Source organism: Primulina eburnea, chromosome 16, assembly GCF_022965805.1.
Source record: "Primulina eburnea isolate SZY01 chromosome 16, ASM2296580v1, whole genome shotgun sequence".
NCBI classification, from domain to species: domain Eukaryota; kingdom Viridiplantae; phylum Streptophyta; class Magnoliopsida; order Lamiales; family Gesneriaceae; genus Primulina; species Primulina eburnea.
The window spans coordinates 8,715,362-8,787,450 of NC_133116.1; the positions used below are offsets into that span (position 1 = coordinate 8,715,362).

At 35.3% G+C, this 72,089-nt stretch overlaps 5 protein-coding genes across 5 annotated transcripts; 2 read left to right on the plus strand and 3 right to left on the minus strand.

Moving 5' to 3' along the window:
* Window positions 1–10,717: 10,717 nt before the first annotated feature.
* LOC140815988 (uncharacterized) lies at window positions 10,718–12,778 on the minus strand. Its single transcript, XM_073175054.1, has 2 exons — window positions 11,797–12,778; window positions 10,718–11,547 (listed from the first exon to the last, which is right to left on the minus strand). Exons 1-2 carry the CDS (start codon window positions 12,776–12,778, stop codon window positions 10,718–10,720), a joined length of 1,812 nt encoding a protein of 603 aa, XP_073031155.1.
* Window positions 12,779–17,272: 4,494 nt separating this feature from the next.
* Window positions 17,273–18,117, plus strand: LOC140817051 (VQ motif-containing protein 20-like). The gene has a single exon (XM_073176616.1). It carries the CDS (start codon window positions 17,298–17,300, stop codon window positions 17,925–17,927), a length of 630 nt encoding a protein of 209 aa, XP_073032717.1. The 5' UTR covers window positions 17,273–17,297; the 3' UTR covers window positions 17,928–18,117.
* A 3,386-nt stretch (window positions 18,118–21,503) lies between these two features.
* Window positions 21,504–21,968, plus strand: LOC140815989 (uncharacterized). Its single transcript, XM_073175056.1, has one exon. It carries the CDS (start codon window positions 21,504–21,506, stop codon window positions 21,966–21,968), a length of 465 nt encoding a protein of 154 aa, XP_073031157.1.
* A 12,468-nt stretch (window positions 21,969–34,436) lies between these two features.
* Window positions 34,437–36,710, minus strand: LOC140816944 (transcription factor BEE 3-like). The gene is made up of 6 exons (XM_073176457.1): window positions 36,313–36,710; window positions 36,103–36,222; window positions 35,397–35,462; window positions 35,229–35,297; window positions 34,966–35,046; window positions 34,437–34,583 (listed from the first exon to the last, which is right to left on the minus strand). The coding sequence occupies exons 1-6, from the start codon at window positions 36,676–36,678 to the stop codon at window positions 34,488–34,490; spliced, it is 798 nt and encodes a 265-aa protein (XP_073032558.1). The 5' UTR covers window positions 36,679–36,710; the 3' UTR covers window positions 34,437–34,487.
* Window positions 36,711–66,754: 30,044 nt separating this feature from the next.
* Window positions 66,755–67,728, minus strand: LOC140816699 (zinc finger protein GIS3-like). Its single transcript, XM_073176109.1, has one exon. It carries the CDS (start codon window positions 67,615–67,617, stop codon window positions 66,925–66,927), a length of 693 nt encoding a protein of 230 aa, XP_073032210.1. The 5' UTR covers window positions 67,618–67,728; the 3' UTR covers window positions 66,755–66,924.
* Between the last annotated feature and the right edge of the window lie 4,361 nt (window positions 67,729–72,089).

A 72,089-nucleotide genomic window follows, 5' to 3' on the forward strand; every position in this document is an offset into this window, starting at 1 on the left:
TATGCAATCCAAATATTCCCAAATTTATTTATAGTGACAATTTTTAGTTTTTTAATAATTTTTTACGATGTAGGAAAAATAATTGTTTCCCTCCATATAAAAAGTGACATCAATTAAAAATGTCAGGATAACTAATCTAATATATTTTTTTATTTTACACATTATTAAGTATTTGTAACAACATTTAATTAAAAGTGTTTACAAAAAGTATCATAATAGTCATTTATTGTTGTATTGAATTAAACTTATGACCATTGATCAAACGTTCACTACTCTATCGGTACTCTATAATTAGGGATGTAAATGAACCGAACTGTTCGCGAGCTTTCCGGATCTCGGCTCGTTAAAAAGCTCGTTCGTTAAGCTTATCGAGCCAAGCCTGAGCCTTATTTTGGGCTCGACAATTTTGTTGAGCCGAGCTTGAGATTAATGATGTTCGGCTCGTTAGCTCGTGAACATGTTCGATAATAGATTCGTGAGCTCAAAATTGAGCTCGGCTTGTTTAGCTGGCTCGTGAGCTCGAGCTCGAGCTCGAGCTCGGCTCGTTTAAGTGGTTCACGAGCTCGGGCTCAAGCTCGGCTGGTTTAGATAGATCGTGAGCTCGAATTTGAGATAATTAATGAGTTATAATATTAAAATAATTATGTATGATAAATAATAATAAATTAAAAATTAAAAATTATATTAAAAATGTGAATGTTATGGGAATAATGGCATATTCCCGTAACCTCATCCTCATCTATTCAAAATCCCAAACCCTATTCGGCTATTCCCGTAACCTCACCTATTCCCCCCGAATCCGCGCCTCCCGACCTCCGCCCGCCGTCGCCGAGGGTCTCCGGTCGTAGCCCAGGTCCGGTCGACCATTATCGAAGCAGAAATCGATAGATTTGAGCGTGTATAGGTAGTGAGACCCCTTTCCCGTCCACCTCTAAACCGCGTACGATTTCCGACGATTATCCGTTCTTCCGCAGGCGTCGAGGGCTGAAAATCCTTGTACCGTCTGGGTCGACTTTGATTGAGGCGTGAATCGAGAGTTTGGAGATCGTATAGGTCGCGAACCCTAGCTCTGATTCTGGTTTGGTTTCATCTCCAAATACAGTGGGCAAAACAATTAGAGACAAAAGTTCAAAAGTTTCAGCCTCTCAGGTGTGTTTGAATATTGCTGCTACGACAATGAATTTAGTCTACTTAAGAAACTCATATTTGTTGGATTGTTAATGCAATGATATAAATATTTGTTAATGCAATGATATAAATTAATTCTAGCGTATGCACTCTCACTCCGTAGAAATTAATTCTAGCGTATGTAGAGACAAAAGTTCAAAAGTTTCAATCTGTTATTGCTGCTACGGCAATGAATCTAGCGTATGCACTCTCACTCCTAATTAATTCTACATATGATTATACGTATATAATCTTATTATTTAAAAATATTATGGTTTGAAAATAATTATACTTTAAAGTAAATATATAAAAAAAATTAAAATATTTTAATATAATAAACTGAATATCAGACATCAAAGGCAACCGATTAGATATCTAATGTCGCCGCATAGAAGAAACCTTAGCATTGTGAGGTCCAAAAATACAAGGCCACGTACGTGATACATTATATAGTATCATATTATAATATGATATGGTCCAAAATTATATAGGCCCACGTAATTCATTATATATATATATATATATATATATATATATATATAATATTCATTTATTCAAAATTCTAAAGTGTATCTTACAGAAATTACAATGTTATAACACTAGTAGAAAAATCAGATTTTACTTCGGCAGGCTTTACTTCGGCAATAATAAATTACGAAGTAATACATTACCAATAACTTCAGTAATAACACAAGCGAAGTAAAATAATATATTTTACTTCGGATGTTTAAAAACACGGGCTTCACTATATTTTTTATTATATTTTACTTCGGCATATCAATGTTGACGAAGTAAAAAAATAAGTTCATGCTGAAGTAATAAGATGAACCGCGCAGATTAACAAAGGAAACTAAACTATACTGAACATTTAGCGACAGTTTGTCGCTAACAAACTAGTTTTTCAAACAATCCGTCGCTAATAGCGACGGTTTTTTCGCGCATATGCGCGCACACTTCAGCGCATATGCGCGAGTGCCTTTGTTCTCGCATCGTAGCTACTGGCCTCCTCGCGCATATGCGCGCGACAGAGCGCGCATATGCGCGAGGTCTTCTGAGCAGAAACGAGCTCGCTTAACGAGCTTGTTTAACGAGCCGAACCCGAGCCAGGCTCATTAAACAAGATAAACGAGCCATTAACGAGCCGAGCTCGAGTCGAGCCCGAGCTTCATACTTCGAACGAGCCGAGCCCGAGCTTCAAACCAAAGGCTCGTAACGAGCCTGAGCCGAGCAAATAGTTTAACGAGCCGAGCCTAAGCCTGATACCGTTCGGCTCGGCTCGGCTCGGCTCATTTACATTCCTATCTATAATATCATGGGGAATGGTTGTTTTGATTTGTTCAAACCATAATGGGGTGAATGAAATGCGTGTGTGTGTGTGTTTTTTTTTTTTTTTGGAATTTTAGCTTACTTGATCCATTTGATCGTAATCCAAAAGTTCAGATTGTAAGTTGTAACCAAAGTTAATCTCTCTTATTTTTTCGACATGCGATGGTGACTTTTCACTTTCCTCATTGTAGTCCACCTTCCAATCGACTATTTATTAATGATAATATTTTATTCGCTCGAAATTAGTTTGCAGAAATATTAAATATACTGAATTTATCTAGATTTTGGTCAAAGAAACTATAAAATAAATAAAAAAAACTACAACATAGTAATAAATTATTAGAGAATGCTTTTTTTTTTGGATAAATTAATAGAAGATGTTTTTTACATGCATCAAATTATTTTGTCGGGGAAATATAAATTTGGCCGTATATATTTGCTTCTTTTTGATAATTTTGGTAATTGTTGAAAAATAATTTAAAATGTGTGTATTGAATATTTGAATGTTGAATATTTGAATGTTGAAAATAAGAGTTGTAAATATTGAAAATTAGTGTGTGATGATGTAGGTGATGATGAATTTTATTTTTGGATTATGTGTAAAGAAACTCTATAAATAGATCTCTCATTTGTGAAGAAAATCACAATTGAGTAGAGAGAAAAATATTATAAAGTGTGTAGTTTGGTAAATTTTGAGAGTTTGAGATTTTTATTTTTTACCATAAATTTTTACTTTTTCACAACACGTTATCAGCACGAAGTTCTAAAAGTCCTACATACTTTTCCAAGCTCCGAACAGAAAAAAAGGTAACAAAAGTAATAATTTTTATTTTACTGTTATTTATTTATTGTGTATATATATTTAATATATAATATAATTTTATTTTAATAATAAAAATAAATTTTTCAAAAACTTGTTATAAATCCTGGGAGGATGTTAAGACGACATCCCACACTCCCGGCAAGGGATACGACAAGTATAAAAGCCTATAAGATTTTTAAACAAAATAAATTATGACACTCATTATAATATTATGATATGATATACATAATTATTTAAACATGTCTAATATTATATACATCATATTATTACCATAAAATTATACAAATACATACATTTATTTTTTGTACATCAACGGTCATAAACGGCAACTAATGGCTAGTTTTTGCCCTACAAATATCATCTCACAAACACATTCAATCACTCCAACTTTCTCTTCTTCTCTAAAAATTATTCTTCATCAAATTTTTCGAAGAAAAAAGAAGATGGCTTTCTCAAAGTTATTTTAATTATTTTGGTTATCATACTCACGAGTCTTGTATTTATCGGAGAATATCCTCATCGTGTGTTTTCTTTTTTTTTTTTTACAAATGATTGTAGTTGTTGTTTATCCATTACTTTGTATTGCAATATTCATTAACTAATAAAATGTATCGTAATTTTTTTTAGTACCACCGTGTCAAATTTAACAAAGCTCGAATTTGTTGCGCTCGAAATCACGAGAAAGAATTATATGCCATTGACTCTAGATGTAGAAATGCATCTTGAGTCATTGGGTCTAAGCGAGACTATTAAAGAAAATGACATATGTACATCACAAGAAAAGGCAAGAGCCATGATATTTTTGCGTCGACATCTCGACGAGGGATTAAAATGTGAATATCTGACTGAAAAAAATCCCATGGCTCTGTGGAAAGGATTGAAAGAAAGATTTGAACATATAAGGGAAGTTATACTTCCGACCGCCCGTGATGAATGGAATATGTTAAGATTCCAAGATTTTAAGAAAGTCAGTGATTATAATTCAGCGATGTATCGAATAATCTCGCAGCTAAAATTTTGTGGACATGAGGTCACGGAATCTGAGATGCTTGAAAAAACATTTTCCACGTTTCATGCATCAAATATTACTCTACAGCAACAATATAGAGTACGTGGATTCGCGAGATATTCGAAACTCATCGCCTGTCTTCTTGTGGCGGAAAATAACAACGAGCTATTAATGAGAAGTCATCAGTCCCGACCCACTGGATCAACAACATTTCCAGAAGTAAATGCTGTAAGTAAAAATGAATTTAAACCTCGAAACCAAAATCAAATTCAAAGACAAGATTTTGGTCGAGGTCGAGGTCGAGATCGTGGACGTGGACGTGGACGTGGACGTGGAATTGGCCGTGGTCGTGGTCGAGGCCGTGGTTTTGAAAATAATAGAGATAGTTATTTTTATAACTCATCTCAAAAGAACGTCCCAAACCATCCACTGAAAAGGCATCATGAGAATACAAGTGTTAATGAGAATCACTCAAAAATATATGAAAGTTTTTTTTACAGATGTGGTACTCCAGGACATTGGTCCAAAGTTTGTCGAGCCCCTGAGCACCTTTGTAAACCTTATAAAGAATCATTAAAGGGGAAAGAAAAGGAGACCAACTTCACTGAACGCAGTGACTGTTTGAGTGATTCAACTCATTTTGATGCTGGTGATTTTATGAATGATTTCTCTAGAAATGATCAATATGTTGGTGGGATAGAAATGAACAATATTGATGCTGCAGATTTTCTCAACGATTTCTCTGAAAATGAACAATATAATGGTAGAATATAAATGTACAATAATTTATTTTTCATGTATTCATAGAATAATGTTTTATTGTATAATTATGATTTGTGTTATATTTAAATATATATTGCCAGTAATTTATTTGATTGCATATTTTTTTGAAGTTCAAATATGGAAAATGCTATGAGCAAAGCTGAAGTTTGCATACCCGATAGTGGTACAACGCACACTATCCTCCGAGATAAAAGATTTTTCTTGGAACTAAAACCAACAAAAACAACGGTGAATACAATATCAGGTCCTGTAGACTTGATTAAAGGATGTGGTAAAGCACAATTTTTGTTACCTAATGGTACAAAATTTTTGATCAATGATGCTTTATATTCACCACAATCGAAAAGAAATTTGTTGAGTTTTAATGATATATATTCCCATGGGTATGATACTCAAACAATGAATGAAGGGAATGAGAAATATATGTGTCTTATCACATATAAATCAGGAAAGAAATATGTGATTGAAAAACTACCAATGCTCCCTACTGGATTGCATTATACACATATAAGTCCCATTGAATCAAACATGGTAGTTGATACTTCTTCGATATTAACCAATTGGCATGATCGATTGGGACATCCTGGTTCAACAATGATGCGAAGAATTATAGAAAATACACATGGTCATCCACTGAAAGACCAGAAGATCTTTCAGAATAATAAGTTTTAATGTAAAGCATGTTCTCTTGGAAAACTTATTATAAGACCATCACCAGTCAAAATCCAAACTGAATCACCAATGTTTCTTGAACGTATTCAGGGTGATATTTGTGGACCAATCCATCCACCATGTGGAACATTCAGATACTTTATGGTATTGATTGATGCCTCCAGCAGATGGTCACATGTATGTTTATTGTCAACTCGAAATGTTGCATTTGCAAGATTACTTGCTCAAATAATAAAATTGAGGAATCAGTTTCCCGATTATTTAATCAAGAAAATTAGACTTGATAATGCTGGTGAATTTACTTCCCAGACTTTCAATGATTATTGTATGTCTATGGGAATCATTATTGAGCATCCTGTTGCTCATGTACATACACAGAATTGATTGGCTGAATCATTGATTAAACGTCTGCAAATGATTGCTAGACCAATGCTTATGAAAACAAAGCTCCCTATTTCTATATAGGGACATGCAATTTTACACGCTACTTCATTAATTCGCATCAGACCAAGTGCATATCATAAATACTCCCCATTACAGCTTGCATTTGGTAAAGAACCAGACATTTCTCATCTGAGAATTTTTGGATGTATGGTGTATGTGCCTATTGCACCACCACAACGAAAGAAAATGGGACCTCAAAGAAAGGTTGGAATTTATATCGGTTATGATAGTCCATCAATCATTCGATATCTTGAACCTCAGACAGGCGACGTGTTCACAGCACGTTTTTCTGATTGTCATTTTAATGAGGAAATCTTCCCAATGTTAGGGGGAGAACAGAAACATACCGAAAAAGAAATTACATGGTATGTATCATCATTGTTACATCTGGATCCAAGAACAAAACAATGTGAAAAAGATGTACAACAAATTGTACACTTGCAAAGAATAGAAAATCAAATACCAGATGCATTTGCAGACACAAAAGGGTAACTAAATCATATATACATGCTGCAAATGCCCCTGCTCGAATTGAAATTCCAAAGAAACAAATGGAAGATACTCATGATGTCATTAAATGCCTGAAGCGTGGAAGGCCAGTCGGTTCCAAGGATAAAAATCCTCGAAAAAGAAAATTCATAGAGAAACACGATGATCACAAAATAAAGAATGATGTTTATGAAGAAACACATGATGATTACAAAATAGAGAATGGTGTTCCTGAAGAAACAGATGATGATGAAAATGTTCTGTCAGAACCACAAACTGACGAGAATCATGAAATCTCTATCAATTACATTAATACTGGAAAAATATGGAACCGAAAAGATATAGATGAAATTGATGATATATTTTCTTATAATGTGGCAATCGACATCATAAATGATAATGAAGATCATGAACCAAAATCTTTTGGTGAATGTAAAAATCGGCAGGATTGGATAAAATGGAAAGAAGCCATCCAGGTTGAATTGAATTCGCTAAATAAACGTAATGTTTTTGGACCTATAGTCCTTACACCTGAAGGTGTAAAACCTGTTGGATACTGGTGCGTGTTTTCACTACCGCAAGTATACGGTGTCAAGTTTTAGTACTGGTTAGAGTACAGGTATCGATCCCACGAGGAGTGTGTATAAAAATGTATATCAATTCTTGTAATTAAAATAGCCTAGAATTTATCTAGAAAAATCAATAATCAGTTTTGTTTGTTTAAACGAATTAATTGAAAGCAATGAATAAATTAAATCACCGGATTGAGAGATAATAATGAGAGAAAGTATCTAGAGAAATGATTTCACAAAGTTTCCACGATAATTATTCACAGTTTAATTTATATTCCTGAATTCCAATCGATTAATGGCCAAGAACACTTAGATTGTTTTATTCCCCCTTTCCCAAGTGACGAATAAAGTGTATCTATCAACTTCGATTCAATTATTCCTAATTAGAATCTACGTTTCATAGATAAGCGCATACAATGTTCTTACTAGGCCTCGCTAAAGTTATACGCCTTCCGAACGCTATAAACATTCAACGATGTGTCTCTAATGATCTATAATCCTAGTCCCTCTCCCGAGTTATAAGATTAATCAAACAACAAACAATTTATGGCCAGTAAATTGCAGTGCAGTAAACGCAGAGAACACAATTAAACGAAAGCGGAATTCAATCACATAAACAACGGTGTCAAGTCATCGTATCAACAGAGTTACGTCATTCTCTAGAATGGGAATTTAGTTCATCACGAAATATAGATAAACACAATGCATGTTTGTTGATTCAGACATTGAGTTACACGAAAATATAAAAACGAAAGATAAAAGACAAATCCGAAGTGTCGTCTCTGTGTCCAGATCCGTCGTTCTTCGTATCTGTGATCGATCTTCGCGTTCCGGATCTTCGTCTCTTGATTTCTCCAGCCCTCCGAGGTGTTTTCTCTCCCAAAACGGCTGCCCCCTTTCTGACCTAGCTCGCGTGTATTTATAGATTTTGTGAACGCCGCCGCGCGCGCGGTGGCGCGTGATGTCGCGCGGCTGCGCGCACGCTTCTGGTCGCTGGCTCTTTTCTGCGCGCGGCTGCGCGAAATGTGGCGCGGAGGCGCGCAAGCATCTACCATCTGCTGTGTGTTGGCTCGCGCGCGGTTGCGCATGAAGTCGCGCGATGGCGTGCTCCTCTCGGGTTTGTGCGCGCGGTAGCGCGTGAAATGGCGCGATCGCGCGCGAGCTGCTGTGTCTGGTCGTGCATGTGTACGCGCGGTTGCGCGTAATCTCGCGCGCCCGCGCGCCAGCTTCTGTGCATTCTCCCCTTCTGTGCGCGCGCGGGTGCGCGTGATGTGGCGCGATGGCGCGCGATTCACTGGTCTTTCATTTGTATGGGTGTGCGCGCGCCTGCGCGTGAAGTGGCGCTGCCGCGCGCACACATCTGTCCGGTGATGTGCTCGTGGTCGTGCGCTTCTTGGTCCACTTGGCCTCGTGTTCGCTATTTTCTCCATTCCTGAAATGACAACATAAACAAACCAAAAACGCATAATTCTGTTCGAAACAAGCATAATTCAAAATGGATTTAAATGTAAATTAAGTGCAAATCTTGCACTTATCAAACCCCCCAAACTTGAACTTTTGCTAGTCCCGAGCAAAATGAGATAAAAACAGGAAGTTAATTAACAAGAAAAGAAACTCTTAAAAGTCATGGATTCGCAAGAAGTGATATTGGCCTCAGATTTTATCCATTTAATGTAATTCACGATTTCCCAAGAGTCACGTGTGTGTGTGATATGTCAATGTTTATTTACCCAATCGAATGCTCAAATAAAGTTTTCATACCCATTCGCCTTACAAACTCAAGAAATCATCAGCTCAGTGCAGCTCACATTTCATTAAAATTCAAATTCACATTCATAGATCACAAAGGTCTTTATCGGTGTTCAATTGGCTCAATAAATATTCAACAGAAGTATACCAAAGATGAAATCACACCATGAGATGCTTGCATGCAAGTGATTAAAGTCTATACTCGTTGACAATGTTTTTCAGGTATCCATAGGCTTGACTTGAACAACTTTTCTCCACTAGTATATTGGATAAATGTGACAAGGTTAATAGGTCTTGTAGGCTTGTAACGTTAGGCCACGGCTCATGGCTACAATAAAAGGTATGGAATTCAAAATTTGAGAGAAATAATCGAATCTTTGTCAGGTTCGCTAGCATTTCATTCATCATCTCTTTATTGTTTTCTTCCCAATCATATCCTCTATTTTCCACTTTTTTTTTTCACCACTTTTGTGTGATCCTTTTCATTGTTTTTTTTTTTATTCCTCTTTTCTTTGCCAACTCCTTTTCGCACACTTTAATTTTTCTTTTTCTTTTCAAAGAGCATCTGAATCATTACAACACCAATGAATTTATTTCTCTCAAAAGCAGGCAGGAAATTAAGTGTATAAGCTTCATTTGGTAGTTGCTGTGGGATATAGAATAGATACAAGTGGGGGCTAATTGTATGTCATTGACACACACCACTTGATTTTTTAGTAGGCTCAAAATGGGACACTAGGGATATTTCATGTTCATTTGATAGGCTCGAAGGCTCAACGGTTTCAAAGATCGCCTAAATCATTCATATGTCACATATTATCCGTATTTCGCCTCGAAAAGTGTTCAAACAAGTTCTAGCTTACCGTCAATCCATTAGTCAACTCATACAAACCAGTCACATGCAAATTTCAATAAAAATGGTAGATGAAATAGGTGCACGAAGAAAATTTAAGCATCTCAATTAACTTGAAGCACAAAGGGCTACAACTGACAGTAAACAAAGAACACAGGCCCAAAGATATTGTGAAAGACTGCCTAGATCATTTCTATGTTTGTGAAAGTGTCAATCAATGTCATGCAAGAATTACCAAGAATCAGATATATGTCGTCTATTTAGCATCACAGGCATACAACTTGTCTCTAAGCAACAATAGTATCAATAAACACGACAGTGCAAAATATTTGTGACTCCTAGGTTCTCATGAACACATATAAATCTCATGACCACAATTCAATTTTCATCATCGGCCACACGGTTTACTTATCCATGACTTTTCCTATCAAATCTAGCATGCAATAAAAAAATCAAACTAACTACTGATCGATAAAACAAAAAATTAAAAAAATTTGCAGAAAAATTCTAACAAGCAATGAGCAACGCAATTTTACCCTCCCCTAAACTTAAAGTATGCATTGTCCTCGATGTATAGAAATAAAGAACACAACACATACCTCGCGCACGAGTGTCAAAACTCGGGCGCTCGAGTTGTTGTCCGCAGCATCTGAGTCATCCATTTCCATGGGCTGCGGAGGTGATAGATCTGGTGGTGGGTAAAATTAACAACTAATGACGTAAAATAAAATAAAATAATAAAAAAAATGAATGCTAAAGAAAATAAATTGTGGGTTGCCTCCCACACAGCGCTTGGTTTAACGTCATCAGCCCGACTATACCAATCCTGTTCATGGTGGATCGTATGATATCTTGGATGCATTTATTTCCACCAGCTGACCTTCAACTTCCATGGTCATCTTTCCTCGTTTCACGTCAATAATAGCTCCAACAGCAGCCAATAATGGTCGTCCTAGAATGACTTGAACGTTTTGACTGTTCTGAATATCAAGTACCACAAAATCTGCTAGAAGCCTTATTTTATCAATCTTAAGTTCAACATCTTCCACAACACCCAGCGGTGTCCTGACCGATTTATCTGCCATTTGCAAGCTTAGTCCTGTGGGCTTTATCCTGCTCAATCCAAGTTTCTCGTAAAGAGAACTTGGCATTATATTCACGCTCGCTCCTGAATCACATATAGCATTTTCCACCAATTTACCCCCTATTTCACATGGTACTACAAATTCTCCGGGGTCTTGTAGCTTCTGAGGGAGATTTCCTTGCTTCTCCTTACAATCTCCTCCATTAAATACCACATCTTCCTGCTCTGCAGACTGAATATTAGAATGTAGGGTCTTGAGATCTTCAAGACTTTTTTTCTTTTTAAATTCAGCTTGTAATTGTAAAAATCTCTGAGGATAGGGAAGTAAGGAAATATCAATGCATTGATTTAAATCATACCTCTCAGATTTCTTACCTCGGGTTCTTTTGCTTGGAGTTGGCTTCTCATTCTGAACATGTGTGAGTTCAACCTCTTTCTCTTCGCTGCCTACCACACCAATCTCTTCATGCTGCATAAAAATGGCATTCACCTCTCTCAGATTTGGATCTGCAGTCTTTTGTGCTGCGCCCGACGGTTGAGACGTGAGTTGCTTCGTTATCTGCCCAACTTGCGACTCTAGGATTTTCAACGAAGCTCCAATATTTGTCATGTGTGTCTCGAGGTTGTCAAGTCTAGACTCAGTCCTAGCCATCCTCTTGCCAGATTCAGAAACGAATGTCCCAACTAAATCCTCAAATGACGGCTTCCCTTCCCCATTTGATGTATTGAACCCCGGTGGAGGATTCAACACATTCTTATTGTTTGCATATGAAAAATTCTCATGGTTCCTCAAATCAGGATGATAAGTGTTAGGGGGAGGGTTACCTCTGTAGCCTCCATAGCCACGATTGTTAATGTACTGAGCTTCTTCCACAACTGGCTCTTCCGCAGCAGTTACCAAAGCTACATCAGACGTAGATTGGCCTGGCTTGTTCATCGCTGCAATTTGTGCTGTCAATGCCGAAACCTGTTCAGTCAGTGATGTGATCGGGTCTACGGCATACACTCCAGCTGTTCTCTGTACTCCTGATCTCTCACTTGGCCACTGATAACTGTTGATGGTCATCTGTTCAAGTAATTCATAAGCTTCATCAGGTGTTTTAGAAAAAATAGTACCTCCGGCGGCTGCATCCACATTGCCTCTAGTTGGCCCATCCAGACCATTGTAAAAGAGCTCAATCTGAACCCATTCTGCATATCCATGATTCGGACACTTTCTGAGCAGTTCTTTGTATCTCTCCCAAGCCTCATATAACACTTCAAATTCCCTCTGCCTGAAGTTAGTGATGTCTATTTTCAGCTGAGCAGACTTGGCAGGAGGAAAATACTTTGACAGAAATTTTGTGACCAAATCTGCCCATGTAGTAATACTCCCTAGCGGCAGAGATTGGAGCCAGCTCCTTGCCTGATCCCTGAGAGAAAACGGAAACAAACGCAATCGAATAATTTCGTCAGAAACACCATTAATTTTTACCGTGTCCGTGATCTCTAGAAAAGTCCTGAGATGAAGATGGGGATCTGCTGTGGCTGCACCTCCAAACTGGTTCTGTTGAACCATGTTGATCAGTGCGGGCTTTAGGTCGAAGTTATTAGCAGCAATGGTTCCACGAGCTATTCTAGAATAGTGAGCGTTAATGACTGGGCGGAAATGTTCTCGGATTGGCACCTCTCGTGGGAGCTCGTTCTGATGATCTCTGTTTTCGGCCATTTCTTTAATCTCCTCTCGTCTTGCTTTCCTTAATCTCCTGGCAGTTCTTTCGATTTCAGGATCAAAAACCAGCAAGTCGGGATTTGTATATTTTCGCATGCACTGTAAAAACAGAGAAGATTATAAAATAACAAAGTAAAACAATAAAAATAAACTCTAAATTAAAGTCAAGTCTACTTGGTAACAATACTGATATAAATTCAAATTTGACACTCCCCGGCAACGGCGCCAAAAACTTGGTGCGTGTTTTCACTAACGCAAGTATACGGTGTCAAGTTTTAGTACTGGTTAGAGTACATGTATCGATCCCACGAGGAGTGTGTATAAAAATGTATATCAATTCTTGTAATTAAAATAGCCTAGACTTTATCTAGAAAAATCAATAATCAGTTTTGTTTGTTTAAACGAATTAATTGAAAGCAATGAATAAATTAAATCACCGGATTGAGAGATAATAATGAGAGAAAGTATCTAGAGAAATGATTTCACAAAGTTTCCACGATAATTATTCACAGTTTAATTTATATTCCTGAATTCCAATCGATTAATGGCCAAGAACACTTAGATTGTTTTATTCCCCCTTTCCCAAGTGACGAATAAAGTGTATCTATCAACTTCGATTCAATTATTCCTAATTAGAATCTACGTTTCATAGATAAGAGCATACAATGTTCTTACTAGGCCTCGCTAAAGTTATACGCCTTCCGAACGCTATAAACATTCAACGATGTGTCTCTAATGATCTATAATCCTAGTCCCTCTCCCGAGTTATAAGATTAATCAAACAACAAACAATTTATGGCCAGTAAATTGCAGTGCAGTAAACGCAGAGAACACAATTAAACGAAAGCGGAATTCAATCACATAAACAACGGTGTCAAGTCATCGTATCAACAGAGTTACGTCATTCTCTAGAATGGGAATTTAGTTCATCACGAAATCTAGATAAACACAATGCATGTTTGTTGATTCAGACATTGAGTTACACGAAAATATAAAAACGAAAGATAAAAGACAAATCCGAAGTGTCGTCTTTGTGTCCAGATCCGTCGTTCTTCGTATCTGTGATCGATCTTCGCGTTCCGGATCTTCGTCTCTTGATTTCTCCAGCCCTCCGAGGTGTTTTCTCTCCCAAAACGGCTGCCCCCTTTCTGACCTAGCTCGCGTGTATTTATAGATTTTGTGAACGCCGCCGCGCGCACGGTGGCGCGTGATGTCGCGCGGCTGCGCGCACGCTTCTGGTCGCTGGCTCTTTTCTGCGCGCGGCTGCGCGAAATGTGGCGCGGAGGCGCGCAAGCATCTACCATCTGCTGTGTGTTGGCTCGCGCGCGGTTGCGCATGAAGTCGCGCGATGGCGTGCTCCTCTCGGGTTTGTGCGCGCGGTAGCGCGTGAAATGGCGCGATCGCGCGCGAGCTGCTGTGTCTGGTCGTGCATGTGTACGCGCGGTTGCGCGTAATCTCGCGCGCCCGCGCGCCAGCTTCTGTGCATTCTCCCCTTCTGTGCGCGCGCGGGTGCGCGTGATGTGGTGCGATGGCGCGCGACTCACTGGTCTTTCATTTGTATGGGTGTGCGCGCGCCTGCACGTGAAGTGGCGCTGCCGCGCGCACACATCTGTCCGGTGATGTGCTCGTGGTCGTGCGCTTCTTGGTCCACTTGGCCTCGTGTTCGCTATTTTCTCCATTCCTGAAATGACAACATAAACAAACCAAAAACGCATAATTCTGTTCGAAACAAGCATAATTCAAAATGGATTTAAATGTAAATTAAGTGCAAATCTTGCACTTATCAGATACTAATGAGTTTTTTTTCGAAAGCGAAATGAGAAAAATGAAATAGTAAGATATAAAGCTCGACTTGTTGCACAAAGTTTTTCTCAAAGACCTGGAATTGATTATGAAGAAACGTATTCTCCCGTGATGGATGCAATTACGTTTCGGTATTTGATTAGCTTGGCAGTATCTGAAAATTTATAAATGCGTCTTATGGATGTTGTTACAGCTTACTTATATGGATCACTTGATAGTAATATATATATGAAAATCCCTGAAGGATTTAAGATGCCTGAAGCACAAAGTTCAAAACCCAGATAATGTTATTCTGTGAAATTACAAAGATCATTATATGGGTTAAAGCAATCCGGTCGAATGTGGTGCAATAGACTAAGTGATCACTTGATGAAAAAGGGATATGTAAATAATTCAATATGCCCTTGTGTTTTCATTAAGAAAACAACATCCGGATGCGTAATTATTGCTGTATATGTTGATGATTTAAACATTATTGGAACGAATAAAGAAATTCAAGAAGTTGTGTCATACTTGAAGGAAGAATTTGAAATGAAGGATCTTGGAAAAATCAAGTATTGTCTGGGTTTACAAATTGAACAAAAAGAATATGGAATGTTTGTTCACCAGACAAATTATACAGAAAAGATCCTTAAACGTTTTAATATGGATAAGTCAAATCTTTTAAGTACTCCAATGGTTGTTAGATCATTAAACATAGAAAAGGATCCATTCCGACCATGTGAAGAAGATGAAGATATTCTTGGTCCAGAAGTATCATATCTAAGTACTATCGGTGCCCTTATGTATCTTACAAATTGTACAAGGCCTGATATATCTTTTGCCGTAAATTTGTTGGCAAGATTTAGCACATATCCAACAAAGAGACACTGGAACGGAATTAAACATATATTCCGTTATCTACGAGGAACGACAGACTTGGGACTTTTGTATTCAAAAGATGCTAATCCAAGTATAATTGGTTATGCCGATGCTGGATACTTATCTGATCCACACAAGGCACGTTCCCAAACTGGATATGTATTTACTCGTGGAGGCACTGCAATATCTTGGCGTTCACAGAAACAAACGCTCGTAACAACTTCATCAAATCATGCCGAGATTATTGCACTACATGAAGCAAGTCGTGAATGTGTGTGGTTAAAATCAATGACCCAACATATCCAAATTTCATGCGGATTATCATTCGATGAGAAGCCTGTGATACTATATGAAGATAATATTGCATGTGTTGCTCAAATGAAAGAAGGATATATAAAAAGCGACAGAACTAAACATATTCCTCCTAAGTTCTTCGCATTCACCAAGGAACTTGAGAAGAATAAATGTATTGATGTTCGTCACATTCAATCAAGTGAAAACTCATCAGATCTCTTCACAAAGGCACTTCCTACGCAATATTCAGAAAGCACATATATAATATTGGGATGCGCAATCTACGAAATTTGTGAAGAATTGTTCATGTCAACATCAGGGGGAGTTTACGTTACTGCACTCTTTTTCCCTTACTATGGTTTTTATCCCAATGGGTTTTTCCAAGTAAGGTTTTTAACGAGGCAGTACAAAAATACGTAATGAAGACATCATCGTATCATGATCATCATCACAAGGGGAGTGTTGAAAAATAATTTAAAATGTGTGTATTGAATATTTGAATGTTGAATATTTGAATGTTGAAAATAAGAGTTGTAAATATTGAAAATTAGTGTGTGATGATGTAGGTGATGATGAATTTTATTTTTGGATTATGTGTAAAGAAACTCTATAAATAGATCTCTCATTTGTGAAGAAAATCACAATTGAGTAGAGAGAAAAATATTATAAAGTGTGTAGTTTGGTAAATTTTGAGAGTTTGAGATTTTTACTTTTTACCATAAATTTTTACTTTTTCACAACAGTAATCTATATATGTTGTCAAATTTAAGTTTTATTCTTATATATTTCAATTTTTAATAACTCTAATTTTTTTCAATGGTACTCATGCTTATATGACATAACACAATTTAGCACTATGTTGATTGATTCCATGTCGCCGCTAAGCCTAAAAAAATATGGTTTGGCCGATACAACGTCAACATTTGAACCAAAATAGCCAATAATTAAAATTAGTATACCAAACCAAAATTTAAAAACTTGCTAGACCAAAACCCAAAATTGGATAAGTTAGAGGATAAAAAAACATTTTCCAAAAAAATATTATTCATCTTATGAAAAGATATGCCTAAATCATTGATGATATATTCTTCAATTTTTTTTTTATGACGTGAAAATCCACTGTCGCTATCTTTGATTGTGCATCGGATAAACTATCATACTAACACAATATCTTGCAAACCACAATTGACAAGTTTTATGTGACAAACTCGTTGGAGAAAGTGTTGATAGAGGGAATCGAACATCTTACCATTGGCCAAGAGAAATATTCTATATATTTTCTTGCTTTAGACATGCCTAAATCACTAAGGATATATTCTTGTTTTGAAGTGCAATTTAAAGTGAAAAATATCGCTTCGTTTGCTTAGCTTCCTTGTTAGTAATTATATAAAATTGAGTTTAATGGATTTATAGTAGTTACGTTGTTTAATTAACATGTGATAATACAAAGAGTAGCTGGGAGCTGCCACCCGCCAGCTACTCCGTCCCCACCCGTGCGAGAATGAAGCCCATGCTGGCAAATGTTATACTGATCCAAAACTGATTTCCGCTAATTCATGGTCAATTCGTTGAAAAAATATTTAAACCCTTTATATATACACATAGACAGAGACTGAAATTCCATTTAACTTCCAATTTTGTTGTGAAATAAGAATCCATGAGTCCTACGAAATTTCAAGATAGTGAGGCTCCGAAAGGGTTGATGATCAATTGTAATCCCCGCCAATCACCGTTACGAATCAATAGAGATTCCCATGCAATCCACAAATCACCTTCTTCGCACCAGCCACTCGTCGAAAATGCAAGCGTTCCTGCTCCCAAGAGTCAAACTAAACGACAACCCGTGATCATATACACGCACTCGCCGAAGGTAATCCACGCTCAAGCTAGTGATTTCATGGCTTTGGTGCAGAAACTAACGGGATATTCGCGTTCGGAGGAGGAGGATGGAAGATCTATCGTGAAACCGGAGATGACGACCAAGGACGAGGAGAACGATTGTAGGGTTAAGAATGTTGTTGGGTACGAGGATCATGAGACGTCATCGTCGGTCTTGACGGACGAGAAATATGTTAATGAGTTTAAGCCGGAGACGTCGATAGTGTCGCCGCCATTGTACAACCATATGCCTAATCCATACATTGTCGAGGTTCCATTTTTCGCGCCGAATTCGAACGAACCGTACATGTGTTCATCCAGGGCTGGTTCTGTTTTCCATTCTTCTATCATGGGGAACCCCATTTCTCCTTCCTTCATGGATTACATGAAGGGATTCCCTGAATTCTGAGAGTGTGTCGGAGATGATGAAGAGGGACTATTAATAATTTTTTGATGGATCATTGAACACTATTTGCTATTCTTATACAGAGTTTTCTACTTAAAGTGACTGAATTCTTTCCGTTTTTCTATTCCACTTTGCAATTAAGCTTAGCTTATTGTTCAAATAAATTCTTCTATAAGAAATTATTCAATTTAAATTCGACAATATAGGCTTTTGATATTCCGATAGGTTAAAAGCTGATTTTAATGCAATAAATTGACTCTTTTTTTTTTCCATTTTGTTTGAATTTTCAATCTCCTCAGCTGGCTGTTGGAATTTGTTTGTACATAGAAATATCAAAATGGGTTAGGCCTGCCCGTCGTATAAAATGAATGAAATGTGTTGACAATTTTTCAATCCACCAAAATGACAAGCTGACCCATCTCGTCACCTAAAATATGTGGGTTAAGTTTGTAATTTCTCAACCCATCAGAAAAGCCGAACAACACGTCTGATTAGGACGTTTTGACATATCTATTTACAAGACAACAAGGCAAAAACTTGTATGAGACGGTCTCACAGGTCGTATTTTGTGAGATTGATCTTTTATTTGGGTCATCCATGAAAAAGTATTAATTTTTATGCTAAGAGTATTACTTTTTATTTTGAATATCGGTAACCAGTCTTACAGTTAAAGATTCGTAAACCGTCTCACAAGAGACCTACTCAACAAGAAAAGAGTTTTGTTTAGATTAGAGTTAACGGAATGACCTCTGCTTACTTGTGATACTTAAAACACGTGTATTAAATAAGAGTTTGTGACAATTTTAAAGTATCAAATATTATTTGGAAAAAAAAAGTTAAAAAAACGCGTGAGTAGCAATCTCATATTTCTAAACTCCATCTAAATTTTCACGCTCGGAGATCAATGAAAAGTTTAAGCATGAAGTTGAAAATGGGGACAACGCAAAAATAAGAAGATTACACACACAAAAACAAAAACAGGAAATATGTCATATAGTTTGAAGCAAAGATTCACCGGTAGCACTAGTATAATTTTGATACTTGTTGTCTAGGTTATGTTTTTTTCGCATCGAATTCGAGCTAAACCTTGATTTATTTATCAAGGGTTATTTTATTTTTTTAGTTCACAATTATATTATTGGTGGAATTTTAACTTCCAGTGCTTTTACTTAACTAAGTTTTCTTTTTTAAAATAACATTAAATTATTTGTATATATAGGTTTATTTAAAATTAATATTGAAAGTTTCAGTTTATATAGTGTAACGCCCCATATTCGACGATTATCCTCACTGTATCAAGACGAGTTTTTCCAACGTATTTATGTTCTTACTCACACACACCCTAGAAAATTTCTCAGAGGATCATGCATCCCATAATTGCTCCAAATCAAGCACACTTAACTTTGGAATACTTATGTGATGACCTTACGAAAAAAACATGCAACTTCTTGATATAAATAGTACCTATCAATCTTTTTAATTACACCTCAACTGCACAGTCTTATACTTGAATAGTTTTTGTAATCCCTCTCATTATGGTATGAGATCGGTTCATTTATGTTCACTTCGCCTATTAGCCTATCAGGAGCCGCTCATTGCATGTGCCACCTCATGACACCGGCGATCATTCCTCGCCATCTACGGCCTCAGGCATCACATTCCCACCAACTTCCGCTTGGTTCGTCCCCGAACCACACCGTACAAGGAGAGGTCGTCTCTGATATCAACTGTAGCGCCTCAGATTCGACGATTATCTTCACTGTAGCAAGATGAGTCTTTCCAGCGTGTTTATGTTCTCACTCACATGCACATTAGAAAACTTCCCAAGGGATCACACATCCCAGAATTGTCCCACATCAAGCATGCTTAACTTTGGAGTTCTTATGTGATGAGCTCCCGAAAAGAAGATGAAACTTCTTGATATGTGATAAGTACATTTTATGGACTAAATTATTCTTATACTTCATATAGATCGTTAGTCTTTTTGGACGGAATTACGTGCTTTTATTGTTTTTTTGGTGTGATGGCAGGAATCTAGGTGCGGCTACAACATGTGCATGAAAATGAGCTAAAATGGCGCCTAGGAAAAGAAGTGTGAGCAATCAAAATTTAGAATACAGTGAGGCTCGTGTATATGCGCGAGTAAGATCGCGCATATGCGCGAGCAATGCCCTAAGCGAGGTGAAAATACAGTAATGAGGGACAAGAGGCGAGACCAGAGAGCAGCACGCATATGCGCCGTTCATGGCGCGCATATGCGCGCAAGAAGAAGACAACGCACAGTGAGCCCTTTGGAAGTGCCTGATTGGAAGGAGCCCTTTGAGCTCATGTTCGATGCTAGCGACTATGCTGTGGGAGCAGCATTGAGACAAAGACGAGACAAGATGTTGAAGGCTATCTACTATGCAAGTCGTACACTCAATCCAGCTCAACAGAATTACACAACTACTGAGAAAGAGATGCTAGCAGTGGTGTTTGCATTCGACAAGTTCAGAACATATCTCATTGGCACAAAGGTAACTGTTTTCACTGACCATGCAGCTCTTCGTTACTTTTTTGCCAAAAAATATGAAAAGCCCAGGTTGATACGATGGATACTCCTACTTCAAGAATTTGACTTTGAAGTCAAAGACAAGAAAAGTTGTGAGAACCAGGTGCCGGATCACTTGTCACGCCTAGAGCTGGAAGAAAGAACTGAAGGTGGAGTGATTAATGAGTCGTTCCCAGACGAAAAACTCTTCAAGGTAAATGTTACACATCCTTGGTTTGCAGATATAGCTAATTTTCTGGCTGCAGGGGAATTACCTTCAGATTTAACTTATCACCAAAATAAGAAATTTCTTCATGATGCCAAGTTTTATCTGTGGGACGATCCCTTCTTATTCAAGAGATACGCTGATCAGATAATTAGACAATGTGTAGCAGAGGAAGAAGCGGGTACGATTCTAGAGCAGTGTCATTCCTCACCTTACGGTGGACACTTTGGAGCATCTAGAACAGCAGCTAAGGTATTACAGTCAGGTTTTTATTGGCCTAATCTGTTTAAGGACAGTTATACGTTAGTTAAGTCATGTGATAAATGCCAAAGAGTTGGCAATATTTCTAGACGACATGAATTACCACTAACAAATATTTTGGAGGTGGAACTCTTTGATGTATGGGGTATTGACTTTATGGGTCCATTCTCATCCTCTTTTAGTCAATCTTACATTTTACTTGGTGTTGATTATGTGTCCAAATGGGTGGAAGCCATTGCCACCAGTACTAATGATGCTCGAGTTGTTGTTAAGTTTGTCCACAGGAACATCTTAACAAGATTTGGAACGCCTAGAGCCATTATCAGTGATGAAGGTACGCATTTCTGTAACAAATTTTTTAACTCACTGTTGGCTAAGTATAATGTGAAGCACATGGTGACACTGACATACCACCCGCAAGCTAATGGGCAAGCAGAGATATCCAACCGGGAGATTAAGCAAATATTAGAAAAAAACAGTGAAGACAAACCGGAAGGATTGGGCGATCAAGCTAGTTGATGCATTATGGGCGTACAAGACTGCATACAAGACACCTATCGGGATGTCTCCTTATAGGTTGGTATTTGGGAAAGCTTGCCATCTACCTTTGGAACTGGAGCACAAAGCATTTTGGACTGTCAAAAAGCTAAATTTTGATATGGGAGCATCTGGCGAGCAACGACTGCTGCAACTCAATGAGATGAAGGAATTCAGGAATGATGCATACGAAAATGCAAAGATATACAAAGAAAAGGCCAAAAGATGGCACGACAAGCAGATTCTTCGACGAGATTTCGAACCAGGGCAACAGGTGTTATTATTCAATTCTCGACTGAGGTTGTTTCCTGGTAAGTTAAAATCACGATGGTCTGGACCGTTCACAGTAGAAAAAGTGTATCCACATGGTGCAATTGAGTTAAAGTGCACCAATGGACAGACATTTAAAATCAATGGTCAAAGGGTCAAGCATTACTTTGGAAATGAAGTGCGACACATGGACAACATCCCACTTGGAGAACCAAAGTAGACAGGAGAAAGTCAGGCTGATGACGTTAAACCAAGCGCTGTGTGGGAGGCAACCCATATTTATTTATTTTTGCATTCGTTTGCCTTTATGATTTTATTTCACTTCTTTAGTTTATTAATTTTAATCATCTCTATTCAAGTATTTTGGAATTGTTTTATTTTTTTTGCAGGTTATTTATTTATTTATTAAAAAAAATCAAGAAGGTTATGGGCAGTGTGCCCCGAGCACATGCGCGACGAATTTCCGCGCACATGAGCAATATTGGCAGAGGGCTCGACGCATATGCGCGGCGTGCATATGCACGAAACTTACAGAGAGGTCGGCGCATATGCGCAAATCCAGGCGCGCATATACGCCACATTCCAGCATGCCGGCCAGTAGCAGACGCGCATATGCGCCGCTTCAAGGCGCGCAGATGCGCGCGACCCAATTTTGAAAAAAAAGAGTCAATCGCGAACCCTTCTTCCAGAAACACATCCGATTCTCCCTCTCAACAACCCTCGCCGCCGCCGCCAATCACCGCCGTGATTTATGCCCGCACTCCTAATTCCGGTCATCCTCTCGTTCAAGTAAGGGGTTTCTCTTCAGATTTGTTAAAATTTTCGGATTTGATAGAAATTGGTTCAAGTAATTTGGGGGAACTCTTGATATCGTGAGCTTGGTATGTCGAATTGGTATAAATCTTCTGTGATTGGGTTGTACGTTGCATTGCTTATTGGATTATTGGTGTGGTGCAATTATAGTGTTCAAGTTTGGGGTGCGATTAGCTTCGATTTTGGTTTTTCTGTTTGTTGAATTTAGTTGGTGTTGGTTGCGATATTTGAGTATTGAGTGATGGCACCGAAAAAGAAATCAAAGAAGGGTGCATCTTCCTCTTCAAGCTTCGATTCTCACAGGTTTTGGAACGAGGAGGCCCAAAAGGTATATGATAGTACTATGACACGGCCCATAATATCGGAACGGGGGTTCAATTTGTCTATTGCACGTGGTGTGATCATAAATGAACTGGAACGAAGGCAATGGGTTGAATTCGCTCAACATCCTTCGGACGTTGTCATCTCGATTGTGCGAGAATTCTACGCCAACCTCCGGATTCGGCATGACGAATCTAAAGTATTGGTCCGAGGGAAATTGGTGTCGTTCGATTCTCGAACGATCAACACGCTATATCAGATGTCCAGTTTCGATCAGGACTAATACAGTGAGTTCCTCGAAGCAGGAGTTAATTACACAGATGTCATCCGGACCATTTGTGAGGCCGGCGCTGTCTGGAAAATGAGCGCGAGCGGGCCTACATCTTTAAAGCAATCCGACATGGGCCCTAACGCCAGCGCTTGGACATCTTTTGTACTAGCCCGGATTCTCCCGTCTTCTCACTACTACGATGTCACCAAAGACAAAGCCGCATTGGTTTATGCCATCCTAAAGGGAAAATCAGTTGATGTGGGGAAACTCATTTATGGCTCGATTATGAGAGCTGGCGCAGGGTTAGCCACGGTTGCTCTTCCTTGTCCTCACACGGTTACCGAGCTATGCCGCCAGGTCGGCGTCACATGGGCCCCTGATGAGCCGGTACTCAAGCCGAAGGCTCCCATTGTTGCTTTCTTTTGAGCGGCATCTTATGTTCCCTACGAGTATCCAGCTGAAGAGGAGCTCCCGCATCCACAGCTTCCAGGACCACCACCTGCAGCAGCAAGAGAGTACAGGGGAGACAGATTGAGGCGACCAGAGAATGAGATGCAGGATCAGAGTCAGTTACTAGTTGAGCAGCGCAAGGTGCTAGATTTACTTCAGTACCGCACCGACTATTTCATGGGATTCATAATGGACTTCACCTCCGTGCTTGCTCAACGGTTCCCACCTATAGGTCCAGAGATCACATGTTTCCCCAGCCACATGCTTGGCCACCACAGTATCCAGGACCACCACCACAGTATCTAGGAGCTCCTCCACAGGCCCCACCCCAGCACATGGATGAGGATGTCGATGATGATGACGGTGACCACTGGCGCTCGTCGTGTGAGGTATGCTTGTCCCATTTCTTTCTAGTTTATACATTGAGGACAATGCATATTTTAAGTTTGGGGGGGGGGGGGGGTGATTTGATTATTTAATATGAGTTGATTTGTTTCTTTAGTATTTAATTTTGATGTTTACTTATTTATTGAAAAAATATTTAATTTAGTCTTTATGTTTTTCGTAGTCGTTAATTTTTTTAGAATTGTGGAATTAAGGTGATAACCAAACAATGATGAGAGTTGACCCGAAATTCATGTTGTTCCTTGATTACAAATCCGAATGCATGCTCTCTTTACTTAACCGTTTACAAATTAATTCACGATTGCTATGATTGTTGATACATCTGATGCTAAGAGAGTGTTCATGTGATTTGTTATTTGGAATGTATGAATGGACTCCAAAACATTTATGTTGATTACTTGTTATTGAGTTGCATGTTCACTAACCCGAAAATGATTCTGGCAGTCTTTGAAATATGTTGGGCCTGTTTTTCCTTGAAAAAATTGTCATTTGTTAGCCCTTTGAGCCTAAATGAGAATGAGATGTGTGATTTGTTCTGTTTGAATACCCGAAAACACGATCTGTCTGTGTTTGTTGATTGGTAAATTGAAAGTAGTCTAGAACTTGGTTTGGCACTCCTCGAGGCGAGATACGGGTATTGTGTGACTTAGGGATGATTTAGGCGATTTTTGGAACGTTTAAGCCTTTCAAGCCTACCCATAACATCATATTATGCCCTAGTGTACCATGTTTGAGCTTAATGAAACTCGGATGGAGTGTTCCAAGGCACACAAAAGCCCCCATTCATTTCAATTCTAAACTCCTACGTCAACTACCAACTTTTGAGCACATACACTGAATACCTACCGAAAACTGAGAGAAAACGAACCTGTGTATCACTGCAAAAGTCTTCTCCCTTGTGTGCATATCAGATTATCATCGAAAAACGAGGAAAAAGATGAATAAAAAAAAGAGATGTTGAAAAAAAAAGGGAGAAGGAAAAAGTTGAATACATATTAAACAAAAAGTATGACGTATCGATGTGAAAAAGAGGAAATAATGATGAATATGTTGTGGCAAAGCAAGTGGCTGTGAAATAAGAGGAAGAAGGAGAAGCATGTTGAAAAATAAATTGGTTGCTTTCTCTCACTTTTGATTCCTACCTTCATTTGTAGCCATTAGCCATAGTATAACGTTATAAGCTTAAAAGACCTATTAACCGAGTCACACGTATCCAATATACTAGTGGAGAAGAGTTGTCAAAGTTAAGACTATGGACACTTGAAAAATGCCGTCGATAGACACATAATTTGATTGTGTACATGTGCGCATCTCATGATATTGGATTTTATTTGGTTAATTGTTTTCTTCATAATACCACTTTTTTTAGTCAAATGCTACCTTATAAGTCCTGTTGATTTGTGAAGGTAAATGTGGGTCTCAATGATTTTGCTAATTACATGTGTGTCGAGGAGTCCAAAATTTTATGAGATGAAAAGTTATGAACTTATCTTGGCATTTGAAGTGGGTAAACGAGAATAGCAGAACACAAACGCACGTGAATTGTGAGTAATGTGGCATGTGTTCGATTCAATATCATGGAAACTGTAATCTCTGAGGCTAGTGGTTATCCTTTATTCCACAATTCTTGTTCGTTTAGTTACTTTCTTTAGGATGTGTTTAGTTGAGTCTAGCTAATGTTTTATTTATTTTATTTTGCTTGGGACTAGCAAAAGTTTAAGTTTGGGGGATTTGATAAGTGCATTTTATGCAATTAAATTATTCTTATACTTCATATAGATCGTTAGTCTTTTTGGGCGGAATTACGCGCTTTTGTTGTTTTTTTGGTGTGATTGCAGGAATCTAGGTGTGGCTACAACATGTGCGTGAAAACGAGCTAAAATGGCGCCTAGGAGAAGAAGTGTGAGCAATCAAAATTCGAATACAGTGAGGCTCGCGCATATGCGCGAGTAAAATCGTGCATATGCACGAGCAATGCCCTAAGCGAGGTGAAAATACAGTAAGCCCCGCGCATATGCGCCACTCATGGCGCGCATATGCGCGAGGGACAAGAGGCAAGACCATGAACGGCGCATATGCGCGCAATAAGAAGACAATGCACATTGAGACCCGCGCATATGCGCGAGTCTATTTCGCGCATATGCGCGCGGCGCGAACGTTCAGACTTAAATAGGTTTCGGCGTGTTTTTTTTAGGGGTCCCGAATATTCTTGGCACAACCGTCATATCATTCGAGGAAAGGATAACAAGTGAGAGCGCACGGAGCACGGGACGCCAAGAACAGAGTTAAAAGACGTTGGATTCGGACACAGAGACGCACTTTCACTCTTACTTTTACGTTTTTAATGATTACAAATAGGTTTTTTATTGATTTAAATTCGAGTATGAATTAATTCTTTTTCCTAGAGATTGATGTAGTCTTGGTCTACCCTATGTTATTGACGTTTTGAAATTTCATGAATTAATTCTTCGTGTTTATTTGCGATTTCTTGTCATTAATGCTGTTGAATTACTGGCCATAATTCGATTGATCAAATAATTAAGATCTTACACTCGACAGAGGGGATTGAAATTAGGACAGGGGAAATCGCATCGTCAGATGTTTATAACGTGCAAAAAACGTATAACTCTGGTGAATCCATGAAAAGAACCTTGTTTACATTTATTACGTGTTACGTGATTTTGAATAGACATATAAAAATCAGTAATATGTAGTACATTTCTATTTATCACTCGACAGAGGGAATAAAAAATATTGCGAATTCTTGGGTAGTAAACATGGTGCAATTTAATAATATATCAGTCAATTTTAATTTAGCATAGGGGAAACCAGACGAAATCATATCTCTAGATTTATTTACTCAGTGAATTTTCTACTGCGTGTTAGAATTACCGGATTTGTTATTTTATTTGAATTGATTATAAACCAACTATTTGATTTGTCTAAATAAAGTTGAGCTATGTCAATTATGGTAATTAATATACAATTTTAAATAATTACTCTTCGTGGTATCGATATCTGTACTCAACCCAGTACTAAAACTTGACACCGTAAACTTGCGGTATTGAAAACGTGCAACAATATGAACGGTACCTATCAAATCTTTTAAAGTATTCCTCAATTTCACAGTTGTCTACTTGAATAATTTTTGAAATCCCTCTAATTCCGCTTGGGACTGGTTCATTTATTTTCTCTTCGCCTATAATCTTGCTTGGAACTGCTCATTGTCCGTATAAACTCATGGCACCGGCGATCATTCTCCGCCCTCTTTGGCCTCGGGCTTCACATGCCTACCAGCTTCCGCTCGATTCGTCCCCGAACCACACTGTGCTATGAGAGGTTGGCTTTGATACCAATTGTAACACTCCAGATTCAACGACTGTTCCCAATGTACCAAGAAGAGTCTTTCCAGCGTGTTTATGTCCTCACTTACATGTACCTTATGAAACATTCAAGGGGGTCACACAACTCATTATTGTTCTAATTAAGTCAAGCATGCTTAACTTTGGAGTTCTTATGTGATGAGCTCCCGAAAAGAATATGCAACTTCTTGATATGAGTAGTACCTATCGAATCTTTTTAAGTACTCCTCAACTGCACAATCTCATACCTGAACAGCTTTTGGAATTTCTCCCATTCCACTGTGAGATCGGTTCATTTATTTTCCCTTCATTATTAATGTAATCTATATATATTTTCGAAGTGTAATAATTTTCTAATTTTTACTTTTTTTAAAAATTCACACCGCGACGTTCCGCGAAATGATAATGAAATTGTAATAGTAGTCTCAACGACAAGCTCTACGATCGTTACATTGATCCATTTTGCTATCTAATGAAGCATCAATTACTAGCAGCATTATAAAGTGAAAAGGTGCATAATAATAACTAAAATATCCTGTTATAACTTCGACCATTTTATAATTAGGTAATATAAGTATTTAATTTTGGGTTTTGATATGTACGTTAGGTTATGTTTTGATTTTTAGTCATTTTTGTATTTAGTGATGAAATACACGTCGATATTTTCTAGTGTCACAGCAACGTTTTTCAGTGTCCCCTCAGTATTTAGTAACATCCACGTCAGCACTCCATGAAAAATGAATAAAATTCAAAACTTTATATAACTGACTTGACTGTAATCCAAAATTGAATACTTACAGGCCCAAAAGACAAAACGGACAAACTTCTCGGACCATTTTGGTTATTTTCCCGAAAAATACAGAAGCTTCCTGATAAAAATGTATATAGAAAAAATAAGCTCAATTTTCCAAAAGAAATCCAAAATATCGATAACGAAATAAAATTTGTCAAAGTGTCTCTAAAAGGCTTGATGTAACTACATATAGGACGTCATTCCCATGACAATAATGCACAAAAAAGAAATATACTACACAATAATTCACAAAAAGCAACATAGTAGATGTTAATGAATTTCACTAACAGATCATATTTGGTAAATTTTTCTCATATATCTGTTGAGTATGTCTCTTGTGAGACGATCTCACGAATCTTTATCTGTAAGATGGGTCAACCCTACCAATATTCGCAATAAATAGTAATACTCTTAGCATAAAAAGTAATACTTTTTTTTGGATAACTCAAATAAGAGATCCGTATCACAAAATACGACCCGTGTAATGCCCGAAGTTTTATCCTGTTAATCCGCGATTATTGATTTATAAATTGATGTGATTATGGAAGGAATATACCGAGAAAGATAAGAAGAAGACGTGTTATATAGTGCGAGGACAGAAGGCCTTGCGCATATGCGCGGAGATGAGGCGCGCATATGCGCGAGCAAGGCAGAAGACCTCGCGCATATGCGCGAGACAGGGCGCGCATGTGCACGAGCTTGTGTGTTTGGAAAATGCCGAGACAGAGAGTCTCGAGCATATGGGCCGGTGAAAGACGCGGATATGCGCGAGACATGCTGAAGGAAAATATGCCACATGTCTTGCTATGTCCTTATATGGCAGACTCTTTCAATTAAATTGCGAATTCAAGCAAGAAAATCGAAAGCTCCGTGGAAGTTCTTGAATTTTTCCATATCTTAGGAATTTGAATTTTGTTCAAGATCCGGCCGTCAGAATTTAGATCCGAGAATAGTTTATTACTTCTCCTTTCTAGAGCTTCAAAAGTACGTAAGTTTTCTTATGTTTCGATATGATTCGAAAATTGGATATTGGAAGAAATCATGATATGATTTATATTATGTGTTCCTGAGATTGTGGTAATTGTATAACCGAAACCGGATCAAAAAATGAATACCGTATGAAATTGTTATCATTTTCAGATTGATTTGATTGAGATTATACAGATTTGGTATTGGAGTTGTGTTTGTTGATTGATTATGAGTTGTTAAGATTGGCCGTATGTTGTTTGTATCACCGGTATCTCGAGATTATGCTGTTATGCCGTCGAAACATATTAGATTGAGATTTCTGGTATTGAGTTGTATATTTGATGGATCGTTTGTGCTAGAGCCTTCGAAGGCATTTCGCACATAACAACCTTCAATGAGCTTCAATAGCTTGTGTTCTAAGAATATTAACACCGATGAATTAAATCGAGTTTGGTTTTAAACCAAGCGGAAGAAACTCGAAGTAATCCTTCGTGAGGAAAACTGAAATGTTAGAAAATATTTTAGTTTGTGTAAACTGACTAACTGAAAGAACACATATTAGTTTTTGCATTCTTGTATTTCAGTTATGATAACAACTGAACACACGAACACTCTAACTAATCAAAACAATTTTAAAACGATAGATAATCAGTTAAATACACAAGATATATTTATGGATGTTCGGAGACTTCAACTGCTCCTACGTCACCCTTCTATCTCCACAGATAGGATACACTAGAAGACTTTGATTTATACAAGTACGTGTACAAGCCCACTCAGCTAGGACTTATCTACTGCCTAAACTGAACTCCTAGCTACAACTGAAAACAACACTTTCAGTCAACACTTATTTAACGTCTATGTGAGAATGACTACATACACAAGTTTTACGTCTTTGTGCAAGACTGTTTTGGGTGGTTTTGAGAGTGAATGTGTGTGAGAACTGAACAGAAACGTTCTCACACACTGAGGGATAACAGGCTTCTAAACTAAGCAGATATCACGATGAATAATTCCCTCTGGCTTAAGTGCTTCTGAAAGCTGATATGCAACTGATCGTGCCCTTTACTGTCTAGTATTGTATATGTGCTCCCTCTATTGTTTGAGTTTTCACCGCTCTTCTCTTTATATAAGAGGAGGAAGCTGATCGTACAGTGAGACTTATTTATTGTATCCGTTGCATTTGAATCGGCTTCTTGGACTATGTGTCTCGTTTTTTGACTTTTCCTCTGAAGCTTTTTGTCTTTAATGCTCTGATGCAGCGTCCATTATTGTCCTTTGACTGGGCAAAGGCTTTGTACCTTCTCGCACAGCTGGAATCCACTCGAAAGAATCTATCATCGTCCATAACTGAAGGATTCTAACTGATGCTTCGAACTGGTCAGTTTGAACTGATCTTTCAGTTGGGCTGGTGAAAATCAGTTGACTCGTCAGTGGAACTGATTTCACACTCGTTCAGTTGGACTGATCAGCTGGGTTTCTTCATCAGTTGGACTGATCACTCTTTCGGCTGGCCAGGCTTCTGAGGTTTTCTTGCTGAATTATCTATCAATTGTTCAATCAGCTGTACTGCTCAAATGTCGTAGCCAGTTGAACTGATTCATTTTGAGCGATCAGTTGGATCTTCAGTTTTGCGATGTAAACAACTCGTAGGTGATCCTAGATACTGCACAACTAAGGTAGATCATTAGTAACAAAATTAACAAGTTTTGTTACCATCAAAATCAAGATTGCGAACTTGAAAAGTTCCAACATATTGATATAATAATTCTCGAACATGTTATTCCATATCGGTATTGAAGATTTCAAAGACAGAACAAAGCTAAACCCCGAGAAAAGAAATGTATAAATTAATGTTAACCGGGAGATATGACTCGAGTAAGAGATAACTCGAGTTTCCCAAAACCACGTACTTACTTACTATTGTTTTAATACCTTTGTATTCCTTGAATGTGTATGCTTATTGTATTGATTTATAGAAAAGTAGATAGAAGATAGATATTGAGAAAGAGTATTTGGCAGAGGTGCCAAGATATCGGATGTTTGGTTTATATACATGTGCTTAGGATTAGATCGACTCCTATTGTAGAGATTCGATATAATGTACCAACGTCCGGGAACCGGGATCCCTAGATAAGAGTCGAGTCAGAGATTAAGAGTCAAAGAATTTAATTTACTGTTTTATATCGATATATGTTTTTTAGATTATGATACATGCCATTGATAACTGTCATATGCTTTTGAATATGCTTTTATATGAAATGCATGTATACATTGTTTATACTGGGAATTATATTCTCACCGGAGTTATCCGGCTGTTGTTGTGTTTGTATGTGAGCAAGACAATAGGTGGAACAGGATCAGGGTCGAGAAGATGATGAGAGATCGAGATTAGAGTGGAGATCCGGGCCCAGAAGTAGAGAGGATTTTCATCACTTGATGTGTAGTGGTTGAAACCTAGTTTGTATGATTGTAGTTTGAACAAATGTTGGATCTTGGATCATTTGGTAGATATTACATTTGATCTTGATGTTTAAACAAAATAAAACATAAATTATGATATTATTTGTACAATTGTGTATTTTTTTTGAAAAAAAATTTAGACCGAGATTATATAATTGATCCAATTAATCCCAAAGATGATTTAGAAGATGAGTTAGCGTCCGAGTACCCACAACCCGTGAGATCGTCTCACACAAGTTTTTGCCATATCTGTTAATGAAATTAAAAAAATATTTTTTAATATATTTGGATTGAATCATTTAAAATCCTAAGAATATTCATGATAATGTAGAATGAAGAGAAAATCTTGATATTACAAATAATATTCGTGCTTATCTAATCTGAAAAGATTTAGTTGTATGAACGAAATTTAATTTTTTTTTTACAAGTGAAAAAATAATCGGCATTCGTATCATTTAAAACGTAAGAATGTACTACATTTTGAAACTTAATTGTTTGAGCATCTTGGAAAATTAATATAAAATTAAATAAGAAATAAAGATATATTCTTAAAAAATAATGGCCCATATACAAAAAATATAGATTTTTCACTAAATTTAAATGAGCACAAAATTAAAAAACTATATTTAATTATTTTTCAAATAAATGAGGGTGAGTGGATGGAAGATGTGGAGCACGTGTAAGCACGGATGCTCGTTTTGACGTGGAGAATCCGTGCTTTGTAAGCACGGATGCTAGTTATACGTGGAGCATCCGTGCTTACAAAACACGGATTAAGATAATTTTGTAAAAAAATTTATTTTAAATTATTTTTGAAATATTTTTTTATTTTTAAATTAATTATAAAAAAACCCCTAAAAATCCGTATAAACCAATTTTATTGACCAATTTTATAAATTTTTTGCAAAGGCACATATTTCGTCGAAAAAGTTAATAAGCATAAAATGAAACTTGGAACAAAGAGCACCATTATATTCAGGGGCGAAGCTTATTAAGGCCCAGTGTTATATTCAGGGGCGAAGCTTATTAGCTGCCCACACTGGGCCAAAAAAAATAATACTAGTTATAAATGTGGGCCAAAAAAAAATTAATAGTAAGTGGTTCAATTTTAAAAGCCCACACTGGGCCAAAAAAATTAATACTAATTATAAATGTGGACCCTTCACTTGAGGAAGAAGCCTTCAAGAGGAACACAGATTGCGTTTACTTTCTGGCTTCTCCGATAACTTGCAAAAAGGTCCTTTTTTATTTTTGATTAGCTTGCATCTTGCTGCTGTGGGGATCGGATCTTTATGTGGGATTGGAAGTTTCGATTTAATTTGAGCATTGAGATTTTAAAAATTATGCTCTCTTTTTTTCCTCCGGCTAAAAGGGTTTGATTATTTTCCCTAACTAGTTACTATTCGTTTTGTTGGTAGGGTATTGCGAAATTTGATATGCTCATAGAGACGTGTTGGAATTTTTCATGCCTTCAAGTTTAGGGTTTGGATTTCTTTCTGCGATTTATTTTGATTTTTATACTTTTGACAGGAAAAAATTGATGCAACTAGCTGAATTTTATCCAAAAGATTTTTCAAGATTTGATCTCATCAACTTGAAACTTATATATGTGATATGCGTTCTAACAAAGCATTTCAAAGATTGAAAGGACCTGGTGATCTTTCAAAGAAGTTAGTTATTTCAAAGAAAAATATGGTGTACCTATTGGTTTATAAGCTTTTGACATTGGCATTAATTCTACCGGTTGCAACGAACGACAGTAGAGAGGGTGTTTTCTACAATGAAAATTGTGAAAGACAGGTTGCGCAATCGAATGAATGATGATTGGATGAATGATAATCTCATTATCTATGTAGAGAAAGATATATTTCTGACCGTTGATAATGAATCTATTGTACAAAGGTTTCAAAATATGAAGACCCGAAAAGAACAATTGTAAGGTAGTTATTTTGTGATGTTTTATGATTAAAAGATTTTTTTTATTATTAATTATTGCATATCATAGCCTACACTGAATCTTTATTCTAGCTCCGCCCCTGATTATATTCACTAGCTAACCTTTCAATAACAGAACTAACAACAATCCTTATCGTCCCTGAGGGGTGTCCAAAATGGTGCAATATGTATACTTGTGACCACTTCGGGTCACATGTTCTATTCCTTTGCAAATAAATTTTTGGACGAGTCTGTCACACAATACTTAAGGAGTGTAGTTACCTTGTTGACGTGGTTTAATTTTCAAGCTACTGCATTCAATCCGATAGTTTATCCAGCATGCACCTAAGTATAATAGCTGCGAGTTCTCTGTCAAAAAATAAAATAAAATTCTTATCCCTTAAAACCCATCGAGGGCCATCAGAATAGGGATTGTAATATTAGTTAGGGCCTTAATCATATGTTTACACTGCATATAAGAAAAAATCCTAATGAAAAGTCACTTCGATGCATCCCTACGTCAACTGTCGTAGAACGTCATCCAACTATTTGAGCAAGCAACTTAGTATTTAGAAGTTTTCACTAATTGTTTCCATTCTCTTGGCGCTATCTTTCTGTACTCTAGTAGTTGGATCATGCATGTAAATATATATATATATATATATATATATATATATATATATATATATATAAAATTGTACAACTGAAGCATCGAATTAATTATATATTTGTGCATTAGCAAGCAAATTTGATGTAATTAAATTGGATGACCACACTAATATATATATAAAATTGTACAACTGAAGCATCGAATTAATTATATATTTGTGCATTAGCAAGCAAATTTGATGTAATTAAATTGGATAACCACACTAATTTTTATTATATATATATATATATATATATATATATATATATATATAGGACAGTATAAATTAGAATATATATAAAGTAAACTCAAAGAGGCCAAGATGTTTGGAACTGAGAGAATCCGCCATAGTTTTCTCCTGCATTTTTTTCCATCCCAGCTTGTGCTTCATATCCTGTAGTTCCCTGTTGTACCACAATATAATTATGATTCAGTTCACCAAAATTATAGAAATCCAGCGTTTGCATTAATTGAATGATGGAGAAATCGTAGGAATTAAATAAACGAGTCCATTATTTTCTCTTTTTCTCGGTGTTTTAAATCATTGAGCAAATATTGTTTGCATGAAAATAGAAATGATTTAACAGTGTCATAACTGGAAGACCAATTATTGTAAATTTAATTAATACCTCAATTCACAAATATAACAATGATTGGACAAAAATACATGAAATTATTAGATTTTGTCTGTACATGAAAAATAGTGGATCGAATCAAGAGTTAAACATAAATAATTTATTATATTTTATTTAAAAAATGATGAAAATCATGGAGAAACCTCTTTACCAGTCTTGCTTCTATGATTTTTGCCTCCGATGAGTGGAAATCGTAGAACAAACTTGCTGCAGATAGTTTCATGGAAAGGAACTGAAAAAAAGTGGAAAAATAAAGGAAATAAAAAAATAATCAGTAAAATACAATATTGAAAAAAAAAAAGCGGAACCACATAATAAATTGCAAAATTTAACAGAAATAATATGTTTTATATATATATATATATATATATATATATATATATATATGTATGTATATGTAGAAGTATTACTTACATTGATTTGGTTTTGCAAAGATCGTACATAATTTATTATTACATCCAACATGACAGCCATTCCCATCGTCTGTAAATTACATATTCTCAGTGAATTTTACGATGTCCCATAATTTAGACAAAATGAAAATTTTCTTTCTGTAATGTTTTTTTAAAAGAAAATTCTTACCTTATAACATCCTGGGACCAGATCTTGCAAGAACCTCAGCTTTTCATTTATTTTGTCTCGTCGTAACTAGTACAAGAAAAAAAAAAAAAGCATAAAATTTGCTTGAACAAAGCCATTATTTATTATGCTGTTTGATAAAATCTTAAAAAATTGTTCTCATGTCAAAAACATTGTTAAAATATATATTAACGGGAAAATAGAAAAATTGATCCTGAAAATTGGCCTAAATTAAATTTTAGTCTCCTAGTTGGTTGAAAACAAGCCTTGGTGTAATAACTTGACTTTTTATACATACATTTTTAATTTTTCACTGGAATTTTAAAGTGAAACATTCAGTAAAAAAAATGATTAAAATTACACATGAAAAAGAAAATATTGCATTAAGACCTTATTTCGATTAATTAGAGGATCATAATCTAATTTATGTCAATGTAGAGAACAAAAATATGATAATTTCTCCGTATATTAGAAATGAACGTGTGCAGAACCAACTTTTTTTATATTATGAATTCATATATTTAAGACCTTATTTCGATTTATTAGAGGATCATAATCCAATTTATGTCAATCTAGCTAGAGAACAAAAATCTGATAATTTCCCCGAATATTAGAAATGAGCGTGGGCGGAACCAAATTTTTTTATATTATGAACTCTCATATTTTAAAAGGAATGGGACATGATGTTTGCGTTAAATTACAATAATACCCTTTCAGACAAACTGTGGCTGTCTGTTGCTTGACCTCTCTTTGCTCTGACGTGAACAACTTCTCTAGGCTTCTCCATTTCTCGTTCTCTGGTTCGTTTTCTCTTCTTTCCATTACAATTCTGTCAAGAAAAGAGTGTAATATTTATTTAGAAAGGGTTCGATCCCCTCATAATTCTTGAGCAGAAATATGACGAATTAACATACTTAACCTTGTTTGGTCCGAAAAAATCAGCTCCACAGAACAAACTGATAGGAGGCTTAACCAAGTTTCCGGGCTCCAAAGTTATACTTTTGTTGTTGCATCCATGGCTTGGAGGGAAGAGATGAAACGTTGGATCGTAAACCGGAATGGCAGTCTCCATTGTTCTTGGAATTTCATCATTAAGTTGTATTGGAAACTGATTCTGATCGTTATGATAAAAGAATCCATCATTGAATACCGTGGAGGGTCCAATCCCTTGGAGATTTCTGTTGAAACTTTCGATCGAAACCAAGTTGTTGAATAGTTCTATGTTTGAATTCATTTGTGAGAGTGGAGGTTTAGGGTTCTGCAAATTTACATTGAATTCATCCATGAAATTAATAAAAGTTTTTAAGTGAAAAGGAAATATACGTAAATTTTAGTTCTGTGAGATGTTACTATCAGAATTGCTATATATAGATGCAAAATTTTTGCCCATAAAATCGGTGTGGCAATTTTCTTGCCACAAGAAGTTACAGGTTTCGGTGAGATATCATACAAAGCCCATCTTTTCTTTGTTAAAATTCTTGATAAAATTTGAATTATTGGCCAAACATATGATTTATCAGTTTAAAATAAGAGTTGGAATCATTGAATATTGAAAATAAGGGATGTAAATATTGAAAATTAGTGTGTAATGATGTATGTAATGATATATTTATTTTTGGATGATTTCCAAAGAAATTTTATAAATAGGTATCTCAATTTGTGAAGAAAACACACAATTAAGTAGAAAAAAATTTATAAAGTGTGTAATTTAATATATTTTGTGAGTTTGAGATTTTTACTTTTTCCTGTAAATTTTTACTTTTAACACGTTATCAGCACGATACTCAAACGTTCGGTTCTCCATATTTTTCCAAGCTCCAAAACACAGGAAAAACGTAACGATATTCAAAAGTAAGAATATTTATTTTACTGTTTATTTATTTTTATTGTGTATATATTTAATATATAATATCATGTTATTATATAAAAGGAGTCTATGACACCTCATTATAATAACGTGATGTGATTAAATTATTATATCGCTTATATAATTTTATTGTGTTACTGTTTATTTATTGTGTATATATATATTTGAATAATATCATGTTATTATATAAAAAGATTAACTGATACCTCATTATAATAATGTGATGTGATTATTTTACTGTTTATATATTTTTATTGTGTTATATAATAATTATATATATGAGTGTTAATGAATATCAATCAAAATGATTTGAAAGTTCTTGTTTCAGATGCGACACTCCAGGACATTGGTCTCGTATTTGTCGAACCCCGAGCACCTTTGTAAGCTCTATAAAGAATAAATAAAGGGAAAAGAAAAAGAGACCAACTTCACCGAACACAGTGGCCGTTTGAGTGATTCAACTCATTTTTATGATGCAGATTTTCTGAATGATTTCTTCGAAAATAATCAATATATTAGTGGAATTGAAATATAAAATATTTTATTTTTCATGTGCATAATTATGATGTCTATATATTGTCAGTAATTATTTTCATTGCATATTCTTTTTAAAGTTCAAATATGGAAACCGCTATGAACAAAGCTAAACAAGGAACTAATCTTATGGAAGTTTGCATACCCGATAATGGTACAACGTACACTATTATCCGAGATAAAAGATATTTCTTGGAACTAAAACCAACAAAAATAATGGTGAACACAATATCAGGTCTTGTAGACTTGATTAAAGGTTGTGGTAAAGCACATTTTTTTGTTAACTAATGGTACAAAATTTCTGATAAATGATTGATCACAATCGAAAAGAAATTTGTTGAATTTTAATGACATATATTCCCATGGATATGATACTCAGACAATAAATGAAGGAAATAAGAAACATATGTGTCTTACCACATATAAATCAAGAAATAAATATATAGTTGAAAATTACTCATGTTCCCTACTGGAATGCATTATACAGATATGAGTCCAATTGAATCAAACATGGTAGTTGATAATTCTTCAACATTAATCAATTGACATGATCGATTAGGATATACTGGTTAAACATGATTCGAAGAATTATAGAAGATACACATGGTCATCTGCTGAAAGACCAGAAGATCTTTCAAAATAATAAGTTTCAATGCAAAACATGTTATCTTGGAAAACTTATTATAAGACCATCAATAGCTAAAATCCAAACTGAATTGCCTATGTTTCTTGAACGTATTCAAGGTGATATTTGTGGGCCAATTCATCCACCAGGTAGACCATTTAGATATTTTATGGCATTGACTGATGCCTCTAGCAGATGATCACATGTATCTTTATTAGCAACTCGAAATGTGGTATTTGCATGATTACTTGCTCAAATAATAAAATTGTGGAATCAATTTCCCGATCATACAATCAAGAAAATTAGACTTGATAATGCTGGTGAATTTAATTCCCAGACTTTCAAATATTGTTGTATGTCAATGGAAATCAATATTGAGCATCATGTTGCTCATGTACATACACAAAATATATTAGTCGAATAATTGATTATACGTCTACAACTGATTGTTAGACCAATTATTATGAAAACAAAACTCCATGTTTGTATATAGGGACATGTAATTTTACACGCTGCTGCATTAATTCGCATCAGACCAAGTGCATATCATAAATACTCCCCATTGCATCTTGCCTTTGGTAAAGAACTAGACATTTCTCATTTGAGAATTTTTGGATGTATTGTATGTGTTCCTATTGCACCACCTCAACGAACAAAAATAGGACCTCAAAGAAAGATCGAAATTTATATTGGTTATGATAGCCTATCAATCATTCGATATCTTGATCCTCAAACAGGCCAGCACGTTTTGCTAATTGTCATTTTAATGAGGAAATTTTCTCAATGTTAGATGGAGAAAAGAAACATATCGAATAGGAAATTATATGGTATACATCATCATTGTTACATTTGGATTCAAGAACTAAACAATGTGAAAAAAATGTACTGCAAATTGTGCGTTTGCAAAGAATAACAAATCAAATACCAGATTAATTTGCAGACACAAAAGAGGTAACTAAATCATATACATGTTGTAAATGCCCCTGCTCGAATTGAAATTCCAAGGAAACAAATTGAAGACACTCAAGATATCATAAAATGATTGAAGAGCGGAAGGTCAATCGGTTCCAAGGATAAAAGTCCTCGAGAAAGAAAAAGCAAAGAGAAACAAGGTAATCACAAAATAGAGAATGATATTCCAGCAGAAATACATGATAATGAAAATGTTCTGTTAGAACCACAAACTGATGAAAATCGTGAAATATATAAAACAAATTGATGAGATATTTTCTTACAATGTGGCATTTTACATCATAAATGACAATGAAGATCATGAACTAAAATCTTTTGATGAATGTAAAATCAACAGGACATGATAAAATAGAAAGACGCCATCCATGTTGAATTGGATTCGCTAAATAAACGTAACGTTTTTGGACCTATAGTCCTTACACCTGAAGGAGTAAAACTTGTTGGATACAAATGGGTTTTTATTCGAAAACGAAATGAGAAAAAATGAAATAGTAAGATATAAAGCTCTACTTGTTGCACAAGGTTTTTCTCAAAGACTTGAAATTGATTATGAAGAAACGTATTCTCCTGTTATGAGTGCAATTACGTTTCGATATTTGATTAGTTTGACAGTATTTAAAAATTTAGAAATGCGTCTTATGGATGTTGTCACAGCTTACTTATACGGATCGCTCGATAGTTATATATATATGAAAATCCCCGAAGGATTTAAGATGTCTGAAGTACAAAGTTGAAAACCCAAAGAACGTTATTCTGTTAAATGGCAAAGATCCTTATATGGGTTAAAAAAATCCGGCCTAATGTGTCACGCCACGAAACTCGGGATTGACACCGGCGTTGTTTAACAATCACACAATCGAAACAACAAGCCTTTTGTAGCACAGTATAAACCAAACCAGTTTATATATCATAATTTCAACCCAAAGGAAACATTGTCTTTACAACCAAAATCACTAAACGACATAAATAAATGCGGAAGCGTCTTACATAGTAATAAGTAAAAAATTCGAAATATAACGAATAATGGACTCACGAATCACCAGCCCCAAAACAGTTCGGACTCTTCATCCTCAATCTGTTTTTCGAACTTATCTGGGAGGGGAGAGTAAGTGGGATGAGTATTTTGGGAATACTCAGTAAATAGGGGACATTGAACACAACATAACAGTTTTATAACATTTTCGAAACATACATATAAATACAGCATGCTTTTCGTAAACATAACATCGTATCCGTAACATAACACTGCGATTTTTTACCTTTAACGATTTACTGACTTCAGTCCCTAAGTTTTAATCCTCTAAGGGGGCGAGGACATAAAACGGTTCAATCCCACTGTTGAGGGACATATGTTGGAATTCCACCCATTTTCAGGGAGTCCTCACAGTGTCAAACATAACGTACCAAAATTTCGAAAAAAAAAACGTATATACGGGAGACGGTGCTCCACCGAATTTTAAAACCAAAAACCGAAAGCTTCATATGCATAAAAGCGAAATTTTAAATAGCCCACTTACAATAATTATTGATGCTAAAAACATGGTGGCTTGGCTTCGGGAATGGATTGTTCCTTGTTCTATACTCGGCGGCACTTCGGCTTGATATTTAGGCTAATTTCGGGACAACATTTGGGCAGAGTTTCGGCTAGGGAATGCTGAAAATTTTGAGAATTCAGCAAAGGGATTTTCAAAAATATGGGGTAGGGAATGCTAGGCTTGATGTGATATTTATAGGGAAGAAGGGTGGAGCTCAATATGGTAATCCATTCATGCCTAAAATTGGTCAAATCTCTCAATTTTGACTCCCATATTCTTGCCATTATTTCAAAATTTAGCTACCTAAGTTGGGAGATTTATTCCCTAATCCTATGGTCTTGTAAATTTCGAAATTCATGTTGCTAGGTGGGAATGGTTTGAGCAATCTTTGATGATTTGCTTCCAAGTAGCTAGGTATCTATCCAATACAATAATAAGTCCTATATCCTAGTGTAAAGTTTCGAAATCTTGGGTTGTATCCCGCCAAATCATGCATTATTTAATTTCCTTAAGTCTTTGCTTTGCACAATCTCCCATGATCTTGAATTATTTCTCCTAAATATCAAAACTTACAAGCACAAGTGTAAATATTATTGACTTGAATATTTCCCACGAATAATTCCCAAGGTGCATATCTTATTAATATACAAAAATCAAATCCTATAATTTCTTTACAATTATATTTGCATGGCTAAAAAATCGGATCTTACATCCCTCCCTCCTTATGGGAAGTTTCGTCCTCGAAACTGGAGTTGGCTTGGTTTCCAAATAGGTATGGATAATCCTTTCGCATTTTCTCTTCCACTTCCCAAGTTGCTTGTCCCTCATTATGGTTAGACCACTGCACTTTGACGTAGGGAATGATGCGTCGTCTGAAGACTTGTTCCTTGGTGTCCACGATTCAGATAGGAACTTCTTCGTATTTCAGTCATTCTCCCAAGTTTCCTTCGGTCAAGAGTGGTTCTACTTCTAAAACGTGACTTGGGTCTGGAATGTACTTCTTTAGTTGGGACACGTGGAACACGTTGTGGAATCTTGACATGTTTGGTGACAGTGCCAGCCTGCATGTTAGCGTGCCCACTTTTTCCAAGATCTCAAAGGGTCCAACATATTGAGGGTTCAGCTTCCCGGATTTACTGAATCTGACAACTCCTCTCATAGGCGAGACTTTCACATAAGCCTTCTCGCCCACATTGAACTCTACAGGCCTTCTCTTAAGATCTGCCCAGCTCTTCTGTCGGTCTTTAGCTGCCTTGAGCTTTTCTCGGACAATTTTAACCTTGTCTACTGTCATCTGTACTAGCTCGGATCCTACCACGGCTCTCTCTCCCACTTCGTCCCAATAAAGTGGTGATCGACATTTCCTTCCATAAAGGGCTTCGTATGGAGCCATTCCGATACTGCTGTGATAGTTGTTGTTGTAAGCAAACTCAATTAAGGGTAAATGAGTGCTCCAGTTGCTACTGAATTCCAGGGCGCATACTCTCATCATATCTTCTAAGGTCTGTATGGTTCTCTCAGTTTGCCCATCGGTTTGCGGATGATAGGCCGTACTTAGGGTCACTTTCGTTCCCATAGCCTCTTGAAATCTCTTCCAAAAGCGCGAGACAAACCTCGGATCTCTATCAGATATGATGCTCACTGGCACTCCATGCAGCCTCACAATGTAGTCCATGTATACTGAAGCCAATTTGTCGAGATTGTAATTCATGCGGACGGGTAGGAAGTGTGCAGTCTTCGTGATCCTGTCAACGATCACACATATACCATCATGGCTTTGCCTATACTTCGACAATCCTACCACAAAGTCCATGAAAATATGCTCCCATTTCCACTCGGGGATTTCCAAAGGTTGCAGTAATCCTCCAGGTCGCTGGTGTTCTGCTTTGACCTGCTGACATACCTGACATTTGGAGACAAATTCCGCTACATCTCTTTTCATGCCATTCCACCAGAAATTATTCTTGAGATCCTTGTACATTTTCGTACTGCCCGGGTGGACTGAGAATCTTGACTTGTGCCCCTCTACCATTATCTCTTGGCGAAGGTTATCACCGTCGGGCACACACAGTCTTCCTTTCATCCATAAGATTCCCTTGTCATCAATCTAATGATCCTGAGACTTCCCTTCCCTGGCTTGCTCCTTAAGTTTGGTCAGTACCGGGTCTCGATCTTGGTCTAACTTGACGGTCTCCTGCAGACATGGCTGGGCCGAGAAGGAAGGAAGAGTTACCTTGCCTGGGCCCTTCCGACTTAGCGCATCAGCCACTTTGTTTGCTTTACCCGGATGGTAGCTTATGGTCAAGTCATAGTCCTTCAGAAGTTCGATCCATCGCCTTTGCCTCATATTAAGTTCTTTTTGGGTGAACAGGTACTTAAGGCTTTGATGGTCTGTGAAGATTTCACATTTAGCACCATAGAGGTAGTGCTTCCAAATCTTTAAGGCGAAGACAACCGCTGCTAGTTCCAGATCATGAGTAGGATATTTCTGCTCGTGCAGTTTCAACTTCCTTGATGCGTATGTGATCACTCTTCCCTCCTGCATGAGTACGCATCCTAAACCATCCTTAGAGGCGTCATTGTAGATAGTGAAATCTTTATTTTCTATGGGTAGGATCAACACTGGCGTGCTTGCGAGTTTCTCTTTCAGTGTCTGGAAACTCTTCTCAAAACCGTCATCCCAGATGAATTTAGAATTCTTCTGTGTGAGTTTCGTCAGTGGCACGACTATCGAGGAGAACCCTTCGATAAACTTCCTGTATTAACCTGCCAATCCAAGAAAGCTTCTGATGTCGGTAGCGTTCTTAGCTCTCGGCCACTTGGTAATTGCTTCTACTATTATTGGATCCACTGACACTCCTTCTCTCGAGTTTACGTGTCCTAGAAATGACACATTCCTTAGCCAGAATTCACACTTGCTGAACTTAGCATAGAGATTATTTTCTCTTAAGGTCTACAGAACAAGGTGAAGGTGCTCTTCATGGCTCGTCTCGTCAGGAGAATAGACGAGGATATCGTCGATGAATACCACTATGCACTGATCCAGGAATGGCTTGAATACTCTGTTCATCAGATCCATGAATGCTGCTGGTGCGTTGGTCAGACCAAAAGGCATCACTGTGAATTCATAATGCCCATATCTGGTTTGAAAGGTTGTCTTTGGGATATTTTTAGCCCTGACCTTCAACTGGTGATAACATGTCCTCAGATCCAGTTTGAAAAGACGGAGGCTCCTTTAAGCTGATCAAACAGGTCGTCTATCCGAGATAGAAGGTACCTGTTCTTGATTGTGATCGTGTTCAATTCTCTGTAGTCGATGCACAATCTCAAACTCCCGTCTTTCTTCTTTACAAAGAGTACTGGAGCTCCCCACGGGGATACACTCGGTCGAATTTTCCTTTTATCAATTCTTGGAGTTGTTCTTTCAGCTTCTTAAGTTCGGCTGGTGCCATTCTGTAAGGTGCCTTAGAGATTGGTGCAACATCGGGAACCAGATTGATCTCGAACTCCACTTCGCGGTTCGGGACCGTCCCCAAGAGCTCTTATGGAAAAACATCTGGGAACTCTCTTACTATAGGGATGTCCTCCAGTTTCAGCTCGACTTCCTCTTTTATTTAACTGACCATTGCTAGGTAAATGTCTTCTCCTGATTTCATGGCCCTCCAAGCTTGAGATGCGGAGAGCAGCGACTTCCGTTCCTTGGGTATACCATGAAACACGAATTCCTTCTGATCTGGGGTTCGGAGTTTGACTCTTTTTCCCTTACAATCTACCGTTGCACTATTTATTGCTAACCAATCCATTCCTAAGATGACGTCGAAATCAACCATGATCAACTGTATCAAGTCGGCGCTAAAAGTCTGATCACTGATACTTATCTTACAATTTCTGTAAATCTCGTGAGTTTCAATGGCCCTACTTATAGGTGTGGCTATTCTAAAGGGCTCGTTTAGTTTCTCGGGCTTACGTCCTAACTTATTAGCAAATCTCTTAGACATAAAGGAATATGTAGCATCACAGTCAAATAACACATAAGCAGGGACTTGCTGAATAAATATGGTACTTGACACGACATTGTTCGCATCGTCTGCCTCCTCTTGCGTGATGGCAAACACCCTGGCATTTGGTTTGTTCTCCCGTGGCTTATTGGCATTCATCCCAGAGTTTGACCAGTATTTTTTACCCGGTCCACTTGTCCTGTTGGTGGTGTCTGGACATTCTGCCATACGGTGTCCGGGTTTCCCGCATCCAAAGCAGATACCGGTCTCTCTACGACACTCTCCCAGGTGTCGTAAATGGCAAGTTGGGCAAGACTTAATAGCTTGGTAGCTTGTGGCACGTGTAGGCCCCTTAGATGGCCCACCGGACTGGTTAGGCTTCTTGAAAGTCTGACTGCTATGCGAGGACTGACTATTCATAGGCCTTTTGTTCTTGAATTCCTTCTCCCGGCGCTGGATATCAGTTTCAGCTCAGATAGCTGCACCCATCAGGTCTGAAAAATTCATAGGTTGGTAGACTGCTAGAGCTGATAAGATCCTGCTGTTCAACCCTTTCTTAAAGCGGTGCAATTTCATAACTTCGTCCGCCATGATTGCCGGAGCATAAGATCCTAGGGCGTTGAACTGGGAGGTGTATTCCACAACCGACATGTCTGGAGTTTGACTGAAATTTCAAACTCACTCAGTTTCTGCAGTCTGACCTCGGTAGGATAATACTGTTTCAGAAAATCGGTAGGATAATACTGTTTCAGAAAAGCTTCTCTAAAATGCTGCCAAGTGATTGGTCCTGTAGCTGTCATGGCTGGCGAGATTGCTTCCCACCACTTGCCTGCTCGATCTTCTAGGAACGGCACTACCACGTCCACTTTCAGTGCATCCGGGACTTCCAACAGTCGCAACTGAGTCTCCACGCTTTTTAGCCAATTCTGGCTAACTTCAGGGTCGGCAGCGCCACTGAAAGTTGGACACCTGTTCTTGCGCAGTGACTCATAGTGGAACTTGACTCAGTGCTGCGGTGGAGGTGGTGGTGGTTGATTGGAATTCGGGCTCACTAACCCTTGTAGTGTCGTTGCCACGATCGTGGCTATGGCCATCAGGTTGGCCTGGTTAAGACTGAACCCAGGTGGTGGTCCATTATCTCATTCGTTGGCATTGTTACTGTTGTTGTTAGCATAACGGGGATTGCGGTTTTGTCTTGGTGGTCTACCGGCCATTTCCTACAAGTTAAACGCTTCTAAGAATTTGACGTGTATAATGACATGATTGAATAATTAAGTTATGTTGGAACAACTGAGATTAATAAATAAACATAACTTTATGAATTTTTGAATGTAGATGAACAACTGAATGCAACAAATAGTACTGAAAGAAACAAATCGTACTGACTGAAATAAAATAGCAGCAATGGAAAGATAAACTCCTAGTAATAAGGGAAGGTAACTAAGAAACTCTAATCCTCTATCTCTCCATCTCCTATGGCAGCTATAGGCTCATCGATCTCTATCGACTCTTCCTCTTCCGGCTCCTCCTCTGGCTCTTCCTGTTGAAGTATCTCCACCATGTGGGTGAGCTGGGTGTTCTCTTCTGTGAACTGTGTCACATGTACCTTAAGTCCCTGAATCTCCGCCTCAGCCACTTCCATCTCGTCGTTCCAATGCTGCTGATACTGCAGATGATACTGTTTCTTCTGCTTGAGTTGGTCCTTTAGAGCTTCCACCTGTTGGGTCAGACGTTGGTTTACATATGCGAGGCTGTTCATGGCCTCACACAAATTTTCCAGCCTTCACTTACCTTTGGCATTCTGCTGTTTCTCTTCCTCTAGCTCATTGCGACAACGCTCCGTATCCTCTCGTAGCTTCCCATGCTGATACTTGCACTGTTCTATGACATCCCTTAGGTCCATGTTATCACCTCTAACTAACTCGCCCTGATAGATCGACTGGTTAAGACGGACCTGAATCTCCTCTTTCTCAGCGGTTAAGGTTTCGCCCTCACTCCTCTCACTCAATTTGGCTCTAAGTCGCCGAATCTGACGGGACTGATAGTGAATGGCAAGCTCCTTCAGACGAATGGCAGCTTGGGCACGGGTGTGGGATCGCATGGGAGTAGATGGAGTCATTTCCTAAAATCACAAAAATGGAAATTCTCAGAATCGGAAAGAGACAACATATAACAAATGACAATATACAATAGATATGAAATTTTCGAAATTTAAATAAATATATTTTTTTTCAAAAAATGGAAAGTTTGGAATAGACATATGGGTTCGAAGCATATGTCGAAAGGAGTCCAGAACAATCGACGGAATTGAATTCGGAATTTCCTACGAGAAGTTATAGGGTCAACGAATATTTCCTAAAACGGCAAAAACGACGTTTCGGAGGCCTAAATGGAGGAATTTCGCAATTTCAGCCCCTACCTCACGACTTTAGGGTGGTGACTATCGCTCGTTGGGCCGTTTTGGAGGGAATAACGTCGGCCTCGAGTTAAAATTCCACCGACAATTTTTTTTTTTGAAAATCGATTTTTCCACTCGGATTATGAACCTGGCGGCTCTGATACCACTTAAATGTCACGTCCCGAAACTCGGATTGACATCGGTGTTGTTTCACAATCACACAATCGAAACAACAAGTCTTTTGTAGCACAGTATAAACCGAACCAGTTTATATATCATAATTTCAACCCAAAGGAAACATTGTCTTTACAACCAAAATCACTAAACGACAGAAATAAATGCGGAAGCATCTTACATAGTAATAAGTAATAAATTCGAAATATAACGACTAATGGTCTCGCGAATCACCAGCCCCAAAAAGGTTCGGACTCTTCATCCTCAACCTGTTCTTCGGACTTATCTGGGAGGGGAGAGTAAGGGGGATGAGTATTTTGAGAATACTTAGTAAATGGGAGACATTGAACACAACATAACAATTTTATAACATTTTCGAAACATACATATAAATACAGCATGCTTTTCGTAAACGTAACATCGTATCCGTAACATAACAACACTGCGATTTTTCACCTTTAACGGTTTACTGACGTCAGTCCCTAAGTTTTAATCCTCTAAGGAGGCGAGGCATAAAACGGTTCTATCCCACCGTTGAGGGCCATATGTTGGAATCCACCCATTTTCAGGGAGTCCTCACAGTGTCAAACATAACGTACCAAAATTTCGAAAAAAAATGTATTTACGGGAGACGGTGCTCGACCGAATTTTAAAACCAAAAACCGAAAGCTTCATATGCATAAAACCGAAATTTAAAACAGCCACTTACAATAATTATTGATGCTAAAAACGTGGTGGCTTGGCTTCGGGAATGGATCGTTCCTTGCTCTACACTCGGGGCCACTTCGGCTTGATCTTTAGGCTAATTTCGGGACGATATTTGGTCAGAGTTTCGGCTAGGGAATGCTGAAAATTTTGAGAATTCAGCTAGGGGATTTTCGAAAATATGGGGTAGGGAATGCTAGGCTTGATATGATATTTATAGGGGAGAATGGTGGAGCTCAATATGGTAGTCCAATCATGCCTAAAATTGGTTCAAATCTCTCAATTTTGACTCTCATATTCTTGCCATTATTTCGAAATTTAGCTACCTAAGTTGGGAGATTTATTCCCTAATACTATGGTCTTGGAAATTTCGAAATTCATGTTGCAAGGTGGGAAGGGTTTGAGCATTCTTTGATGATTTTATTCCAAGTTGCTAGGTATCTATCCAATACAATAATAAGTCATATATCCTAGTGTAAAATTTCGAAATCTGGGTTGTATCCCACCAAATCATGTGTTATTTAATTTCATTAAGTCTTTGCCTGGCACAATCTCCCATGATCTTGAATTATTTCTCCTAAATATCAAAACTTACATGCACAAGTGTAAATATTATTGACTTGAATATTTCCCACGAATAATTCCCAAGGTGCATATCTTATTAATATACAAAAATCAAATCCTATAATTTCCTAACAATTATAATTGCATGGCTAAAAAATCGGATCTTACATAATGTGGTATAATCGGCTAAATGAATACTTAATGAAAAAGGGATATGTAAACAATTCAACATGCCCTTGCGTTTTTCATTAAGAAAACAACATCCATATGCATTATTATTGTTGTATATGTTGATGATTTAAACATTATTGGAACAAATGAGGAAATTCAAGAAGTTGTGTCGTACTTGAAGGAAGAATTTGAAATGAAGGACATTGGAAAAACAAAGTATTGTCTGGGTTTGCAAATTGAACAAAAATAATGTGGAATATTTGTTTACCACTCAAATTATACAGAAAATGTCCTTAAACGTTTTAATCGGATAAATCAAATCCTTTAACTACTCCAATGATTGTTAGATCATTAAACATAGAAAAGAACTCATTCCGTCCACGTGAAGATTATGAAGTTATTCTTGATCCAGAAGTACCATATCTAAGTGTTATTGGTGCCCATATGTGTCTTGCAAATTGTACAAGACCTGATATATCTTTTGCTGCAAATTTATCGGCAAGATTTAGCTCATATCCAACAAAGAGACACTGGAACAAAACTAAACATATATTCTTTTATCTACGAGAAACGACAGAGTTGAGACTTTTATATTCAAAAGATATCAATCAAAGCATAATTGTTTATGCTGCTGCTGGGTATTTATCTGATCCATACAAGACACGTTCCCAAACCGGAAATTTATTTATTCGTGGAGGCATTGCAATTTCTTGGCGTTCAAAGAAACAAACACTTGTAACCACTTTATCAAATCACGCCGAGATTATTGCACTACATGAAGCAAGTCGTGAATATGTGTGGCTAAAATATATGACCGAATATATCAAAATCTCATGCGGATTATCATTCGACAAGAAGCCTATGACACTACATGAAGATAATGTTGCATGTGTTACTCAAATAAAAGAAAGATACATAAAATGCGACAGAACTAAATATATTCCCGCTAAGTTCTTCGCATTCATCCAAGAGCTTGAGAAGAATAAAGATATTGATATTTGTCACATTCAGTCAAGTGAAAACTCATCAGATCTCTTCACAAAGGCACTTCCTACGATAATATTCAGAAAACATATATATAATATTAGGATGCACAATCTACAAAATTTGTGAAGAATCGTTTGTGTTAACATGAGTGAGAGTTTACATGACTACACTCTTTTTCTCTTACTATGTTTTTATCCCAATGAGTTTTTCTAGTAAGGTTTTTAACGAGTTAGTATAAAAACACGTAATGAAGACAATCATTGTATCATGATCATTATCACAAGGGGGAGTGTTGAAAATAAGAGTTGAAATTATTGAATGTTGAAAATAAGATTTGTAAATATTGAAATTAGTGTGTGATTATGTATGTAATGATGTATTTATTTTTGGATTATTATCAAAGAAATTCTATAAATATGTCTCTCAATTTGTGAAAAATACACACAATTGAGTAGACAAAATTTTATAAAGTGTGTAGTTTAATATATTTTGTAAGTTTGAGATTTTTACTTTTTACCATAGATTTTTACTTTTAATATTTTCAAAGTACTACACACTTCAGTTGGAACTTATTAATGAACACGACTTAAAGGGTATATATTTAGCTAAACTTATTTTCAATGGCTTATACATTCTAATATTTACGAATTATTTTAGCATTTTTATATATAAGATTATTTATTATCATAATAATTATAACAAAAAATATATAATACTAAAAAAATGATAAAATAAATACACATGTTTTGACGTCTTATATGCTTGCTTGAAAAATTTTACAAACCATTTTTTCAGTGCTTATAAGTCAAACAGTTAAAAAAATATTTATTAGTTCGGTCAAACATCTTTTTAATATTATTATTGTGGGGACCCGGACGCTAATCAAGTTCTTAATCATCATTGGGACTAATTAATCAATTATAAAACAGGGTCTAAATTTTTTTTTTAAATGCGGAACGTAGTGAAATCAAATAATGTACAACTCAGTATAAAAGAAATTACAAGTCCTGTACTGTCTACAAATCAGTAAAACTAAGGTTCAACATCTAAATATCAAGTGTCAAAACCCTATTTACATCCAAGTCCGAAGTCTCCACTCTATCACGATCTCTCCTCATCTCCTGGACCCTGAACATGTCCCACCTGTTGTCATGTACACATACAAACAAGACAACAGTCGGATAATTCCGGTGAGAATATAATCCCAGTATAAATCAACGAAACATGCAATCATATAAACGAATATAAAGCATGTAACAGGTAACAGCAATATGTATCAAAATCTGAAACATAATCAATCATAAACTGTCGACCATGCTCGTAACTCTACAGTTCAGACTAGACTCAATCCTAGTCTAGGGATCCCGGTTTCCAGATGTGGTGTTCCTATATCGAATTCCGTAATAGAAGGAACTGTGATTCTATTTACTCGATATAACCTAATATATTGTTCCTATATCGAATTCCGTAATAGAAGAAATTCCAATTGTATTTACTCGATATAACCAAACATCCGGTGTCCTGACCTAACCGTCATAGACTGTAGCTTTATCGCTAATATCCTATCTTGAGACATCGTGCAATGTGCCCGTGGCGATCCCGCCACTATCAGGCACTTCCGTCCCAAGATTTCTATACTATCTTGTGACATCGTGCAATGTGCCCGTGGCGATCCCGCCACTATCAGGCACTTCTGTCACAAGATTACTCGTCTGATACCCGCTATCTATAAATCAAGAAGACAAGTACATCAGTCCAATCAATGCAAATATCAATGCAATAAAGTAAAGTATGTGATTTAGGGAAACTCAAGTCTAAACCGACTCAAGTCGATCTCCCAATACCACATTGACTTATACATTCCGTTTGTAGTCTCGGTCTGAAGCAATCTCAGTTCTGAACTCAAGACTGTCTCTGTAAATCTGAAATGACATATCGAGAAAACTAATATCAATATTTAATTCTCAATTCAATACTGAATCTGGTTAATTTGGATTTAATTCAAAATCAACGGTATAACGGTATAATCTCAATATCCCCGTCAATACAACATCAACAGATAACAGTTACAATCCATAACCAATATCCAATACAGTCTATAATCCAGTTCCAATTCAAATCTGTTCGGTATAAATCAATATACCCTAAAATTCATAACAATTCCATAATCAGTCTGTTTCTCAATCTGACTTCGATTCTATGACGTCTAACATGTCAAGAACATCATATATGAATCCTATTCAATTCTGACAATAGCATAATTTCAAAGCATGTCAAAACGTAGCAAAACTTACGTCCAGTTGTAGCCTGCGTTGATATGAACACAGTACTGCAGTTAGATTCAAAATCAGACGGACGATTTTGCACAAAAGACGTAAGGATTTTTCTTAAACTTCCCTCGACCCTTTCTCGATTTCTTACTGATTCTGAAGGATTTCGTACGTTTGTATATATATATATATATACACCATGCATGATATCCAAAACGTGGCCCCTTCCTTCGCAAAACACGTCTCGCGCATATGTGCGACCTTCTTCCGCGCATATGCGCGAGGCAATATAGCCTGGCGCGTGTGTACACGGCATCTCGCGCATATGCGCACACCTCTTCCGCGCATATGCGCGAGGAATTCTTCACAACTCTCGGGTACCCTCGCGCATATGCGCGAGTTTAAGTCGCGCATGTGCGACTAACTCTCTGGACCTCTCGGGCATGTGCGCGCATATACTTCGCGCATGTGCGCCGACTTCTCTGGACGTCTCGCGCATGTGCGTGCGTACTTGTCGCGCATGTGCGCCGATGCTATTGTCCTTGTACACTTCCAACTCTCATGAAAATCATTTCGTGTCTCGGTTAGCCCTTTCGTAATCACATTAAATCAGTATTCAATACTCGTTAATTAACAGTGATTAATTCTTGGGCATTACAATTTTAAAACGTAGCACTTTTATTATATGTAGGGATGAGTACGGTACGGTATACCGTACCGAACTACGGTATTGTATACCGAACCGTAAATATCAGTATGGAATTTTTCCATATCGATACCGGTACCGAAAATTCGGTATGGCGCACATTCGGTATACCAAATTTTCGGTATGAAAAAAGTTCATACCGGTACTGTACCGACATCGAAAATTTTGTTGGTATACCGAAAAAATGTCGGTATACCTAAAACCGAACTTAATTTTTAAAAAAATAATAATAATAAATTATTTTCGGTATTTCGGTATATACAGGAAAAAAAAATTATGTACCGATACCGATACCGAAAATTTCGGTATGTTGATACCGTACCGAAATTTTCGGTATACCGATTTTTTGGTAAGTTCGGTATTTTTTCGGTACGGTATTTCGGTATTTTTTGCCACCCCTAGTTATATGGGTGAATACTATTCGTGAAAAAACAATCAGGATATTTTTCAAAGGATGAGATTTTGTGGATCTACTTCTGGATGAGTACACGTTCAATTTCATAAAAATAAGCGGGAATATTAATGCATGTAGTTTTATTAATTAAATTCTACTAAAGGATAGGAACCGACTATTAATAATTATGCACTGAATATTTTGGAATGAGCTACTTAATTTAATTTCTGAGAAATTAAAATTTTGATGTTTATTTTTGTCCATTAACAATTTGGATTTTCTATATAAGTTGTCATATTTTAATTTCTTACACAATTTTTGTCTTTTTAATTTGTAGTTCTAGTCTCTTTTCCTACGTGACAATGACATAACGATGTATGAACATTGTCATATCAACACTAATACGATTATATGTTTTAGTGTAAACAATGAATCGAGAAATCAAATGATCAGCTTTGTTAAGACATCAACTTATAAAAGATCAATTAATAAATCCAAAACAGGTGAACGATGGAACCATCCAATCAACTATCTGTTGACAGTTGATAATTGTGTGAATCAGATATAGGTATTATGTGCAGTTTTATAACACCTTAACACAACATACAACGAAATGATTTAATTTAACATACATGCAATTACTCTTGATGAAAAAATAAGACAGATTAATCATGCACAAGGGTAAAAATTTGTGCGGTGCCTTAGACAAAATATTCACTTGAAAATAATGTCAATTTACACAAAATAAACACGAGTGAATAAAGAAAATTTAACCCCCTTAACAAAGTGTGGGAGCAAAGTGCATCTAAAACTCTTATTACAAAATAACCAAATAACAATGGATACAACATCTGTGGATCAGCATATAGTTCCTCATAAATTTTATGTACGCTTTCCAGGGTGACTTCTTCTTCATATACCTCTAGAGTCTCTAAGTAGAGGTTGTCACATTGAGGCAGCTTAGGTTTGATGAAATTGTAGAGGTGTTTCTACCAGGTCAAATAAAAGACGTATGGTCCCTTCACTGGATTCATGTTCTTTATCACTTAAGGAGACATTAAATTTTTTGTTTTTGCCAAGTTTATTAGTACATTCATTTGTATATTGTCCAAAATCATAACATTCTTGCATTGAACCGAGTCTAACCTATTGACAATGTATTTATTCTTTCCTTCATTTCTCGATCTACATGTCCATGAATGGGTGAGAATCTCTGAGTTTTCCCTGGAGCAACTAACTTGGCATTTTGGGTGGTTGGAAAATTTTCTTATTATCCCTTATCTTCTTCGGGTAGTTTTCAGATTTCTTTGTGATCAATGAGATGGACTCTTCACATAGATCATATTTATTGACTTTCTTAGAGATCGAAATAAATCTTTGTAGGAATATTTGGAGACTTGGAATGCAATAGTTTTTTTTTTTTTTTTTACCTTCTTTTGTAGATCAAGAATTATCTAAACATTCGAACCGAGCTTATTAAATCATCCAATCCAAGTTTAGTGGTGTATTTTGATTCATCAATTGCACAAATATTGATGTTGAAACATTCTGGAAGATATCTTAAAACCTTTCTCACCAATATCTTATTTGAAATCACGTCACCAATACTAAAAGCTTCATTGGCAATGTCTCGAAGACGATGATCATATGATGTAATTGTCTCGATTTCTTTCGTTCTTAGATTTTCAAATTTTGTGGTAAACATCATTAGCTTGGTTCTTCGCATGCTTTCAGATCCTTCAGAGTGTCTTTGAAAGATTTCTCATGCATCATTGGCAGAGAACAGTTGGTAATTAAATTGAACATGTTTATGACAACAGAAGTGAAGATGACATTGAGTGCCTTCAAGTTGAAGATCAAAATCTAGACTTCATCGGTCGTCCATGCAATTTCTGGTTTAATCAAAGTGTCATCATTTTAATCAACGGTATTTGGTGGAGTCCAACTATCTATAACATGTTTACATGTTCTTTCTTCAATTGATTTGATGTAGACCCTCATTTTAACTTTCCAAAGAGCGTAATTGGATCCATTGAGAACTGGTGGTCGTAGTGCAGTGTTGACAATTGACACGTCTATAGTAGTTTGTCCAGTTCAAACAAAAATAACAAGAATCTCCCTTAGTAAACGTCAAGTATCGCTCTAATACCAATTGAATGGGTTGTTTAATATAAAAGTGCTAAATAAGTAGATAATTGTGCGAATCAGATAAATTGTTGTTTGAAGTGTTGTAACACCTTAACATAACATACATCAGAATAATTTAATTTAACACACAATTACTCTTGATGAATAAAATAAGACATAATTAATCATATACAAGTATATACACTTGTGTTGTGTCTCAGCCCAAAAAATTAACTAGAAAGTATTGTCAATTTACACAAAGGAAATACTAATGAATAAAAAAATCTAAATCATTTAACAAAGTCATGGAGCAAAGTGCATCCAAAAATCTTATCACAAAAATAACCAAATAACAATAGATGCAACTTCTGTGAAGACAAAATTCAGTTTGATGAACAACACTCTAATCAATTCTATGATTAGGTGTTGTGTCTGCTTGTCTTCAACACTCTACGGCAACACAGCAACACGCCTTGGCTTGAGCACTTGATCTCTTAGAAGTAAATCACCAACTCCAAAGCTTGCTCTCTTGCGGTGTCTATATTTATCATTTCTTTGCATCATCTACACTCTTATTTTTATGGTCTCTTTGTCTTATATATTCTTCCTTAAATAGATACCTACAAAATATAAAAACAAGATAGAACAAAAAGAGTGATAAAAGAGAACAAAAATTGTCTATCAACATCGATTAAGGACATACAAAGCTATCATCAATGATTACTTGTAGCAATAAATTGTTTTTTATTTTCAGAGACATTTTCGATTGAAATGCACATGGAGGAAATTAAATTAAATTTAATTAAAATAATTGCAATAGTTAATTAAAATGGTTAGAATTTTCGTTAAATTCTTATATTAAATATGTAATATGACTCGAAGCACAAAATTTGGATCAATGGGTCTCCACATATTCGATAACAATGAATTGCAAGGTGGTAAAGTTATCGAAATAAGATAAATTGTTTCGGAACAATAATTATCATAGGGAAGCAATGAAAAATTAGTGTTTCGATTGTCATATAATTTTAAAAATCAAGTAAATAATTATTATAAAATAATTTCGAAAAACAAAAAGCAACCGGAATCATTAAAAAGTTCGAGAGCTTTATACATTAAAAAACCCCGTGTAGGTTCCTGCGTACGGTCTGTATACCAACCTTGCGGTAACCCTACATCATAGATCTGAAATTCTCCATGCTTGGTTGTTCTTTCTTCTAACTATTATACCTATGCAAAACATATATTTCCTTTTCAGTTTAAACTATGTACACAAAAATATTATTTTTAATTTTACTTACGAAATTTATGAAAGCTTACTTTTACTAAAAGAACGAACTGTCTCATTCAAATCCACTTCATAGGTTACTTTGGCTGTATGGGCATGAAGTTCCATAAACCTAGAAAGAGTAAAGTGAAATCTAATAAATAACAACTGAATCCCAACCAAAGGAACATGAGATCTCCTATCTAAATAATTTTCACACATACATATTCATCACATCCAATAAGTGGACGTCAACTCAACGATGGTCACCTACATGATTGCCCAGAAGATCAAACTATGTGAGTCGTTATATATATATTGAAGAAATTAGATGCATGTGACTTGTGAGTCATTACAAGCAGTGTTCTAAAAATTCCCGCCTAGGACCGCCTAGGCGCTGGGCGGTCCAAAACCGCCCCGATTTTAGGCTAGTCGAAACTATTAGGCGCCACCGTATTAATAGGCCGCCTAGGCGGCGCCCGGACCTCCTGGCGCGAAAGCCGTCTAAGCGATTTTATAATCAAAAATCCGGTTGTCAGAGAAATTGGAGTACTTTTGAGGGAGTAAGTACTTAATTGATTATTCTATACTTATTATTATGTATTTTTATATATGTATTCAATATTAATATTTTTTTAATGTAGATCCATACTAAGAAAAGAAATAGACTAGATACCGGAAGGTTGAACAATTTAGTTTATGTTCAATTCAATGCCAAGATCATCAACAAGAAGAGAATGCAAGAAGAAAAAGGAGTGGATGTTCTACTTGCTAGTGAAGCAACTATGGCACAAGGATGGATTGTTGATGGTGGAGATGAATATGTTGAGACAAATGTTGAAAATGTAAGGGAACTTCACGAAGAAGAATTTGTATCCGATGAAGAGGGGGAAGAAGACATGGATTTTGAGTTTGAATCCGATACAAAAGAAATATTGGAAAAATATGGAGATGAACTAGAAGAGTTAGATGTTTAGGTTTAATATCAATATATTATGTTGGAAAAAATGTTGAACAAATTTAATTTTCATTGTACAACGGTTGTAGTAAAATAGTAAACTGATGTGGATGATTGTTGACCCATAAAAGACAACGATTTTTAAAAAACTGTTGTCTTTGATAAGGAAAAATTCACAAAGACAACGGTTTTAACTAAAACCGTTGTTAAAAGGAAAAAAGACGGCAATTTCTGATAAAACCATTGTCTTTTGAGTGTGGTTGTATATTGAATTTCTTGTAGTGTTATTTTACACTACACTACACTACACGGAGTTGAAATATATGTAAGTCGCTCTTTTTTGAAGTTATGATAGATGTATATTCAGATGACACACACGATTACATCTTTTCTTTTCAAAAGTAATAGATAATAAAAAAAATAGATGTATTTGGATTCGAGGGTGTTTTCGTAATTTATCATGTAAAATGTAAGCCTGAGTATAAACTTAAGTATACATCCAAAAATGTTTCCCCGAGTTGGAGATGCAGTGAATTTTATTTTGAATTTTTAAATGGAATTTTTTGTTGTTTTGGGTGAAGATAGTGGTGGATCTCAGGTTTATGACCCTTCATCAACTGTGGTAAGATTTTGGGCTTGGATTTGTGAAGAAAAAAATGGCTATAATTAATTTCTATGACATCAATTAGATGACCTAGTAATGACTGGGCCTTTTGGGTCACTAGGCATTATAAAAGATTAATTTGAGCAATTTATGATTCCAATATGTAAATTAAATCTGCTCAGGCTTTGAGTAGCTCAAGTTGTACAAGGCAGATATTCAGAATCGAACAGAACTGGGTAAATGATTTTTTTTAAAAAAAAATAAAAATCAAAATATATATTTACATTTTGGAAATAAATATTTCAATAATGAAATATAAATACATGTTATATATACACAGACAAAAATGTTGTGAGACGTTTCATAAGTCAATTTTGTGAGACGAATATCCTATTTGGGTCAATCATGAAAAAATATTATTTTTTATGTAAAAAATATTATTTATTATTGTAAATATGAGTATGATCAATCGTCTCACAAAAGACCTACTGTATGTATGTGGGTGTTTGTGTTCTTGTAGAAGATCTAGTATTTAAAGGAATGAAATAAATAATGCCTTGGATTTTAAAGCAAAACATTTTTCCCTAGGGCTGATTGAATTACAAGTAGACCACAGGAGTTCGAAAAATCAATCGGCTCAAAACATGTTGAAGTTCACCAACCCATCCAGTTCTCCTATTTAAATTTACACTTCATATTTCAAATATATAATGATTGCCACTTATCATAAAAATAAAATAATATAAATAGTATTTAAAATATTCACATATCTATTATTCTAATAAAACTTATGACTATATATTTTTTACGCAATTTTTTTTGTGTAAATACTTTTTTTTTAAAAAAAAATAAAAACTAGAAATCACATTTTTAAAGGATATTTTTATAAAATATTTTGACAATTAATTAAATAATTATCCAAACATCATTAAATTTTATATTTAAAATTTATAGTAACTTACGATTTTCAAGTTTTGACTGCCACCATGAATACGATGTCCTGTAGCAATATGAGTACAACTTAGAAAATCAAATCGAACGAATTTTGATCGATCATACAATATAAAAAAAACATTTCTATGTCAATTTAAAAGACTATATTTTTCTTCTCTCCAGTTCATTATAATACATTATTGTAAGTCAGAGCAAGGAAAATATAAAATATAAATATAATTTAATTTCAAAATAAAGAATTTAAAAGCCTTGACCAATAAAAATGGAGAGCGATCTGAGGAGAAATTTATGGTATATAAAAGACTAAAACACGATCGAGTAGGGGGGACCCTGTCAAACAACGTAGTATATGGTCTGAATTCTGAAATCTGGAGACCGTGAAGTAAAAATCAACGACAAATGGGAAAAAAATTAATTTAAATTTAAACAAAATGACATTAAATGAGGAATCCGTAAAATCATGTCACGTCTCCCGCAAAGCATACTGGAAGCCTGGCCGAATAATATGGTAATTTGTCTTAAATATTCTTTATCAAAACTTTTTAAAAAAAAAACAGTGACAAAATAGAGATATTGCCTTTTCACGTGATTGTTAATTGAAATATTAGCGCGCACACATATATATTTGTTTGATCTCATCAGTATCTAGGTGAGCACTGTTGAAATAACGTACTTCGTTAGTTTTTTTTTTATTTATTTATCAAATCATCCTGCAATTTAACCCATTTTAGGTTTTGGTTTTCCCGGAAAATAACATTTTTTGTCATGTATTCGCACTTTTTTATTTGTAGTAATGTTAACGATGAGTTTGAATTTTTAGTCTTGTAATTCTATGTTTTTTTTTTCTTTTTTTGGTCGTGTTACATTGAATTTTCGTTTTTAGTCCCGTAAATTATACTTTTTTTTTTTACTTTTTTCAATTTTGGTCTTTTAAATTGTATTTTATTTCAGTTTTGGTCATTTTTTAACCGGAGTACGTGTTGGACTTGACAAAAAAAATACTAAATGAAGGAAAAAGCATACAAGTAATATGTAATGAAAGAAGCTCAAATTACAAGACTACAAATACAAATTTATTGTTAACAATCAAACACATACACTAACATATGACCACCAAAATATCATAGCTCATAAGGATATTGTCGTACAATAGAGCTCACATATCTCAACAATGATATGATATTGTACACTTTGGGTGTGTTTGGTTGAGTGGATTAAATAAGGATAGATTAATAGTCAAATATTTATCGTTAAAATTTTAAGTTGTTTTAATAATCATTTTGACCCGATTTAATATCCAATTTTATGGATAACTATTTGATTAATAAAATTGGATCTTAAACCGAGTCAAAATGATTATTAAAACATCTTAAAATTTTAACGATAAATGTTTGACTATTAATCTATCCTTATTTGTGTATAAGCCCTCATGGATATTCTTTTGTACTTTACGTATCCAAAATGCTTTATACCAATTGAGATGTTCTTTCTATCTTATTAACCCATTGATTTTCCTTGTTTATTTTTTATGCAAGACTTTGGTTGATTATCAACAATCTTTCCTTCAAACGAAGGATCGTCATTCTTCTCATGGTTCAGACATTCCCACAATCCCCATTTGTCCATCTTCGAGAAACTTCTCTCCACTGTTAGGAGCACACGCTTTATATAAAATATTTGGAGCACTGTCTACCTCAGTATCAACAAGGATTTAATAGGAGCCTCCACTTCTTTCGTTTAAGTATCCAAAGATTCTAACCACATAAAACGATCTAACCATGACTCTAATACCACTTGTTATACAATAAAACTCACACATCTCCACGCTGATATGATATTGTCTACTTTGGGCATAAACTACCATAGATTTGTTTTTTAACTTTACCCAAAATGTCTCATGCCAATAGAAATTTTCCTTCTTCTTACTACGATCTTCCTTGTATATTTCTAATATGAAACTTTAATTGAATTCCAAGCACACATATATATATCTAGCACTATGTTGTATGCCACAAAATATTATTTATTTATTACATGTACCATTCAAGGTAATGTTACGCCAAAAAAAGAGAGCCATGATGGTTGATTAATTACATGCTCGTAGGACTTTATAAAATGAAAATAAACAAATGTTAACATATATATAAAAAGTTTTATGGTAATATTCTACATATTTACAAAAGAGTTGTTGGGAAGAGGCTTCGATCCTATTTGGGTAATCAATTACACAGTATCACTTCAAGGCACATGTGAATTAGGGAACTATGGGCCCTAAATTGACGGGGATCATGTATATAAACCTAAACCAGACACATGATCCCCATAAATGTAGGGTCCCGTGGTATCCTAATTAACATGTGCCTTGAATTGATACTTATTTCCACTTCATGCAATCGACTAGTCAAATAGGCTCTAATCCTGATATGACACTGAAAATGTTGACATAAAATGGAAAATTGCTGTATTATCAGATGGCACAACAGTAATTAGACTAAAATAGTCGAAAATTAAAAATTAGTATATCAACACAAAACTTTGACAAACTAATGGTACAAAACCTAAAATTGAAAAATTTTAATAGATCTAAAAGATAATTCCCGTTAAAAAATATCATGTATCTGTTTTTGTTGTATGAAAATGATTGACCTGAATTATATTCATGTAATCTCCTAATTAATCAAACAAATGCTGCATCCAAAACGAGATATGACAAATGTATTACTATTTACCCTACTTTACAATGAGGCATCATTGACATGGTTATGTTCATCGAAGTTACCAGTATCGAGGTTCCAAAGATGATATTTACATATTCTACATATCGCTCTCATGTATATAGCATTTTATTCCACAAATTCAAGATATAACTTCCTCATGTATATCACACGTCTCGGATACCATTTTGTCACACTTTGAATATGAAACCACGTAATTAACCCGGACTTTGCTTAATTGTCATACGTGTATGTGTGTATATGTATAAGCTAAATGAGAGGGGAAAAATGATGAAGCACTGACTTTAATTTACCTAAAACATGAGCGAGTCATGCAAATTGAGCGCCGACTTGGGACATATAATCATATACCCATAAAATAAAAAGTGCCCTCGTTTTATTATCTTTTGCTTTTTACTATTTTCATGATTTGTTTTAAATATTTGTGGGCTGCTTTAGGCTTTAGGTGCTTAATTCTTGGAATGCATTATCTTGTTTTCGTACTTACACGCTAGCTTCCTAAAATGCTAAACTCTATTGGTTCTTCACATAAAATTATTCGAATTGGATTTTAATAAATTGTGCTCTTACTATTATTAAACATACGATATTTGTAATGATCTTTTAAATTGTCATATTTAACTTTTAGAAAAATTGCAACTTCCACCCTATATATTTGTTCTTTGTGATTTTAATAATCTATATTGTCAAATTAAGTTTTTAATCTCTATCTTTCTTTTTCTATTTTTTTACGACATGGTATTGGTATGTCGTCAATATGATACTGACATGTGTTGTGCCACATAAAAAAATCCATGGGAAAAGAAAAATAAAATCGGCAAAAAATGAAAGATGAAATTCGACAATATAGAAAACTAAAATATCAAGTCATCTAATGTGAGCTGAGTTGTATCTTGTGTTTCATCAATTACGAAGATCTTGATGTTAAAACGCTCAGGAAGTTATCATAATACTTTACTGATCAATCTTTCATTTGAAATTGGATCACCAAGGCTAAACACTTCATTGGCTATCTCTATCAATCGATGATTATCGGTGATTGTCTCAATTTTTTCCATCCCCAGACTTTCAAATTTCGAGTTTAGCAATATTAACTTCATTCTTTGTACACTTTCATATCTTTCACGATATTTTTGTAGGATTTCTCATGCATCCTTAGCAGAAACACAGTTGGTAATCAGAATAAATATGTTTATATCAATTGATATGAAGATGACATTTAATGCATTTGAATTGTAGTTTGAAATTTATACTTCATTAGTTTTCCATTCACTTTATGATTTGACAAGTCTGTCATCATCTTCATCAACTCTTTTCGATGGAGTCCAACCGTTGTCAACTCTTTGCCATGCTCTTTCATCTATGGACTTGATATAGAATCTTATTTTGATTTTTCAAAGAGAGTAATTGGATCCATCCAAGACGGATAGTCGTAGTGCAGCGTTGGAAAGTGACACGTTCATTGAATTTTACATGTTAAACAAAAGTAAACAGAATCTCATGTAGTAACGTCAAGAGTTGGCTCAGATATCAAGTGAAAGTAGAATAATATAACACGCAAATATGTGACCGAAATTTGGAGCAACAAAACAATTCTTCAATCAACATTTTGTCCGGGTGTTGTCTTCAAATGTCTCGAACACACCACGACAATATAGTGAAACAACGACGCTTCCTTCATCTTTACGAGTTCTTCAGAAAATTCTCTCCAGCTTTATCCTCTCTTTTTTCTACAACAAGTATTTTTTAATATATATATGTATATATATAAATATATTCTTAAAAGATAAGGAAAGTAGTTTTTCATTAGGAAAGAATTTCTTTTAAATATTAAAGAACGAGTCTAGAGTTCAAGAAACTCAGTATTCTAGAAAGACAACTCTTATGCAAAATCTTATCATAAAAGAAAATAATTTAGGAGATAAATCGTGTATTGTAAAGCAAGGCGCATCTATATCTATATATATAAAAGTAGAGTTTTTGTTAAAAATAGTAATTTCCTGCCAAAATGTCGTTTCTAAAAAAGAAAAGATAAATCATTAATATTGAAATATGTGTACTGGAATAAATGAAAACTTCATTTATTGCTTGCATAGAAACTAATATCTATTGAAAACATAACTACATTAAATTTTTTGTATTGATTATATCAATCAATTTAATTTGTAATATGATTTTGTGTTAATATTATATTTTAATTTTTATTACAAAATTTAAATAAAAATGATTGCAATGTTCAACATCACTATATATATATATAAATATAAATATATATATATATATATATATATATATATATATATATATATATATATATATATATATATATAAGCAGAGTTTTTGCCAAAAAATAAAAATTTTTCGCCAAAATGTCATTTCTAAAAAAGGAAATATATATCATGAATATTGAAATATGTGTACTGCAATAAATAACCACTTCAATTATTGTTGCATTGATTATATCAATTCATTTAATTCAATTGGGAATTTAATTAAAGGTGTATATTAATCGAATGGAATTTATGTATATATGTTTTTTTATTTTTTTATTCCAACTGAACCTAAAACTCTATTGAAACATAAACTATATTAAAAAAAATTTGAATTGATAATATCAATAAATTAATTAAAAACTGTATAACTCAAATTTAAAATACAAATGATGCAATGTTTAAGTATCACCATGAGGAAAATCATTCAAAAATACCTTTTGCTATTTTAAGTAATTTCTTCCAAATTATACTAAAAAAGAAATACAATATTTAAATAGTTTAATTTCATTTTTCTTAAACATAAAATTTGTTGAGTATTAAAAGATATCACTACAACAAGGTTTTCCAAATGGAATTAAATTATCATTTAATAATCATAATTTTTTTTATTCCAAATGCATATTATTTCGATATTACCTTAATTTGAAAAAATTAATGTATTGTAGTTTTCTTCCAAAACCATATGTATATTGTATATCTTCAATTTTCTTCTTAAAAATTCAAATAAGACAGCACAAGAAAATTAAAAGAGATAGATTCAAAAAAGTTTTAAATGAACATTAAATTACCCTCAAATCTCAATAAACATGTATAATACACTCAATAATCAGAAATGTTGACACTCAATGCATGGAATTCGAGATTTCCATAATTTCAAAGAGTTAATGTATGATATAATTTTGCCAAAAGCATCCAATGTATAATTTTTGTCCATTTGGGATTTCTTATTTGAATTTTAAATTATAAATAATGCAATATTGCATATTATATTAAAAACCAATTTTATTCTATTTATCTTACTAAATTTATATACTCCAAAATTGAATTCTGAAATGACTCATCTTTTCGGCACTATATCTGAGTTGAATCCTTTCAAGATATAATGTTCGTTTAAATTTAGAGTTGTTCGTTGTTATGAACTACCTACATATGGACACAATGAGACATTAACTTTGAAATCTGACATTCGTGATCGAGAAGCAAAAAATATTATTCTTCTATTTCTACAAAATTTTAATTATTACGTATTTACTAATGTGATAATTTTCTTCTATATTACTAAGTTCATGCATACATGATAGTAAAAAACGTCCCGTAATGAAATTGATTAAACCAATTCTAAATAAAGTACACATCTTATTAGGAGACACATTATAAAATTTATTGGCATTGTTTTGAAATACACATAGTAAATGTTAATAAAATAATTTTTCTGGTTTATACATAATTTATTTATAATCGCATATTTCATTTTTCTTTAGGAATAATAGGTTGTTGTGTATATTATGAAGAGATTTTTTAGATAAAATCACAACTCATTTGGATAAAGATAATGATGAAACAATTATTGTTATATTCAAATGTGTCAAACACGTGTCATGTCACAAATTTGTCTGTGAACGTTAATTTAAACGAAATTGTTGAATTTTTAAAAAGTATTTATCATTAATTTTATTGCGTTTGATTTAAAAATATTTTTTATCACATATTAAAAAATAATAATATATAGCTTCTCAAAAATTAAAAAATTAAATATGTATTAAGGTTGGTGGTCGACATCAATATACTAAACACGATAAGCATTATGTCATTGTCATAGACTAACACAATTTAAAATTTTGATATATGATAGTGATTATTAGACAAAAAAATTAATCGAAAATGCGTTGTATTTAAGAAAATTTTTTAAAATCAGCGAAAAAATAGTTTTTATAATTATATTATTTTTTCAATTTAAATGTCTATTCATTTTTCACTAATTTTTAATAATATCATCTTGTGGAACGCACGAGTTAAATACTAGTTTCCTTTAAATACTCACTATTATCTTTAGATTCATTTTGTCATATGAGTTGAGTTATTATAACTAAAACAAATAGTTTTTTTTTAGAAGTTTGAATAAAAAATTGAAGAAGTTGATACTAAGAGTTAGAATAGGCAAAGTTTAAGTCTACTGAAGTGGGTGATTATAGAAGTTATATGTATCAAAGTCTTTTAGTGAATATCTTTCGAAAACAGATAAAGAGAAGATGTAGAAGGATTTTAGTTTTCGAACTTCCAGAAACTACTATTTTACATTTTATTCTCTTCGCACTAATTTCAATTGTTTACAAAGTTTAGGTGACTCATTCCACATTGATTATATTAGTTTTTTGCTAAACTTTGAAGGGCAAAAAAGACTTCTGTTATCAACATACGTAAAGATTGTCATTTTACAAGAAATTTGTGAATTGTTTATTCACCTTCTCTGTATACTTCGATTGAAAAAATTACGAAACATGATTAATGGATTTGAAATACATCGATTTAAAAATATTATTCGTAAATTAAGTGATTCACATTATATTATTTGAAATTCTTTGCTACTTCGCGAACCCCTCAGTCCAAATGCGACAAAAAAAATTAATTAATAAATAAGAAAATGTACAAATTCAACTAAGGCCAAACTAGAAACGGATCTGCAGCTGATTAACCAAGCCGAGTCGGTAACACTCTACGGCGCGGCTGGAGCTAAGCTGAGGTGCAAATCGAGGCTCAACGAGTCATCAAATGTGGGCCCATCATCCACTCTCGAAAACCTACTCAATGAAGGCCCATCCAATCTTCCACTGTGGGCCTTAATCTGCTGTTGAGGCCCAATATTATTAACGCTTGACTCCCCCGCGTGCGATATACTCCCCACACTCCTCCCTCCCGTCGAACCCGGAAACACACCCCCATGCGACACCTGGAAGGGCGCCGCCGCTCGTGGGACGTAGACCCACGACGGCGACTGCCCAACCACCGAGGGGACTACCACAGATCCGGCGGGGGCGAGAAGATGGGTCGACGGAGTGAAGGCCGAGATCATGGGGTTGCGCATGAAAGAGACAGCGGCGTTTCGGCTGGCCTGTATCTGGGCACGCTTGAGCTGCTGCCGTTCTTTCTTGTGAGCGTTCTGGTGGCCGCCGAGGGCCTGCGAGTTCACGAATTCGCGGTAGCAGTACTGGCACTCGTACTTCCGCCCATCAGACGCCGGGAAGCCACCGGATTCCGGCTGAGCTGCCTCGTTTTTGGCGGATTCGACTTCAAGTTCTTGATCTTGATCGGCTGTCATGTTGAAGCCGAAGAGTTTCAAACGGCCATTATTGGTTGTGATATTGTTGCATGATTTGTTTTGGTAGTCTAGCTCGGCCATTCTGTACATACTGTTATTCTTTAGGTGAGAAAGAGAGGACTGTGTCGGAGTTCAAAGCCAGTGAGACAGAAAAATGGCTGCCTAGGACAGACAGTTCTTGCGATCGGGAGGGGGTATTAATACAAGCTCACAGGATTTTGAAATTATTTAAACCTAAATTAAAGTTTCCTATAGATCCTTTATTATTTATATTTATTTTATTTTTGACAATGGGGCCTTATATATAATACCATAATTCTTATTTTTATTTGGGAAAATATCGGTTTAGTCATCTGATATATCCTATTTACCGACAAAATATCATCATTTATCATTTGATATGTTAGTATTTTCTGATGTCAAATCAACATTTTTCAAAGCCACCACCTGTGCTGCTGATTAGAAATAAGACTAAAAACCAGCATAAAATAAGTTAAATGACTAATACCCAAAGACCACATATAAGAACGAATTTGACGATTTTCTCTTCTTATAAAATAAGTAACAATAACAATATATAAATTTAAATATACCTTTTGAATCAAAAAATTGGTCGATATCATTATATTTTAATATATAAAAGTTATAGATCAATTTTCGTAAATTTGTGAATATGTGTATGCGCTCGCCAAATTTTACTAATCGATAAGTACACTTGAGTTTCAAATTTGAATAGTCATGGTAAAAAAAATAAAGAAAATAGAAAAATTTGTATTCTCAGGACCTAAATTGGATTTTAGTAATCTAATTAGTTAAAATTATGTTACAATAATATAATAAATTTACTTCTTTTGTATTTTTACTTTTTGTGTGTGTTGGTGTTATGTAGAGACATATATGTTTGAGTAGGTCTCATGTGAGACCGTCTCACGGATCTTAATCCGTGAGACGGGTCAACCCTACCCATATTCACAATAAAAAGTAATACTCTTAGCATAAAAAGTAATACTTTTTCATGGATGACCCAAATAAAAGATCCGTCTCACAAATATGACCCGTGAGACCGTCTCACACAAGTTTTTGTCTATATGTTTAGAGTGAGTTTCATGTGAGACCGTCTCACGGATCATAATCCGTGAAACGGGTCAACCCTACCCATATTCATAATAAAAAGTAATACTCTTAGCATAAAAAGTTATACTTTTTCATGGGTGATCCAAATAAGAGATCCGTCTCACAAATACGACCCGTGAGACCGTCTCACACAAGTTTTTGCCATATGTTTATTATCGGTTCATCACACGGGAAAAAATGATTAAAAAAAAATTCCAAGCTATGAAACTCATTTTCGACTGATTAAATTATCAAATTTAAGGCAACTTATGGGATAAAATTACTTTTCCACCTAAAAATCAGTCGTTTGACACTTGGTACATAATTCCCCACATGTCTAAATAAATTAAATAATAAATAAAATTGATAGAAGTAATTAATAAATAAATTGGTAGTTTAAGTTTTCTTTTCGATTTTTAGTCCTCTCAGCTTTAACATTTTTTTTTCTTCTTGAAACCGTAGCACCTAAAATACAACTAACATGAGTAAATATACAAAAAACCGAATAAATTTTTTGGTCTACTAACTTTTTTCTATTATAGGTTTTATCAAGTTAAATTTTTAAAATTTGATTTTGTTGCATTAATCTTGGATCTCATCTATTCAAACAAAAAGGAATTCGAAATGATAGATTCGAAATACATCGACCCAAACATAACCTTTTCGAGTACTTGATTTTGAGTAACATGTAACTCCTAGCTTTTTTGCAGAATCGTACTTTGGTTAAATACCTAATAATGCATAAAATTTGGAGGGGCAATCGTACGTTAAAGTTGGCTGTTTTTCTTTGCGTTGGGTACGAAGGAATGGATGCATGCATGTGAGAATTAAAGGGTTTGTTGAGCTATCAAATGATTGAGTTTGCCCCATTTTTTTGAGTAAAAAAATCAGACCCAAATTTGATTATTTAGACTAGTTTACCAAAATCGTCGATAGTACTCGAAATTTTGCCTAATGCATTTCTTGTAATGTTTATATTCTATAAATGCCAAAGGAGCAAGAAAATGAAGCCGAACTTATCCTTAGCTTCTCAATTCACAAACACAACATTTCCAACTTTTGGTAGCTTTGATCCTTAATTAGATGATAATGTTCTTGGTTTAAATACGATGTATCTTTTGAAAAATATCTTTCCTGTTTGCACTTCAATATTATATAATTTATATATTTGACCGACACAAAAAAAAAACCAGATTCTAGAATTCGGCCATATCGTCCTGATTCAGCCATGTTGACCTGCAACACATATGTGAGTAAGTTACATATAAAAATAAATAGATTCATTTAACATCAAGCACCATCGGTCATCTTCAATCAGGTTTCGCATGGCCCACGTTTCAGCATGCAAATTAAATATCCACCATTTTTTTCATAACGATAGTCCCAAAAGATGGAATCCCTCACCCCAAGGGTCCCTCTACCGCGGTCCCGAGCATGTGGAGATGAGGTAAATTACGGTGATCGAATTTTACATTTTTTAATATTTTAGAATGATTTATCTGAACTAATATCGTATTAATCCAAATTATACAAAATTTACATATAAGTTTTTTAAAAAAAGAAAATTGGGCCAGCTCGGGTATCTTACCATGTGGCTCCGCCACTGATTATATAACTGTTAAAATGATTATACGATAATCCAAAATTATACAAAATTTACATATAAGTTATTTTTGAGAAAATTGGGCCAGCCTGGGTATCTGAGTTGAACTTGGAGCATACAACTTATAATTGAAGCATGTATAGTCAACAATCTTACAAATTCAAAATCAAAAGGTAAAGATCACAAGATTGTTTCAAAAATCTTGTTGATATTTTCAATAAAGTGTTGCAATGAGAACTACAAGCAAGACAAAGTTGATGCTAGAGTTCAACTTCATCTCACGAATTAGTCTCACACCTGATGTTTATAGATACGACAATCATCTTCCAAAATACACCAACGTTTATATTATGATAGTAGAATTCCAAGAATTTCAAAGTTAAAAGGCGACATTTCGGAATCTCCTATTGATCATAAAACAAGAAAGGACTGAAATGTATGACTATGAAAGTGTTTCTATACTAAGACAATCGCATGGACTTAGAAAGTTAGAATGTGATATGCAGAATTCAGGGTCTTCTCTTGAACATACACAACTTTTAGGCATAGTTGAATCTGGTATATTATATCTTGATTCAATGGTCTAGATCACGCACCCTCGTGATAGATCATGACACGATTGAATCTCATGCGTCTATTTTGATGTAATAATAATCAAGTCGGTGTGATTTTTTTTTCATGTAACGATGATGATAGAGTTTATGTTTTAACGTAGATTCGAATTTACACATATCTGATATTGAGATATATTTGTGTCACTACACCACCGGAGAAATGTTGACAAGCAGGTATGAAATTAAATAGCCAGTGTTGGCCTAAATTATGGAGCCTACTCGCCACCATTATGTGTTAATGATGAACTCTTTCTTTAGCATGTTTGCGTGATTGACGTTGAAATTTATATTTTTTAAGATTTTGCTTTGTATGGCAAGATTTCCAAAAATCTTACTAACTACACGAAGGGAATATACATACATATATATTATATTGAAAAAATTGTTATTCTGGTCTTATATGTTTGTCTCTTTGTGATTTTGGTTTTGTTGTATTATCAAATTTCAGTTTTAGTTCGATATCTTTGTTTTTTTTGACAATTTTAGTCATTTTTCCTATGTGATGATGTGATCATCACTCCAGATAAAAAAAAAATGATTAAGATTGTCAAAATTATGAATATATAAATCTAAAATTGAAATTTGATAAATAAATAACCAAAATCATTAAAATACAAACATACATGACAAAAAAAAACGATATTCTCTATTATATTATTGTGTGTATATAATATATATTGAATCATGAAATTAAATAATATGTATTTATCGAAAATGAAATTAAAATTACAATTTGGTTGATATTTACCATATATTTTATGGAAAATTAAATTAAAATCACAACTTGTTTGATATTTCTCATATAATTGGAAAGATTACCCGATATTATTATTTGTATCTATATGGTACGTAATTAAAGAGTTTTGTTTTGTTTTTTTAAATAATATAAAAAAATAAACCAAGCTTAAAAAAGTCTTCACCACAACTCCAAGAATGACCCACCATGTCTCCTCTTTTAAGTGTGTTTGATTTCACATCACACCTAATTTAAAAACAAAAAATAAATTATTTTCAGATGTGGCACTGTAGTATTTAGAGAGCGTACAAAAAGAGATTTTACATTACATGTGACCTATAATTTATACGAAAAGCACCATTGTTAATTTAAATGGTTATCAGAGTCAGCTTGAAGGATGTTTGCCTAATTTTTTAAAAATAATTTAGAAAATCTTATAATTTATTTTAGGAGTATAAGTACTTATATAATATTATTTTAAAAATAAGTTGTTAAG

Excerpts from the sequence above, each read along its gene's own strand:
- LOC140815988 (XM_073175054.1), bottom strand. The coding sequence starts at position 12,778 with ATGCGAAAATATACAAATCCCGACTTGCTGGTTTTTGATCCTGAAATC. Across the intron at positions 11,548-11,796 it reads TGGCTATGGAGGCTACAGAG|AGTCGCAAGTTGGGCAGATA; the intron begins GTAACCCTCCCC and ends TGAAAATCCTAG.
- LOC140817051 (XM_073176616.1), top strand. The coding sequence starts at position 17,298 with ATGAGTCCTACGAAATTTCAAGATAGTGAGGCTCCGAAAGGGTTGATG.
- LOC140815989 (XM_073175056.1), top strand. The coding sequence starts at position 21,504 with ATGTCTCCTTATAGGTTGGTATTTGGGAAAGCTTGCCATCTACCTTTG.
- LOC140816944 (XM_073176457.1), bottom strand. The coding sequence starts at position 36,678 with ATGGATGAATTCAATGTAAATTTGCAGAACCCTAAACCTCCACTCTCA. Across the intron at positions 36,223-36,312 it reads ATTTTTTCGGACCAAACAAG|AATTGTAATGGAAAGAAGAG; the intron begins GTTAAGTATGTT and ends TTTTCTTGACAG. Across the intron at positions 35,298-35,396 it reads TGGTCCCAGGATGTTATAAG|ACGATGGGAATGGCTGTCAT; the intron begins GTAAGAATTTTC and ends TGTAATTTACAG.
- LOC140816699 (XM_073176109.1), bottom strand. The coding sequence starts at position 67,617 with ATGTACAGAATGGCCGAGCTAGACTACCAAAACAAATCATGCAACAAT.